Source organism: Pollicipes pollicipes, unplaced genomic scaffold (genome assembly GCF_011947565.3).
Source record: "Pollicipes pollicipes isolate AB1234 unplaced genomic scaffold, Ppol_2.1 Scaffold_7261;HRSCAF=8764_pilon_pilon_pilon, whole genome shotgun sequence".
Taxonomy (NCBI): Eukaryota; Metazoa; Arthropoda; class Thecostraca; order Pollicipedomorpha; family Pollicipedidae; genus Pollicipes; species Pollicipes pollicipes.
Genome location: NW_023597054.1, coordinates 14,367,516 through 14,437,484, shown reverse-complemented (window position 1 = coordinate 14,437,484; position 69,969 = coordinate 14,367,516). Strand labels below are relative to the sequence as shown.

Here is a 69,969-nt window from a genome sequence, read left to right as displayed (position 1 = left end):
TACGAGCTGGGTGCATTCTTCGCAGCGAGGCGGCTTACCGTAACGCACTTCCCATATTTACCATATATGACAAATATTTACTATAAATACAAAGGTCTGAACACACAGGTGTCATATCGTTCCCGCTGGCAACTCGCTTTCCTGCTGGACCCTGCCACCACTAACGTCAGCACGAATTTGAACTTTAAAACGCATCCCCTCCTGACGTTGCGTTCAGCTGTATTCGCTTCAAACAATTGACTCACCCACTGATTCAGCCCAGTCACGTTACCATATATGGAGCGTGCTTATGACAAGATTTTCACACGCGTCAACCCGACCGACCAACTGTCTCAGCGAAAGAAGATTAACCATCTGCATGCATCAGCATTGCTCTGCGGCGCCGCGGCTGCTGAAGTCCCATTACATCATCTGCTACCATTCCTAACCGCACCGCTGGCGATTTTCACGCTACGGGCACACGAGGCATCTTCCTCTTACCTACATGTAATCCCCAGCTCACTCGCAAAGCCGATCGCACCGTGATATTACTCCCGGGTGGTTCAATCACCGCCCCTTGCGCAACGCGGCGTCAATACACCCAAACATCAGAGCGTAGGTGTCGCACGTGGGCTCCATTGTTGACAGCAATGAGTAATGTGACCCGACACAGCTGCTCGTGACTCATCCCGTGCATTCGCCAGCTGGCACCACGAGGCGGCCGCATACGGACGCCTACGGTACGTACGACGCCACAACTCCATCGTTGTCACCGGCAGGAAGTCAGTGACACGCCGCATCCGCCGCCGGGACGTCCTCGTGTGGACAGCCAGCCGACTCCGTCAAGGCCAAATGACATTTGCTATCCTCCGATCTGTACAGGGCTCTGCAGTCATGCAACTCGAAATGTCCGCCGGCTCGGCGCGCCTTTTTTCGGGCGTACGGCACGTCATGGCGAGCGAACATTTTCCTGGAACACAATCCTGGATACGCTGGCAGGCTAGTACGTGAGCAGGACCCTGGGCGACTTACGCAGAGTGCGAGCGGGCCCCTGCTAAATACCTCCGCGCAAGTGCGACGGTAAGGGCTTTGCAGTGAGCTCCGGAAGTTGAACAACTGCGCAGCACGCAGTTTCCTACCAGAGACTGTGACGTGATAGGCGGTGTGTTATGGGTTCAGAGAACGCCGTTTTCGCGCCGACTCCACGTCAGATAATGTATGACAACGCAGATCGGGAAGATGTATTCCCTCCCATCAGGAGGCATGCCAAAAGTGTAACGCATGGCCTGTCGTTACATGCAGCGCTGGGTTATCCTACATCTGTGCGGGGCGCCGACAACACGCTCCAGTCGACGCGGTCGCCATCCGAGGCCAGCCTCCGGCCTTCCTCGCCGCAGCGTGCGTCCACAAAATCTGTGTTAAGATCGAGTCTGTATTGTTCAAAATCCAGCTATACACCCAGCGACGCCGATTAAATACAAACACTCCACGCAGTCACGCGCGACATCGACAGCCCTCGCACAAAGCGCATGGCACCGGAGTGACGCCGGGTCCGCCGCCGCGGCGGGCCCGGCATCGACTCCGAAAACGGCCGCTCGCTCCGTAAAACCCACTGGAAAGACGACCAGCGCGGCGCACAGCTCGGCGCCACGCTCTCCTCGCGGTGTGGCCATCACAGCAACACCGGAGCGTCTCACATGTAAAACACGCGCCGCGCGCCAAAAGCTCGCATCGCAGTCTAAACCGACGCCGCACCTCCGCGGATGAAACACGAATCCCTGGATGGACACTGATGACGATGCTGTACAGGCCGGCCGGCGTCGGCCGTTTGTACTCTGAGATCACGCGCCGCCGCCGCAGCCGGCGCTACTCCAGCTGCAGGTCGCGGCGAGCGCGCCACAGCACTAGCTGCATGCAGGCGCGCGCGTCTTCGAGGCTGTCGTGTCCGCGGCCGGCGCCGCCCTCCTGAATCTTCCAGCTGAGGCAGCTGGAGGTGAGGTGAGACAGCCGGCGGCGGTACGGCAGTCCCAGGTAGTGCGGGAACAGCACAGACGTGTCCACCACCGTGTCGTGCGCCAGCCGCAGCGCGCGCAGGTCGTTCTCGAGCCCGTGGCCGATCAGCACCGTGTCGGCGCTGATGAAGCCCATCAGGTCGCTCTGCACCGCGCGCAGCGTCTTGGTGGCGCGGTCCAGCTGGCGCGCCGTGATGCCCGAGAAGCGCGTGTTGTAGTCCACCACCGGCCGGTCGGGCTTCACCAGCGCGTCGTACACGCGCTTGCCGTTGAGCCCGACCACGGAGACGCGCGCCAGCTCCAGGCCCTGGCCCGTATAGCACATCTCGCAGTCGAGCGCGTACACGCCGTAGTTGCTGTCGGCCGGCGGCACGCGGCGGCGGCGTGAGCGCACGTACCCCTTCAGCGGCCCGTTCAGGCCCGGCAGCAGCCCACTCCACACGTGGCAAGGCGCCGTCGAGCAGCCGCGCCCGCCCGGCCGGCCGCCGCAGCACGCGTAGCTGGGCGGCCCGGCGCGCGCGCTCTTCAGCTTGCCCCAGTGGAAAACGCAGCGCTCCGCCTGGTCGGAGTAATAGCCGTCGACCGTGACGGCGAACTGCTGCGTGCAGCGCACGCAGTGCGGCCGCAGCAACGAGACGCGCTGCTCGCCGCGCTCGCTCTCCGAGCCGGACGAGTGCACGCTCTCCGGCTCGCTCACGTCGTCGGGCACCTGCTGCTCGTCCGGCTCGCTGCCGGACGAGGCGGCAGACGAGTCGTCGCCCGTCTCGGAGCTGTGCGTGCCGCTGTCGCAGTCGGACGACGCCAGCGCGCGGGGCACGAACTCCTTGGCCGCCGCGTCCAGCTTCACCTTGCGCGCCGGGCGCGGCGAGCCCGCCAGCCCCTTGTAGATGTACGCCTTGCCGCGGTGGAAGCTGCTCGAGTGTGGGAAGCCGAGCATGTGCAGTTGCTCGGCGGGCAGCGTGTAGCGGCGCATCAGCTGGTAGACCACCTCGGGCGGCAGGTCGAGCCGCTGCTCCTCGGGCGGCGGCGCCTCGGCGGCTGGCGCCACCGCGCGCTGCTTCATGCGCTTGCGGCGCTGGCGGCGGGCCATGGACGGGGTCAGCTGTTCGGGCGCGGGGCTGCCGGTGGAGACCGGCTCGGTCTCTGGTGGCGGCGCCGGCTGAGACGGCGCGCAGCGCGGCTCCGGGTCGGCGACGGCGGCGCCATCTGTGGACGGAGAACGCGCGGTCAGGCGGGGTGACGCAAACGGCCGACGCGCGCGCCGGCGTGACGTAATGGAACACGTCACATAGGTGGGCTCGTCACTTCACGGATCCGCTGCTGCTCCCCGAAGCGGCGTTATGACTGGCTAGTGGCGTGACGCGGGCGGACAATCGTCACACGGCATGGGAAGCGGCGGAACCGCAGGCGGACGGGCGCCAGCCGGCTCGGGCGCTCTCCACCCAGGCAGGCGGACTCGCGGTGTGGGCAGCACAGCCAGCCACCGCCACCTTCCCGCCAAACACGGCCACAGAACGGATGCCTCAGCACCGATAAGATACCAGTGAAGCCCGCGACTTCTCGACGTACGCTCCTGGACATCGACAAACACCGACTGCAGATAGCGCTCGGATGCGACGGCAGCCGCTCGGGCAGCCGTCCCCGCCGCGTGACGCGTGACGCGTGACGCTGGTGCACGGCGGCGGCTCCGGTCTGGCGCTTGGCCCGCGGGCCACGCGGCTGGCAACACCTGGGAGCGCGGCGCGCACCAGGGCCGGACGCGCGAAGGCCGCGCCGGCTCGATATACCGCTGACGTCAGCCGCCACCGGCGCCGCCGCGCCGCGCTTGGCCGGCGGCGAACGCGCGCCCCGCCCGCACGCACTGTGCGTCAGGCGCGCGGCTGGCAGCCGCCGCCGGTCGCCCGGCGCCGGGCCGCAAATGGGTCAGCCAGCCCCGGGCCTCCGCCGCTGACGCGACACGTGCTGGCGGCGGGCGAGGGGCGCGCCGCCCGGCCGACCGCATTCCCTGACAGGACGGCCCCGGCTGCTGGTCGGGGCGGCGCGACGGGCGCCGACGGCGCAGGTAGGCGCGCGACGCGGCGCCGCTGCGCAACGGCGCCCAAGGTCGACACCCAGCTGCAGCACGTGATGAGTCGGCGCCACGCGGTGGCGCGAAGCTGGCTGGCTGGCTGGCTGGCGCCGCGCCGCGCCGCGCCGCGCCGCGCCGCGCCCCGCCCGCCCCGCCGCCGCGCCGCGTTCGGCGTTCCACGCGCCATCCGGGCCGACGGAAGGCTCGCGGAAGAGATTGATGGCAGCTGCGCGAGACTGCGGCACTGGGGCTCGATGAGGGCTGGGGAGGTGGACGAGGGCAGCGGACTAGGGGGGAGGGGGGGGGGCAAAGGAGGCAGCTGTCCCCGAATTAAGAGCAACACTTATAGCGGTGCATGAAAAGAAGTGGGGTAAAAAATCACGTTTCCCGCCATCAGCGCAGAGGTCCCCCAACCCCGCCACTGGGCGGGGCGAGGTAGGGGAAACGGATGACGGCTCGGGTGGGGGAGGTGAGCGAGGGGTGGAGCGAGGGAAGCGTGCGAGGGGTGGAGTCGGCGGCCGATGGGGGCGAGTGATGACGGGGCGGGATGAGCGCAGCGTAGCGTGCAGCGCGGCGGCAGGCGCGGGAGCGCCACGGCCCAGCCCTGGTCCGCCGCTGACCGCGCCATGGTCCCGCCCGCCGCTGGCCGGCGCTCCGACGTGCCAGGGTCATCATTAAGGCCATCAGGTGGGCGAGGCCGGACCGGCCGGCCCGGCCGCCGCCGGCTCCGTCGGCCGACGTTGCGACAATGGGGCGGCTGGCCCCGACTGCAGGGGTCAGCGGACAGCCGGGAGCGATTTCAGAGTACGGGACTGCCAGGGATTAACCGCCACGGCCCCGCGCAAGCGCCCCGCAGATCTGCTCGCGGTTCTCGTCGGGTTTTGCTGCGCAGCCGGGGGAGTTCCAGTGAGCGCAGGACTGGATCGCCGCCTCCACCCACGCGAGTGAAGGGGCGTCCCCCTCCCGCCCCTCCCCCCCCCCCCCCGTCCGCGCTTATCAACTGGCCAGATACGGGCCGTGATGTCGCCACGACGGCCACCGGAGGCCCCGCCGAAGGTCCGTGAAAGTAGCGTCGACACGCGCTGCCGTCCGCCGCGGCGCGCCGGCCGCGGTCTGCGCGCGCCGCTCCATCGGCTCCGGTCGCGGCGACGCCGGGCGAGTCTGCCGCGCCCGGCCGGCCGCCGACCGGACCGGGGCGGCGACCGAGCGGGCATCAACACTGCAAGCCGCGGTCTTCCGCTGTTTGATCACAGACGGCACGAGCGGGCGCTCCCGGCGTGTCCGACACCGCCACTGCATTCACAGCTGGTTGTTAAACAGGAGCCAACAGCCAAACCTGACTGAAGTGCCCGTAAAGAAGCGAGCCACGAAACCAACAGCATTGCCCTCGACCGCGTTCCACCCACCTGGGGTAGTGGCCGCCTCGTGGCCGGCGGCGGCCGGCAGACTCGGGTCAAGGTCAGGCAGGTCGGCCGGCCGCGCTGGCGAGTCGGCCCGCTCGCGCTGCGGCGCGGGTGGCGACACTGGCCGCGCACTGCGCGCGGCTTCGTCGGTCACGGCGGGTGTGGACGCCGAGCTCCGACGGGCCGGAGCGACCGCACCTGGAACAGACGGCCCGGGTCAGCGGGTCACCAGCAGGCAGAGGCGGGCCAGCGCGTCGGCCCAGGGTCAAGGGTGGCCGGTCTAGGGATGCGCGGTCGGTGCGGATTTAGCACACACTGACGCCCGGGCGCTGGCGCAAATCCAACGCACGTCCTCGCCGCACAGTTGTTTTTGTTGCGTCACTTGACAGATGTGCTGCTTTTTCCGGGCGACCTCACGCTTACGAAATTTTCCTCCACATGCGCCACGTCGTAATGTTGACTGGGCGCCTGCGCCAGCCGGGCAAAAACGGGGCACCTCAGCGGCGCCGGCGGCGCCGAGAGCTGCTTGCACGGCGGGTTCAGGGTCTGCGGTCGGCCGGTCGTCTCACGGTACAACGTCACGGCTTGGGGCCGCACGACGGGGTCGGCGCCTCGAGCCAGGCAAGTCAACTGTAGGTCAGGGTTTGCGGTCGGGCAGGGTTCACAGTCAGACGGTGGGGGCCGGGGCCGGGGCCGGGGGTGGGCTTGGGGAGGGGCCGCCATCGTGGCCGGAGTTTGTGGTCAGAGGCGGGGTCATCGCCGCGTCAGCTCCATGCATCGGTGAAGGGCACGCGATGCGTGTTCGCTCACCACTCGGCGGTCTGCGGTAGAGCCACACAATGGTCCTGGCAGCCTAAGCGCCCCAAAGCACTAACCAAATCAACATTATGCACGGTGAGCATAAAGCCGGAGTCGGCAGCCAGCGGCGTCGGCGCCAGGCCGACGCAGTGGTCAAGGGCTGCGTGCGCGGTCAGACGGCGGCGTCGGCGGCGGAGGGCGGCTCGCGGAGCCGGCCCGGCCCGGCCGGCGCGGCTCCCTGACCCCGTGACAGTCGACATAGCGGGCCAGACGGGGGCAACAACCCCGAGCGGGCGGCGGCCGCCGCGACGTCGCCCGCCGCCGCAGCCTGCGCCGAACGTCAATGAACGATGGCCGGCCTGGAGCGGGCGCCGGCGGACCGAGCTTTGGCTGCGAGCACGCGGGGAGGAACTGGGCGGCCGGCGGGCAAGACGGGGTTACAGGGGCGTTGAAATGCTTCGAGTGAACTTGGTGAGGGGGAACGCATGGGCGACAGTCATGAGATGTGGTTTCCAGCACGGATTGAGCAGCCGAAGCAAAACATTGCGGCAGGAACAACAGTTCATGGTTGCAAATGGCGCCTCGTAAATAATGCAACTAAAACGGGTGGAATCGTTGTTACCATCTCGAGGACGATGCTCCGATGCAAAATGAGATAAGACTGTGCCTCAGACATGTTTTTCAGTTCGCACCGGTAATCCTAACAGCGCACCAGGAAATGCCCCATAATGCCACCTGATCCGGCGGGCCCAAATCGGACATCAGGAAATACCGCGCCGCTGAGCCGCCACCAAAAAGTCGCGACCGCGGATGCCAGCGGCCGCAGCAGTCGCGGACCTGCACCCCAGACCGACTGCAATCGGGCCTCGATCATGCACTGCTGAGCGTGGGGCGGGGGAGCAAAGCCACCTCCGCATCGCGGCGACTGAGCGCCAGCCGCCGCCGACAGCAGCGCGCGACAACAGCACGCCGCAGCCTCCGCTGGCCACGTGGGAGGTGCGGACGCGCGTGTATGTGACGCGGCACGTGAGAGACGTGCCGTAGGACGAGACCTCGGCGGACGAGGGACGCGACAAGACCGCGTCGCCATATCGTTCATCGCTGTTGTTGATTCGGGTCGTACGGCGCCACTGCCATTGATTGATTATGCAGCGCCCAGACTGCCGCTTGTGCAATACCGACTAGTAAGCCGAACATCAGGAGGCGTGCACGTGGCGCGAGCTGCGGTCGTGACGCGGGAGGCTTGCAGCTCGAACTCCTCCCCGGAGAGGAGGGGGAGGGGGGGGGGGACTTCGACGAAGGGACGCTGTCGGTACCGGGCCGGTCCGGTCTCTGGCGTCAGCCTTCGGAGCACTTCCGGCTCAGTCAGAACTGGTTCCGGCCGAAGATGACGCCGTCGCTGCGTCAGCACGGCCGCCGCTTGCGCAAAGGTCACACGCGCATTTGGCCGGCAGACGGCGCCGCGCCGCTGACCCTGCGTTTTTGGACATATTCGCGAGGCGATGAATCGATCTGGCGGGTCCAGAGAGGAGGTGCAGGTTTTTCAAAATGCAGCCGGCGGAGCATCGTGCCCATTCTTGGCATTTCTTCCTCATGCTTATGGCTTGGAGATTAAGTCGCTATTAGCTAAATCTGTAATAACGCGAGCTTAACGAACTGATAACGTATCTGGTCTACGCCAGGTTGGCGCGTCGGACTTAAACCCAAACAGATGGCCCACCGGGTCAAGCTCGTTCAAACGTGACAGCCAAAAACGTTGCATCCCTACTCAAGAGGGTGGCTGCCGTCACGACGTCGTGCCCACTTTCCTGCACCGTGTCACGTCGCCGAAGTTGTCGGAGCAGCTGCAACTGCCCCACCCTCGCCCCCAGCCGACGGCGGTGTCGTGCAATGGCCGTCACCTTGGCCGGCCCGGCGGTCGCACGAAACCCTGCAGCGGGCCCGCGTGCCGTCGGTGCGGCGCGTAACCTGGCGATCAATAGCCGACCAGGGGCCCGAGCCCCTCCGCCGATCAATAGGCGGCGGCGGCGGCGGTCCCGCGCCCGATGCATGGGTCGACGGACCCGCAGACAGACACGCAGACGGCGGCGGCGGCCCTCTTCCGGCGCAGCGTGCCCCGCATTCTAGCCGGCGCCGGCGGCCGCTCGGTCGTTCGCACTCGACCCGAGGCCGGAGCGCGCGCCGCCATTGGTGGGCGGAAAAGGCGCGAGCCGGCGGCGCCGGCAGCTGGCCGAGTCAACGACACGCGGCCGACCACGTGGCGCGCGCCGGCGCGCCGGCGGCTTACTACGGCCGCGAAGGCCGCCCGGCGGCGCGCGGCGCGGCGCGGGTTATCGGCCGGTCGCGCGCCGGGATGACGACATCCCGCGTCACACGCTGGGCGGGGCGCAGCCGGCGGCGGCCACCCTTCCGCGGCGGCCGCCGCGTTGCCACCGGGGAGCGTATTGCGTCAGAAGGGAGCGCCGCGTTACGTCACGCACGCGGCCGGCGCCGCGAGCGATCGCGGCACCAACCGGGTTCTCCCCGCGCGGGGCGCTCGCGGTTCGGCGGCGGGCTAGCGCGCGACATTCTCGCGTGGGGACTCGTGAGCTGCCCCAGCAGGTGGGGGCTACAAGCTTCCCCGCAGTGGTGCGTGGCTCCACCGCGTCTTCCAAGGTGATGCCGCGCCGCATTTTTGTAGCATTGCGACATAAGCCAACGTGAGATGACGGATATCGTGCAGCCCCGCGCCTTCCAGACCCAGGAGTACGGCCGCCAGTGATTCAGAGGGGACTTCCTCCCGACGTGACGTCACAGATTCCGCCGGAACGACTCATCCCTCCGTCGCGGAGATTCCGCCGCGCTCCTGGCGACGGCTGCCGCCAGTCCCAGGACAGGGCTCGTCCGCCGCCGCGTTGCAAAAGTTCCGGTGAAGTTTACGCCCACAGATGGGCGACGGCACCAACATGGCACACTTCGCAGAAAACTGCGCCTTTAAATCGCGGGCGCGGCGCCACAACCCTGGCTGCTCTAACCTTGCACAGCCCGTTACGAGTGGCGGATCAAAGTCCGCCGCCTGCATGATCCCCGCCATAGATTAGTCGTGAGCCTGGCCGTGGGCGTATCGGGACCACGTCCCTCTCCGACATCAGCGGGTTAATTGTGGCGCGTCCTTCGTCCGATGGCCACGGGCGGTGCCAGGGGCATTCCGACGCCTGCACTCCAGGTGGCGATCGCATGAACCCGCGCCGGCCGCGCGAACCCGCGCCCGCCGACCGGCGCGCTCAGGACCTTGGCGCCGCCACTTAGCCGTCGAGGTCCTCCGGGCCCAGCCGCGGCGGCTGCTCGGCCTTGGCGCTGGCCGCCGGGCCCAGCGTCTAGGACTTTGCCCCCGGTGCCGTCTTCCGCCCGCAGAGCGGCGGCGGGCGGGCGCGGTCGCCCGGCTCGTGGATCGCTTCCTGACAGGAGCCGGCTGGCCGTCAGCACACGGAAGCGTGCTGGGGTGACGGCTGGACCGGGCGGGCCGGCCGGCGCCCGGCCCGGCCCCGCTGGCGGCCAGGTGTCGCCCGCCGGCGCACCAGAAAAAATAAACGGGCGACAATGCTTCAGCTAGCTTGTGGCGTCAGGAATGGGGAAAGGCTTAAGAGATTTTGGGTATTGAAGGTTCTCCTTAAATTTTTCCTGGAACCCTGCCTGGAACCAAACAGACAACTCTAATTTCACAATATCATTTTTTAACTTCACACGATCGCAAACATCTGAAAAATGTAAATGTTATGTTATGAATCAAACCACTGTTGTAATGAAAGTATCTCGGTGGCAATCGCCTCCCGTTGGGTCCAAGTTTTGGCCAATAGATCGTGGAATTATAACCGGGCAAACTGAAAGCTCTAGGTGGAACAAAGATACCACATGGGCATCAAATGATTGGCAGAGTATGTCAAAGTCTTTAAACTAGTCTCAAAAATGATTTCTGGGGACCCATTCTTATAATGATCTTGCGAGCACATGTGTATTTCTTTGCAGAGACACGTGCAATGCTACCAAGCCTGCGTACTCTCTGTGTCCCTTGAGGTGATGACAGTCGTCATCAGAACATGGAGATATCGGTGGTACGAAGACGCGACGCGTGATGCTTTTCGTCAGCAAGTGCGATGGTAAGCCCGTGACTTGATGTCATACCTCGAAGGGTTATTGCCGACTTGAATAAGAAGGGGCGACACAGCCAGGTTCGAGTGCAGATCCACACCGTTAGCAAAGAACAGTTTCCGTCGCCAAAAAAACAAAAACGCAGACATGATTAGGTTGGCAGTTAAGCCTAGCAAATAGAAAGCCTACGAAAATGCACCGCATTTGGCAAGAAGCCTCCCTCCACTTCTGAACTCGAAAGAAACCAATGAGCATTAATCACGTTGGACCGCAGGTGAAATGTTCTGCTCACGCCGATGAGACGGAAGTTCGGAGTCTGGAGCCTTTCTCTTTCACTCACCCTCCCGCATACACATTGGCAAAAAAGGCCGCTGGGATGTTGGCTAGGAGGGTCCCGAGCCATTAGCTCAGTTTTTCTTCAACGATCTTGCGTCATTACGTCTATCACGTGTCGTGGGCAGTGATAGTGGAAGTGGGAGTGGGCAGCGACTGCGGCCCCATTGTAAGAAAAGTTTAAATTACCTCTACGGTGTCGCATGGAAAGAAACGCGCCAGAGGGTCGCGTCTTCCTCTCCCCGTCGCCTCGCAGGGTCCGCTGTCACGAGACGCAGCATCTAATTTCGTGCGCTCTGATCGACGGCAAACTTAGTGATCGATCCCGATTCAATCTAGTGATGATAGAGATTCGTGCTTCAGGGAGCTTCTCGGCTATGCACCAGCCACATTCTGGCTGGTGCTATGGCATGCTAAGATGGAGGAAAGGAAAATCCGGACAGCATTACACCAGCCGGCGTTTTTTGATGTACTGATGCCTGCTTTGAGTCAAACACACGTTCACGTTCTCAGCCAGACCGAGAATGAACTGTCATGCTTTGACGGTGGGCGAAAGCATTACGCATGTGCAGTACAGTATGTGGGTAAGCGCAGTCATTGACCCGACCGACCCGTGCAATATAAGCTACCACTGACACTGGCAATCGGAACGGTTTATGGTAATAATAATTTACTGCGATGGTGTGATAATGATGACCGACAGTGACACAAACCAGGCCCGGCAAACCCGAATGATACGGTCTGTTCAATGCACGTCTTATATATATATATATATATATATATATATATATTCTATCCATATGGCATGCGGAGCCTTCCGTGCATAAAAATATGAATATTGATGACACGTTCGCAATTTAAAGACAGGTCATAGGGTACCTGGTCATTAGTGTGTGCAGACGCATGAACTGCGCAATGCGTCGTTAACAGTGATCACATGTAGACCCGCGTTCCCCAACCGAAACGTTCAACCAACCCCACTTGGTGATAAGACGTTTTTGGTTGACGATTCATGATCATGATTGTTACAGGAATACCATTTCGGTACTTACCATTTTTTGTCTTGCGGCTCTCCTTTGGTGTTCCTCACTGATGACTTCTTAGAGAAATAAATGAAAACGGCAATCTTGCAGAAAACTGCCAGAAGAATGCCAGTAAAAAGAAGACTGCCAGCGTCCGTCACTTGCACTTCCATAACTGTAGCTATCCTCACACACTTGCAGCCGGCAAATCCGAATCCGTCCTCTCAGTTCACATGCGCTTTCAAGCGGACCCAGGGCAAAGGAAACTTGATAGTGATACTGATCATCCAGACAGCTTCCAAGGGACCGCTGGTTAGCTGAAAAGAGCGTGAGGGCAGGACAGAGTCAGGAGCGCACCCCACACGTCCGAGGCCCAAAGGCGAAGTGATGGCTACCGTCAAAACAACCATGTGCTGCTTTTGATGCTACCATATTTGAAATATGTCTCAAGTCTTTAGATTTCCCAAAAAGTCTCTAGAAGTACTTACGAACATTCCCAGAGCGGTCGTAAGCTCCTTTTCCTTGTAACCAGGTGCGCCGAACCGCCAGATATACCTCAGACGTCACGGAAAGAGCTGGAACGTTGCATAATGACAACGTGTTATGAGCGAGCCACGGATGTCTAGCTTTGGTGACGTCATTAAACACCAAGAACGTAGTCTCCAAGGTTTCCGAACGTGGACGAACTGGTAACTCGCATGAAATGAGTGTATAGGTGGAAGTGCTTCTTGCTGTTTTTGACTGTCGGTGCAGGAATCACTTGCCGGCGCGGACGTGGACAAATCGTGGGCGACCCCAGCACTCCCATCTGGCGGAGAAAATGCAATACTCATTCAGAGATGTGAGGTAGACCAACTCTGAGTCTCTGCTCATGCCAAGAATGGCATATTTGTGTTGCTTTCTGAGACGGATGCGTGCAGCCCGTTGCTCGTTTGGTGCGCCAGGCCGTGTGGTAAATATGATTAAAATTGATATGTAACCAAAAGCGTCCGTCCCGATAGCTCAGCTGGTTGGAGCACCTGCCTTCCGAGTCACCCATTGGTCATAACTATTGGTATGTTTTTTAGGTGGAAAAGACTGCTCTAGACAGCATGATTACCTGTTCACTAAAGATGCTCCTCAATGCGTCATGGTTTGATTATGTCATCGTTCCTTGCACGACATCGGTTGAGAGACAATTGACATCCGTTATATTTGGAAATCGCGCTCACGAACGCCAGGTATGAACGCCTCGACACTTGTATTTTTTTGGCGTTGATTGCCGCGTGGCTCAGGGAATGGCAGGATTTGAATGACGTTATGACGTTATGAATGCTAAGGTGACTGAAGTACTCTCACCGATATACCTTCTCCATTTCTGCGAGCCTCTAGCCCAGAAATTAGAGAGGCTTAGGTCTTAGGCAGGGTAGAATTTTCAACAGCACTGAAAGGTCTTCAAAATGTATATTTCAGTTCGAAGCCGCGTCTAAATGTGGAACATTCTCGTTAACAAAATTTATCACGCTAAGGGCAACAGTTCTATGTCCCTGAAATCAGCGACGCATATTACATTCAGATTATGTTGAAATGAGCGACATAGTGCTTACAGTGAGTGCCTGTCCTCGTTTTTTTTTTTGTCGCCGATGCCGCCAAGGACCGATAATTATAAAAAAAGCCCTAACGGTTTCAAGTCCTCGTAAGCCACACAAGAATAGCGTCAGAGACGTTTGGTTATGTGTTCGTCATTCTGCTTGATCGCTGGCATCAATGCGTGTAATAGAATATCAGTGTCGTGTGTTTGATTGGGGGTTTACGACGCAATCAGCTGTTGAAGGCAAATGGCGTCGCCTGCCTCTCACCCTGGCAGTATGGGCGGGCATGGCGGAGAACCGAACGCCGTACCATGGGTTTCCCAGGCGCGCAGCTAAACCACTACATTATCGGTAGTCGGTACCCCTAACCCCTAGGCCCTAACTTTCGGTTTCATGTACGGTGTTCTTGTAGCTAGTGAGAAACCAAGCATAAGAAGGCAGTCAAACCGATAACTTTCATGCTCATGTAGCTCTCTCCACACCCTTGATTCTTATTCACTATCAATATTCAGTATCGCCTTAGCAGCGCGCTCCTTCAGTCCCGTCAATGCGCAGATGATTTTTTCCGCACTTCTTATTGGCTCACTCCCAGTTATCCACGTGCTCTCTCGACTCTCGGGTGCTACAAATTTTCAATAAATGATGATGGGAAACGATACAGCACTTGTGTTTGGCAAATTTGCTTCCGGACGGACGAGCGGCGAGACCTAGCAATCCACCCTTGCACCAATAGAAGCAAGAGTTGGGTCTTCGTTCACAATATCATAAGTCGTTTAAAATAGCATCATGGAATGGTACTGACACAACACGTGCTGAGTGCGCGCCATCAAAGTGCATCCTGGGACAAATCCGAAAGAGCGAGGCGCTCTCAAACCAGCCCGAACGTGATCCTTCGCCCCGAATAAGATGTCATGCTTGGGGTCACGTTCCGCGCACTATGAGGCTAAACCCTAAAAATCACGTGGCGTGAAAATATTGCCGTGGTGCTCATGCGTTGATGGATTTTCTATTCCTTTTAGGTTATGGTCCTACAACCCCAATAAGAAAACGAGCCCCCTATGTTGAGAGAACCCAGAAGAAATTACGTGCTCTTTCCCTCCCTTCCAAACATGGGTTTGCCCCCACCCCACCCACCCCGCCCCCGCCACAGCTCTTTTACAAAGCTCCAGTCTTGTGTTTATGTATAAGTTATAGGCCATAGGGCCCAGTAGTGTGATAAAGTGATACTGCATACCCAACCGAGCCCACCCATTTGGTACGAGAATCCTGTAGTGCGTCTCATGTGGCGTGCCTATTCAACGCGATCTCAAAGATCGATGCGGCGCTTCGATTTTGTATCATCTCAGTATGCTGCAGTTACCACTAAAGATATTCCGGTCGTCCTGAAGTTTCAAACTTTTCTCGTTATGTGAAACCGATTGCTTGGTGTCTCGAGAACACTTCAAAGCTAAATTATCAATAGCACCTCAGGTCTAATGTACAGTAGTTAGCTTTTAGCAGATTAATCTGAGACATAATTCCAAGCAAAAACATATAGGGAACAAATCAAGCCGCATTACACCCGCTTCACTTTGTTCAACAGAGTATTAATCATAGAGGTAGGTGTTGCGATATTGGGTGACTAATTCGGTTTTATCCCGCTCTACACATTGTCAGCCTCCATTAGCAATTTTAGTCCCACAAAAGCCGTCGTGCATTGGTTACTGTTTATGCGGAATCCACTCAGGGACACTCGATGTGTCCTTCTAGAGCCAACCAGCTCGTTAGGAGTACCTGTTCGTGGTACAGTGAATCTCAAGCCATCAGCTGCAACGACTCTCTTTTGTTGCTTCACGTCCTCAATTTCCGACACAACACAGCACATCCATTCATTGTCGGAATCCGGAATACCATCACGCCTCTTAAATACCAAACACGCATCAAAATGTGTTGAATGCTACTCCACGGGAATATTCCTGGTAGTGAGACTGCTGATCAGCTTGCCAGAGATGGCCTATAACGAACACCAAAAAAGTACTTTCTATTCTTACACGAGACACGCTGGGACACACCGGCTCACTTCTTCGGCGCACTCTGCAGCCCGAATGGGTTCCGCGGCACCAGCCACATTTTAACACCATCAAACACACGATGTCACACTGGCTGACATCTCTTCAAGACACGTGTTTGAGATGGCTAATGCTGGTAGGTTTTTCCAGCGGACAAACAAAACTGACACAAGATGTCATAATGTAGGAAATATGATCGCCTACAGTTTGCTCTCGGTGCGCAGTTTCATATGCAATTTTACACTTCCTGGCGAATTGCCTAGGTCATTGAGAAACCCGTTAGCCTCCCTTTTAGACGTCGGATTCTTTTTCCTGCCATCTTGGTGACTCTGATCCTAACCGTAACTGGCTGTTCCTTGAATATGTACGCAACATAGAATTGTCTAATTTCATACAAACCGAGCAGGGGTGACACCAGTGCCCTATAACAAGGGGTAGGGGTGTGGTCTTCCATTTAGTTGAGTGCTCCAGCACCTCTAGCCTTGAGATGAAAGCAGACCTAAGTTAGGGAGAAATCCCATTCTGTTGTCTGTTTTGGGGTTAGGCTTAACCACTTTCTCTGTTCCTTTTTGCCATAGTCGGATTTGCTGGGCGGCTGGGCGAAGCAGCTCCCGCCACACGCTTGCCACCACTTAGCGCGTCGTCTTTCAGAGCCTCTGTTGGGGCACTCAACACACAAACAAGAAAACAGCTGTAATAATTGATAAATAATGGACATAATCATGCAGCCGGGTGTTCAGCTAACCGCTAGGTTCGGTGCAAATGCACTGTTGTTTTGTTTACCACAACTTGGACCAGCCGGTTCTCGTTTTGCGCATTGCATCTACGGCCGGTTGTCGTTTTGCGCATTGCATCTATGCATGATGCAAAACTTGGACTTGTTTCTACCAACTTTTTGTTTTAAAACCCGTTCCTTAACTGGAATAATGATGAGGCGTCTGTCCCAGCGGTAGCAATAGGTCTATCATTATCATCATCAGTCACGAATGTCGTTCTTTTATCTTTCGCCAGGTATCGCAAAAAGCGCCAGTGTTCCCATGAATTGTAGACCTGGTAGCCCTGAATTACAGATACATATGTCACCGAAAATCTCCCCGTCTCCATTCGCTTAAATGGCATAATATGCACACCAACAGGCGGTGCCCATGCACACCCGACGTAGGGCCATTGGGCACAGGACAGATCCCTCACGGCAATAATTTTCTCTACAACAAAAATTATCATCGCAAAACCCTACTTCCGCAGAAAAGACCGCTTGTCAAAAGACTATCTGCCGGTCAAACTTGATGGTGACGACGCACACCGTGTGCTGCGGGCGTACCGAACATGAGCCTGTGTTAGAGCCACGGTTAAACCTTTGTGTGTTCTGAGTACCTTAGTCCGTTTGATCTGGAATGATGAAAGGAGGGTGATGAAACAGACCAATGATCTCAACTCATCTCCACTTCACGTCTCGAGTCGAACCGGCTGTCCCAGCCTCAGGGTTGCAGAGATATTGTGACAGCGTCTCATTACGTTGAGTGGTGACGCTGTTATTCGTCGCTTTTTAGCTTGCGGCTCTTTTGTTCATCCTACGGCTGGGACTCTTCAGGGTGTGGGTGGGGGAATATTGGGATTTAAAGGGAACATTTCAGCTATCAAGGCTTCGTTATCCAACAATGGATAAATCATGACTAAACAAAGCAACGCGCGCTTAAATTCAACTTGTGACTAAAAAGAGTAGGCCATCAATGACTGTGCTGCTTGTTTTTGTTGTTCTTTTTGTCACAGCTCGGGCAAAAGTAATCACTACCATCATAAAGCACATAACGTTTGTCACGCCTGCGTTATGAAAAGAGCTAAAGAGTTTAAAGAGAATGTTCCACATTTGAAGATATTGAAGCAAGCATAATATATCATGGAACAAGCTAGCTTATAACTGTTGGAATACTTTGAAGTCGAAAAGGCTACTCTAGATGACACTATTTCTTTTTTCAGCAAATATGCCACTCAGTACGTCATTGCTTGTTTACGTCAATGTATCCTGCACAACATGGATTGAAAGCCAATGGACACCCGTTATATCTGGACATTGTGCCCACGAAAGTCAGATATGAATGACTTCACGATTTTTTTTCTCCGCCTTGATCGCCGCACGTCAGCGGTATTGGGAGGGTTTGGATGACGTTACTATGGCGTCATGGATGCCTGGGTGACCTTGAAATAGTCTGCACGAAATAGTCCACACATCTTTGCGAACGTGTAGCTCAGAAGTTAGATGGGATTAGGCCTTAAGCAGGGCACAGCTGTGAAATGCACTGCATGATCTTCAAGATGGGTATTTCAGTTCAAGATCCTCTATAAATGTGAAACACTCCCTTTGAGAGGGAAAGAATAAAAACGAAATTTGGATTCAAATGTGACGCATGCTAAGTTTTCGAGAAACTCAGTTGCGCAAACAGCATAACAAAACACAATTTATGTTGCAATTTGGTGCAAAACACTAGCAAAGCAACGTTGCCCCTAATGAAAGTGTAATGCCCGAGTCCTGAGATTACAAGTTGCGTGTCCTTTTTAACAGCTTCTCGCGTCTTGCTCCGCATCTTGTGGCTTGCTCTCGTCTATCCAACGTGATCGATACACGGCCGTGATTCAATAATGGAGTGAATGGCGCGCATTGAACGCATTGCCTGTTGGAACCAAGGGTTCGCGTACTGTTGATATCTGCTAGCTGACAGAAGCGGAGGACCAGGAGCTATTCCAGCCATGGCCCCAACCAAACGCTCTGAAAGGGCCTAATATGTCTCCCCGCTCAACTATCCGTGAAGGAGCAAGCAATGGGCTGTTCTATTGATAGGTCGGCACGTTATTAATGACCTCCGGGACATGACGGCCAGGAAAAAGAAATTAAAGAACCTGACCAAGCACATTCTAGGTGGTACGGTCTTGGTCGTCTCCTGTGGGAGCAGGGGGGGGGGGGGGCTGTTCGTCAGTTGCCATGGGTCGGCTCCTGGTGTTGACAGGTCGGCAGCGCCTCTCAGATACGGCATGCCACGTTTCGTTTTTTTCCGGGATGTTCCTCTGCCGGTGTTTTGCTGACAGTCGCTTATTCCAAGCCAACGCTGGGTGCCTGGCGTCACCGACATTTCGGGCGCGCGGGGGCGAGGCGTTTGAGTGAAATGTCCACGCGCGCAGTGTGGCCCCCGTGACCTATCTCTTGCAGTGAATCGAGGAGCACCTTATGGACACGTGTCATGAAATGTGATGTGACGCTATGTACCTGGGGAGGGGTAGAACTCAACGTTGCACAGGGATATTGGTGTCCACCATTGAGATGTGTTGTGTCCTCTTTAATTATTTATTAAGCGGTCTAACTTGTTTTCGTGCCCCATGATAGATGATAAACGGCGTTGTTAAGCTACCCGCTAGCACAGCATTGAGTCACAAAATGATCAGCAAGAGCTATGACGTTAACAGTAACATTCACCTTAAGTATCCTGTTGTTAACTGTTGTTGGGTTTTAGAGGCGCTTCAACTACATTGGTTCTTTGCGCCCGAACACCAACACTGTCTAACATAACTTACCTGCTGCTGCTTTGTTCGTGCCTTTGCATTGGCTAAACATTGCGCTCCGGCTCACCGCCTGTCATTCCTGCAAACCCTGGGTTGTACATTTTGTTCGCTATGGCGATCAGGTATAGAAGGCAATACATCGCCGGCCCGCAGCGAATCCAGCAGGGACACGTTCTCCCCCCCCCCCCCCCCATCAGATGCGTACACGCATTTATATGCGCGAGAATAAACCTTGGCAGTAAAAGAAACGAAGTAGGCACAGAAATCACATGGATTGAAAACATGCTACGCTGTTGCATGTCATGCAAGGATTTCTCAAATTCACTTCATCCATGCAGTGAGGCTAACTTACGAGCGTAATTGTTAGACATAATCGGACACGTAGCTATCCAATCGACAGAGACAACACTTGCTCAAGCTGCTAACAGCACACGAATGGTGAGAGTGCACCGCATGAGGAGCGCCGTTGGGCCAGCTATTATTCATCTTCTGAGCTTCCGTGACGAGTTGGAAGTTTGATGTGGACGCGCCCTGGTTGATATGACCGGTCGCTTGCTAAGCTCTGGCCGAGGTCACATGGAGGCTGAGGTCGTCAGCCATTGGTTATGGCAGCTCGTGAGCCCAGATTAACGGCGATTCTCCAGATTAACAGTGCGTTCTGCAGGCGGGCGAGTGCGATCCATAGCTGCAGGTTCGCATCGTCAAGTCATGGACGGCTAGAAAGCTGGACAGCACCTCTTGATCTTGATCTTGATCAAATACAAGAGGCCTAAAATTAGACCCAAAGGCCCTTTGACATTACGGGGGCCTTTTTCAGCTGTAACTCGGTGGCCTTATTCGTAAATCGATCGGCCCCTTCATTAAACTCAACCGAATACATTATATGATGATGTGATATTGAATGTATGACTAGGTCAGGGACCCTTGGCAGACTTGGGGTCTGGTACTGGCAACTTAGGGGACCGTGTCTCAGACCCATGGATATCAGGGACCCTTTCTACTTCAGCCTCCGTAAAATTAAACCTGTGTCTCTGGAGGAGAGTGAAAGTTGAACCTGACCGATAGGTGGTCAGTTTCGCCACGGAGACGGTTGCACAGAAGGAAAAGGAGTTGCCAGATATATAAAGTCTAGGTTGTATTTCGCTCATGGCGAGCTCAACGTGTAAGAGCAGTATTCTCATAGAAACTGGTCTTGCGATGAGCGGAGCGCTGGAAAACGAAGACGAAGGGATTGACAAGAGCATCGTGGACCTAATAACGATTGCTAGCTCTTGGATGACATCTGCAGACCTCGACCACAGCCACGAGGCGGCCCGTCATGTCTCGATAAGAGATTTCAGCCCCTGGACAGATTCGCAACGTTCAACAGCAGAGAAGAGCTTAACGGGACCTGTAATTAGGATGTCTGCTCCATAGCCCTTTGCCAGTCGCGGAGACCTAGGTCCGAGTCAACCTCAAAGACAGCCTAACAAAGAAGACCAGCAAACCGTGTACATGGCTCGCCGGGTGAAACGTGGGAGCATTACACACCGTCTGGTCGGATAACTGCCGAATGAAGACAAAGGTTGGCAAAGGACGGCGGGCCAGGATCATCAAGTCCCTGCACGACCTTCACGAAATCGCCGGCGACCAGGTGTGTGGCATCCTTTTCAATTGGGGGCTCCCGAACCGAACTTTGACTCCAGGTCCCTCCTCCGTCGCTTTGAGAAGAAAGCGGGCCAAAGCCGATGAGCCCCCCCCCCCCCCATCATTTCGTGCTGTCTCCCCTCCACACACACACATACACACACACACACACACACACACACACACACACACACACACACACACACACACACACACACACACCACACACACACACACACACACACACACACACACACACACACACACACACACACACACACACACACACACACACACACACACACACACACACACACACACACACACACACACACACACACACACACACACACACACACACATTTTGCGAAGCTTTGCCCCTGTCGGCAACAACCCAAAATTCCTGGCCGCTGTCCGGAAGGAGGGCGCTGCTCCCGTTCCTGTCACTCCACGCCCTGGTCGGGGTCCGGTTGGGGCCGGCGTCAGGAAAGGATCGTCCATTCTTTTAAAATGCTGCTTTGGGTTGCAGGTGACTCCGCGGGCCTTTGTTCAGCTTGACTCTATTTTAATTGCTTGCCTGAGGTGTTGACCGCTAGTCTAGTTGGTCGTCAGCCCCTCGTCGTTTTTGCGAGAATGAAGTGATCTTGTTTGAATTACTTTCGTCGATGGTTTCATGTTCTTGTCATTGCTCCCAGTGTTTTCATTGTACGCCGTATTATTACATCACCAGTGTGAAGGACACATCGTACCGTACAAAGCAATATTGTTCGTTCCCGTTCTTTACTCCTTGCTAGCATGCGGTCGTTTCACTACAAGGGCCAATGATATCGCGAGACCCAATGATTTCCATGCAATATGATAGAAGTTATGCGGGTAGAAGTAACGCGGGCTATTGGGGAGAATATACCTCTCTCCGCCCATCCCCCCCCCCCCCCCCCCCCACCCTTCCGTTTCTGTCCGTGAGATCACCTGTGCGGTAAATTTCCAGCGATGTGGACAAGTTAGTATGGAAGAAACGAACACCAAGAGTTCAAACGTGTAGTTTCTTTGCAAAATTTATCAGGATTTGGTAGCACATTTGCTGGGATGTCATTGCATTCAGACCAAGCTTTCAGCTGAGCAGTCTCTGTTTTCCACCAATGAAATACCCAGTCTAAACTCTTGAGCCAATCATACTTTCGAACATGGAGCCTATCCGGCTGATGAGTCGCTTCGGATCAGTTGAGCGCCTGATGAAGTTTTCTACACAGCTGGCACGAATGCACGGTGAGGTGACGTTGGATTATTTCTCCTCGTGATATTTTATCAGGTCCACATATTCGAGCGTTAAGTACGCACGCTATTCAAAGAGGGTGAGCTTGGTAGTTGTAGTGGCACTGGCTGGGGTTTGTTTCCGTTCTCCGACAGATTTTGTTTGCAGCTTGATTTCCCATCGAGAAATGCCCATGGAAGGTGATGTCCATCTTTCAGATCGATCATTCTCAGCAATGCAGTAATATCTACAAAGGTCAACAATCCCGCTGCATATTGCAATAATGGCTTATAAGCACAGTCAGGTGCAAGGCATTAATATCGCTATATTGCTTTTTTCAGTCCTACAACCACTCCCATGCCAATTCAGTATCTTGTTATACCATCTGTTCATGTGCTTTTGTATTTGGTGACAAGTTGTGTCATTACCCTCAGAAGCAACTCCAGAATCTCAGAAAGCTGAAGCAGCCATGGAAAATGATGATATGTGAGTTATGTAGTAGGTTAGCACCAACAAGATCATCCTTTCCAATGTCTTATGTGATATGTGATCTAAATTTAATTTTAGGAGGTTTGTTTAAGTGTGAAGCTTATTGAATTTGAGGTAATAAATAGAGCAGTAGCTGGTGACATCTGTATAGTTTGAAAGGGTAAAACTCTAATAGATTTTTTATTTAACACTAAGCCCTTAGTGGCTACTACATGGAATAATCTTTAAAAAATATTGTGAAATCCTGTTGCAAGTCAGTACACTAACAATGCTTGGAAAGTATTGCTCTCCTGTTAGCTATCATGTTTCATATGGCATGTTTGTATTATTCTGCTGCTAAACTGGGTGTGCATTACATAGCTAAGCACAGCACCCAGTAGGCTGAAAGACCTCAGTAACATGATATTGGTTTTCCTTTTTCTGTTTGAAAGCTTTATATAATGCTGACTTTTCCTTCCCTGTTCCAGTTTATTAGACGAGATAGCTGCATTGGAGGCTACCTTGATGGATGATTTGAATGTCGTCTACAACGGGTATGTCAGTGCTACCTTAGCATGCTGAAATATGTGCCTATTTGATAGCTATTATGATTGTGTATTGTGAACCTTCACAAGAAAGTAGTATTATATCATCAGAGTAAGGTCAATATGTTTTTTGGGAGGCAAATGAACTTTGTCCATCAAGCTTGGGTGAGTTAGATGAAACATGATGAATGTGCGACTCAATATTTGTACATATAGTGTACTAGCCCATGTTCCCTCTCTTCATTTTGCTGGAAGAAGTTAGAGGCAGGACATGGTGAATGTGACAAAAAGGCAATGTTCATGCTACCATGGGTAACTTTGTTATGTTATATTGCTCACCCACCATCCATGGCCCCTATTTTCCAACTTTGATCTTCATCCACTACCTCCATATGTTCAGCATGGATGAGCTACCAGAAACTTTCCCCAAAACCAAAGCACTTGTGCTTGCCACCCCTGCCAACTGTGACAACGAGCTGCCGCTGGCAGGGAGCGGCCGCAGGAGGTGTCTGTCACACTGCATCCAGCCACAGCCGACAACCGCGAGGAGCAGTTTGTGCGCATGACGTTGACGCTGCACCTGCCCGCCGGGTACCCGCGTGTAAGCCCCGAGGTATGGCTGACCCCATCACTGGCAGATCTGCCCATCAGGTACCCCCATGTAAACCCCGAGTTACGGCACACTCCCAACCTTGGCAGATCTCCCGCCGGTCGTCACCCGCCCCGCGACACGGGCAGATTTGCTGCCTGCTGAACTGAAGGGAGCTAGAGCTGTATCCGGTTTGTGTTTGATGCCGGAAATCGCCGGTGTCACCACCCTTCCACCACCAAAGCTGGTGTCACCATGGTCACACCAGCTTTGGGTGTCACGCCCCATCTTATGGATGGACTGTGTTGTGAGTCCACTTAGTCCACTTAGTTATAAGTGGACTGTATTCAATTTGAGATCAGTCTGAGTTTTGAGGGAGTCGTCTCTAGGAGAGTTTATTTTAAGCAGGGGTGTACAATTCATGCGCAAAAAAGCATGAATTTGGCCCGGCAGGTGCAGTGGGGGGCTCTTGCAAAGATTGTCCTGAAGTGCAAACCGGATACACCCGGACGTCTTGACAATGAGCATGTCTTGAGAGCAGCTGTGTGGGGCCATAACAGTGCATAATAGTTGCACCAATGAGGGGAGCAGTTGAAGCCCAGCTGACAGCCTGCGTGTGGTTCGGCCCCGTCACCTGCCTCTGGAGGCCGCGGCGTTGCGCCGTCGCTCGTGTCGGCCGCGCGACCTCGACCGGCGGGAAGCACGCCGGCCCGCTGACGTCGGCCGTGAGGCGGAGGCGGCGTCGGCTCGGCGCTGCGTCGGCACGCGCGCAGAAACGCGATTGTATCGGCGCACAATGGCCGGCCGGGAATGTGCGGCGCTGCCGTGGCCGGCTGATTACACGCCGCGCGGCCCGCGGCGCCGGCCGCGTCCTGTTGTGTCGCTCTCGACGTCCGGAATGCGCAGAGGAAGTGATTAGAGGCGGAATCTGCATTCGCGGTTTTTTATCAGGAAGCGTTCAGGGATGGTTGACTGTGTGACGTGGATTGTGGCGGACATATCCGGAATGTTTGTTTGCGACATCAGCCGTGCCCAGCTGGGACTGTGTTTGTGTCCTGCTTTGTCATGTTCACGTGCACCTGTTGCCCTCCACGACTGGTTCTTGCAATGTGTGTGTCGCGTTTTCATTTGCCGCCGGCATCTCCATCCAGTATTGTAGCGTTTTGTTGGTGGACTGAATTTGGTGGCATAATGGCTCAAAGTTTACTTACGGTCCTGTTCTATCACTTGTAGAGCCCGTAGATTAGAGGGTACAATGAAAAAAATGCAGTGAAGTACGATCCCCACGTTTTTCAAGTTTTTGGTAACCAGAGTCCTTAAACTGTATGGATTACTTATTCCACTGTACATCTCATGCCCGTCGCCCAATTCCCCTCGTGGTGCGTGGAGTTTGGGAACTCGCTACACCGTCCATGTCGTTACATCACCGAGTCGTTACATTATTATGATAAGCCTGTTTTTCAGGCCCGCATAGGCCTCAGCCTTTTGGGGCCCTGAGACTTTGTAGATATACGTTGTTGTGACTCACGACAAGCAAGCTGCTCGCGTCCCTGCGCATTATTGACAAAACTGAGTCAGACACGGTTGAGTTTGTCACATGATTGGAAGGCAAGGGATTTGCGCGCACTAGACCATCGGACGTTCAACCACCCCCGAGGCATGACGCAGAACGGTGCGATGACGGTCCGCCGACGGCTTCGCTGCCAGGTGCTGATCACCAACCCGCGCGGCATCAGCGAGCAGACGGTGCAGCAGGTCAAGGCGCAGTGCCAGGAGAAGATGGACGAGTACCGCGGCGAGCCGGTGCTCTACCAGCTGATGGAGGTGCGCCGGCGGGGGTCCGGCGAGGCCGTGATGTACCCAGTGTGACCTGGCGGTCTCTCCCACTTGCTCCGCACAGCTACTGTACAGCGTGGTGGATTTTGTGTCAGTTCAGATGCTCCGCGGACCAGTGCGCCTCGCACACACACCGTTCAGTCGCGTGCTCTCGCGCATAGCCTGAAGTGTCATATAGCCATTCGCGGTATGGTCTTGCGCCACGCCACGCTGCTGATGTGATCTGAAGCGCACACAGTGACCGCACCGTGAGCGGCGGCAAGAGTAGAGCCGGCGTCGGCGTGCGCCGGCGGCCGGTGGTCGGCTGCCCGAGGCGGCTCGCGAGGCTGATCGGCCGGCGGGGACGGTGTTTGCAGCTGGCGCGAGACCACCTGACGGACAGCAACGTGCCGGCCGTGCCGTGTGTCATCTGCCTGTACGAGTTCACCGAGTGTGATGTCTTCACCAAGACCGTCTGCTACCACTACTTCCACGCCCAGTGTCTGGCCAGGTGAGCCTGGGATGACGGCGTAGAGTGGCGGGGCGCAGAGGGAGCCCCCCCCCCCCCCCGCGTGGTGCCGCGGCTGCTCTGTTCGAGGAAACGAGCCACAGTGAGCTGGCCTCGGTCTGCGACAACAGGCCGCCTCGGGTGGTATTGGCCGTCCCCGGACACTTGGGCAGCGTGATCGTCGCGGCTTGGAAAGCTGAGTGTCCTTGAAATTGGGAGCCATCGATCCGCCCATGCTGCTGTCAAGACTCTCCGCGTAAATATTGGACAGCCCATGAAAATTTCGACACCGAGATGGCCCCTCAGTCGCACACGGGCCGTGTGGTGAGGCAGTGTGCCGTATATGGGTAAAAGGCGCGGCACGCTCTGTCCAGTAGCCTTCTTGTTTTTATTGTATGCAGTTCGTGGTGCCAGGGGATTCGCGCGATGGCTCGCCAGATGACCGGCCGTTCGGTGTCCGTGTGACGCGCTGGCGAAGTGTTTTGTATCCGTTTTGGTTTCGTTTTGGGCAACGCCATATACGGCTTCAAACGCGTCTTTCCTGTCCACTTTCGTGGGGCTAAATCAGAGGATCATCCATTGTTACCTTGACCGACAAAAATAATGATCGAATTCTAGCGTGCGGGTCCATGTGACGTGCAAACTGTCCGAAACGACGCAAGCATGGGTGGATGTCGTGATACATTATTTTTGCAAGGATGCGTGATCCAGGCAGATCTTTGACATTTCTTCGTGGTCCGGAGTATTTAATCGCGTGATTTCAAATGTTTTACTAGTTGAATGTATGTGAGAAAAAAGGCCGTTGCGTGCTCGTCAGCCACCTCTTCCTGCCGCATGCAAGCAGAGGGTTTGCTGATGCTCAGTGGTGGATTGAGCGGCACTCCAACGTATTTTCCAGGTACATTGACAACTTCCTGAACTCTCCGGAGGACGAGGAAGTGCCGCCGTGGCAAGAAAAGAAGATGAAAAATGTGAGCTGCCTTCCGTTGTTGGGCTGTCTTTTCCGGTCACCATATTATTTTGGTCACTGTTGGAGCGTACTCACAGTCGTGGCTCTGTAGTGAAGACACACAGCAACTTGTACTGGATGCGCCATGTAGTAAACTAAACTGCGGAACTCAACTATGTCATGTCAACTCGCAAGTACACACATACGCACGCACGCACGCAAGCACGCACGCATGCGCGCACGCACGCGCGCACGCACGCGCGCACGCACGCACGCGCGCACGCACGCACGCACTATATATATATATATATATATATATATATATATATATATATAACTTCTCCCAACGGGTCTACCTCGTCATCCACGACGTAGATCTGCGACCGCGATCTCCTGCGACGCGCGGCACCACCGCCTCCCTCGCGGCCTCGGTGCCCTGACGGCCGGCTGCCGCTGCCGCAGGTGGTGTGCCCTGTGTGTCGGGAGCCGATCGTGTACGACCTTGCGGCCTTGCGCGAGGCGCCGCCGCCAGAGCTGAGCGCCCGCGCCGCCGGCTTCAGCGCCACGGCCGAGCTGCGCAACCTGCAGCGCTGCATGGCCGCGCTGCGGCTGCAGCAGCAGCAGCGCGGCGGCCTCATTGACCCGGAGGAAGAGCGCAACAAGTACCTGCTGGTCACGGCGCCCGAGACCGAGCAGGTGAGACCGGCGACTGGTGGCGGGACAGGCGGCGGTGCGCCGAGCGGAGGACGGTGATTGGAGGACCACAGAGAGGAGCCGCTGGCTGTGCGGCCGGCGACGGGACAGCAAACGGTCTGGTCTCCTGCCTGATCAGGTGTTCAGTTGTATGTTGGCGCTGTATTCCCGGTATTCCATTCTGTTTCTGTCTGACCGCCTTTCTGTCTGTGTTGTTTGCCTTTACACGTGTTTGCCACAGTGTTTACTTGACGTGTTTGTTTACACACTTCACACGTCTGTTGTCGGTGGGTTTGCTTTGTTCAGCATGACTGGTTGGTCCGCATGTGTGCCTGTCTGGTCTGTATGTCCGCTCCTCTGTCGTCAGTTCCGACCCTTCCCGTCCTCCAGCTGACCGGGCCATGCCCCTTGTTCCAGAGACCGTCCCGGGCTGAGAGGCGGCGGGCGGCCAGTGCCGCCGCTGCCGCCGCCGCGCTGCCCGGCGGCAGCGGCGAGCCGGCTGCACCGCCCGCTGCCGGCGCACCAGCGCCCTCTCGCGGCGGCCAGCAGAGACCGCGAGGCGGCGGCCGCGGCCCGCGTCGCCACCGCGGCGGGCCGCGCGGCCGCGGTGGCCGCCAGGGTGCGCCACCGCCCACCACGCGCCACCCGAGTTGACAGGAATGCCCCGTAGGGCGCCTTCCCTACGCTTCTTTTGCCGCCTCCCCGCTTGAGCGCCTGGCTGGCGCGCCGTCTGCCGATGTCGTTCTCCTCCGTATAGTGGGTGCCAACAGCGGAACGTTGGCAGTAACGGGGTCTGTTTCGCGGGGCTGCTGTCGCACTGCTGCTCAGGAGAGCCGCCACACGCCGCCGCTACGTCCCTCTCCGCACAGGCCGGCTGTGGCCGGTGTCGGGCTCGCCGACGGCGCCTGGCCCGACCGACGGGCCGGCGCCTAGCATCCTGAGGTTCCCGGTTTGTGCGGCAGCTGGCGACCGGTGGTATCAGCTCAGGGGGTCGGTAGGTGCATACTGGCGGCGGGAGGCCTGGCTGTGACCTTTTCAGCTAAAACCATAGGATTAATTGGCGAGATCTTCGCGTCAAGTGCAGCCGGAAAGCGTCGGTAGTGATCAGCTGTTTGCAGAAGCTTGTGGGGTCAAAGATTTAGAGATATTTCCCGTTGAAATATTTCGCAGTTTGCTTTCGTGGACGCCTAACGATGTGTGCTCAAAGAACATTCCAGCAGGTGCATGGGTTACTGTTGAGTGACGGCCAAGATATTCACGGGTGAATTGATAATTACGTACACTGCGGTCTGCAGTGCTGCAGAACCGGTATATCGACGGATACTAAAATACAGCTCCCCACACGTGGTGGAGAAGTCTATGGTAGGTGGTATTGAAACTGAGCTTTGGATATCCCGGTTCGCCAACTTCCGCGCAGCCCTGGAACCTTAGTGTGGCACAGTCCCGCCATGGCTCTTGTTACGGAGCGCCCTGCGCATGGGCGCGTGTAAGCAGCCACCCTAGTCCCCGTGCTGCGAACATGTTTTATTTATTGCTTTAATTGTGCATCGATGTTATACCTAATAGACTAACAATAAATATGGGAAACTCGTTCAGTGTCTTAGGGGAGGGAGACCAGTGCCCAAACTGCGTGTGACACCGCGAGGAACTTCTTCTGGCGGTCGCACTGCACACCACCGGCCAATGACTGTTGCCCACTTACGTCTTAGGCTAGTTGAGCTGCTCCGTGTAGCTCTCGGTACTCCGCGCTCGCTGCCGCAGCGGGTGGTGCGGCTTCCGCACCGTCCGGCCGTGGCTGGTCGGGCACAAGCAGACGGACGTACAGTTCCGAACAGACTCCGGTGGCGGATATCCCAACAGTGTGGCGACTCTGGTCACGTTGTGGGCTCCATATCGGAGATCACGGACGGTGCGCAGCGGAAGTGTCACCCACGCCCGACATGTCTGACCGCACTTCATGTCAAACCTCGTTTGATGGGTTGCATGACAAAACACTGCGGTCCTTGCTAGCTCAGCTGCGATGTATTTCCCTCCAAACACGGAAGGCACACCCAGAGGCGTACCATGATTTGTTACGTACCACAAGGTCTTGTCCATAACTGCGTTTATTAAGTACACCATAAGGCGGTCAGTATGGTATGGATCTCTTCGATGATATGGTCTGGCGTGTGATCACAACAGTGAATTCAATCAAACTATACGACCAATAATATTCACCATATGCGGGACTGGACAACGGAGCAGGATCGAAATGGCAAACAACCAGGCGCTCCCACACAGAAATGCTAAAGAACACAACAAATATCAGGTTCTTCGGCGTGCGCCAGGGGAAACCCTTTGTACGCCTTTCTCGTTTGCAGAGAAAAGCTTGGTGTTCTTGCCTACAACATGGCTTTTAACATACCGCAGGTACCTTACCAGGCGTGTAACCTCACACATATGTGAGAGGAAATATCGGTAATGTAACGACGCGGTCTTTTTGTAACGGGCTGCATGCTAATAATTGACATCGCTGCATCAATATCTACCAAATGCCGTAATATAACAATACCGTGTTAAAATTGGCCGCTAGCTAAAAGAATGCAGCGATTATCACATGACGATGGTGCGGTGAGGCACAGTTCCGCGAACCTTTCCAGCACTGACAGGGGCCGGTGGCGACACGTTGCCACAATTGCGCACTTTACGGACGGCAGCCAGTCTTGCCGGCCTCGCGCACCTGAAATGACAGCATTTTTCCTTCTACGGATGTATCACACATCACAGCAGCGACAGTCAGCACGTGACCGCATCTTCCACGGCAGCAGGCGGCATCACCAGGACACGCTTCGGTGGCCCAGAGGATCCGGTTCCGGTGCCACACGCCAACCCTCCCCTCCACCCCCAGCCCGCCCCATCGCGCAGCACTCCCACGCACACGTCCCAGACCGAGAGGGAGATCAGTCTCGGGGCGTCGCCGCCGGGCGCCGCCCACTGCCGCGGCGGGCGCAGTCACAGCTGTATCAGCGGCGCCTGCTCGGCCGGCGCGCGGCACGACAGCCAGTTGGCGCGGTCGTAGCGGATGACGCGCCCCAGCTCGTCGTGCAGCGCACTGAAGCTGGCTGCCAGGCCGGGCGGCGGCGGCTCGCTCTGGTGGAATGGGTTGACGCGCCGCTGGCGGGGTGGCGCCGTCGGCGGCTCCTCCACCTCCACCAGGCGGCTGGTCGCCGACGCGTTGGCTGCAAGGAGGCGCCGGCCGGGCGTCAGGCGGCACGCTCAACGGAGGGCGCACGGACGGACAGACGGAAAAAGCACTTCTACATTCGGCCCCACCGGACGGTGGGAGAAACCACGTAACTTTGCTGTGTACGACACAGCGCAAAGCTGGCGCTCGAGGGAACGGTTCATCTATCACATGTTTCGTGCAGAGCCAAGGCCACGCACATCCAGAGGTTGAAAACGGTATAAATTTTCGGGCATATGGTATCATATCAAGCAGGGAAGAATGCAGTTTGCCACACAATGAGGTATCTAAGCACACAAAAAAAGAACGCGAGGTACAGACAGGAAACGATTGGAAGGTTATCTCCCTTGGTCGTCTACGTCAGACAAGTTTTTGGGTCCCTAATCATTGGTCAATGCTATAGTCACCCTTCGGCACGGTTCTACAAAAGCTCAATCCAGTGCACACCAAGGCTGACCACTGACATGTGATTTCGTCCAGCTTCTTCTGCAGCTCAGCGACCATGAGTGTGATGTACTCGTAGCTGGCAGACGAGATGGACCTCATCCAGCCCTCCATCAGCTCGTGGGTCTCGGCGCGCACTGATGTACTCCCGACCGGCGGCGCCCAGGAACACGATCTTGAAGCTGTTGGGCTCCTCGGCATCACACAGGTCTGGAACACGCCGAGGCTCCCGTCTGTGACAGCCGATGGGCTTCATCACGGCGGAATAACGGCAGCTGACGGGACACATGACAGCGGAGGGCAGGAACCACAGCATGTAGCATTGAGCAACCTCCGTGATGATGATGACTTGGGCTTTGGGGTGCGCCGGCTACGCTGGCCATATGGCGCGTATTGCGCACACTCCTGTTAAAGCTATTTAAATGGAATGTTCCGCATTTGTAGGTATTAAAGCAAACGTCAGATAGGATGAAAGAAGCTCACCTATAACGATTAGCATGCTTTAAAGTAGAAAACGCCGCTCATGACAACACAATTTCTGTGTTGGGTACATGTGCTCTTCGATACGTTATTGTCTGATTACGTCATCGTACCTTGCACAACAATGATTGAGAGCCATTTGACCGTCGTTATAACTGGAAAACGTGCTCACGAACGCCAGATCTAAACGACTCGACCATTATATTTGTCTCGGCCTTGATCGTCGCATGGCTGATGAATTGGCAGAATTTGAACGACGTTATTACAATATCATGAGTGCCAAGGTGACACTGAAATACTCTTCCCATTTTTGCGGGCGTGTAGCTCAGAAACTAGAGGTTTAGGTATTAAGAAGGGCAGGGCTGTGAAGTGCACCAAAATGTCTTCAGCATAGCTGTTTCACTTCACAACCTCCATACGCATGTGGGACACTCCTTTCATGCACATAGCAGACTTTAAAAAAACGAGTTTTGTGAAGGGAAATTTCCACACTCGTCACATTTCCATTAACAGGAAATTCGACCACGTCACCTCTCTCTCACCTTCTGCCAACCACTGCCAACCACACCCAACAAAAAAGTAATGTCCGCATGGCCTGACTCATAATTATCCGATTCTTATCACGCAACGTGTCTACACACGCACTGCAGTCAGTGTAGCGAAATACAAGTCTCCCCACACAACTAGCAGCAAGTGCATGTCACGTATTGCAGTCAAGTGACAGAAATGTATTGACACATCACACAAGGAGAAATGCATGTACACATCATTCACACGGAACGCTGCACACACCATTTTTGTCAACCTGCAAACCAGCACCTCACGTAGCTTGAATGAGCGGTTCGAAAGCCGGTTAGCGGAGTGGAACGGAACGTGTCGGCCTATTATGGGTCCACGTGCTGGCAAAAAACCTGCGCGGAAATTCATGGCAGGGTGAAGAGTGGCTTATACATAATGCCCGCAGATCAAATACGCAAAAGCGGCATGGGGCATGATCTCTTTGATAACAGACTTTCAGTCATATTTCCCATGTTTGGTCGGGTCCTATCTCCCAGCAGGTTGGTCGAGAGCTAGGACCTCGTTATCCCCCGTCCGCGCCCCGGGGTTGGCCTCGTCTCGGCTCCACCAAGGGCCGCCACTGATTGGCCAGAGGCCGAGGCCACGTGACTTCCACTAACCCGCAGCGCCGGTGGCCGCGGCTCGGGCGCGACAAGCGGCGTATGACGCGGGCATGTCAATAGCGCACATGGGCGCCACGTCGTACTCCGGTATAACACATAGTTTCTGAGAGCACAGGGAAGCGATTTCCCATGGTAAAGGGAAGCAGGGAAGCAGACCATTCCCATGGTAAAGGACCCTCAGAAGTCCTCCAGAGCAGACGTTAATCCGGTATGTCCTATCATTCTCACCAATTCTGAAGTGTTCCAGGATAATGACTCCCATTGGTTCCTTGTCTTCTTTCTTCTCGAAGTAGAAGAGAAGGTTCCCCTTCAGAACAAACCATCGCTTTTGAAAGGACCTATTTACCTCTCCTCGTTTATAGAGGAACCCCTCTCTGTCAATACTCGTCCGGGATTGGGCAAAAGCAATCAGATTCTTTTCGTGCAGCTTCATCCTGACAGCTCCTTTTCAACACCTGTAACACAGCCGCGCTGAAGGTCAGGTGACGTTAGGGGACAGAACATCCGTGTCGAGCATTGCGACACGTCGAACTTTCGCCCCCAAATTCTACCGTTGACCTGGATTTTGCGGTAGGATGGTATAGGTGAGCGCTTATGCAACAAGTACTGCTTGGCATGAGCTCTGATCCTGGAAATCCATCCTTACAAAGGGTTGGGACCAAATGTTTAAAAAAAAACATCAGAAACAGCTGGCACTGCCAAATAGCTGCACAACGTACGCCCATACTAGGTCATGACCTTGGCGACCTGGCGCCGAAGTGACACTACACACCTAGATTCAGACGGCGGCGAGAATGGACAACCAGCCAAAATAAGTCCGGCTGATCTACGCATCCGGAGCCATTCGTCCACGCGTTTCTGCGCGTACGCCTTGGACCACTCCGTTTTTGGGTGAATTTTGGGCCAGTAAGAAGGTGGTCGGCAGCCTTGGGCTCCCACGCGGATGCCGGACTCGAATCCCGGTCGGGCCACGGCCGTGGAGCATTAAAACGGCCATTGCAATCGATGGTGCTCCATAAAACGATGCTTGACAATATGTGTTGTGCTTCTTTAAAAAGCAAAAACATGAAAATGGTCGCAGCCAAAGCACGCTATGTCCTAAACAGGCATCACACATATTGGGTGATGAAAACTGTGCGCACCAAGGGTAGATAGTTCCATTCAGTGTGATTTGTAAATATCCATTACCACTAAAGACTTTTTTGCTGCTACTCATGAAAAAATGAAATTTCAATAGAATGCTAACACATCTTGTACAGGTCCCAAATGTGACCAGCTTCATTTGCTCATGTTTCTACTTTATATTTATGATAACACTCATGTCTGTGTCATCTCCATCATGTCATGTCACAAAATACATCTTACTGGAATGTTAACAAAGCTGACACACTGTAGAATTATACCCATGTGTTCCAGATGCGAACAAATTAGGGATCAAGGCAATTATCCACATTAAGTCAATACATCATTCCACACTGAGCAGTGTTTTGAGCTGAAATGACACCATGCTGTGAATAGGTTAGCAGTGAAAAGCACCCTATTCTGCATGTTGCATATAATTATGCACTCAGGCTAACAGAAATTGATAAAAGAAAACATTTTGACTTATATAACACTAACTGACTTATAAAAAATAACACTCTGACTTGCAAGCTATATGTGATCACTTTCCATTACACCCTGGCAAGAACCAAATTTATGATGTAGCAGCTCCAAATGTGTGACATCATATGGGACACCACTAAGCTTGATGTCAGCCTAACATCTGTTGGAGGAATGATTTGTACACATGCCAGTTTTGAAAAGCATGTTGCAGGCATTGGACATGTCTAAGGAGCCTTTTATGGATATGATATGAAGCATACAAAGCTGCATTAGGCTCTCTGATTCATGTGACATATATTTTTCTCCAGGAGCTTTTTAGTCGTGCTATGGCGGGTAATTCCGCAGTTTGGCCCTACACAGGCCTAGAGAGAGGCAATGGCAGGCAAGCACTTGTTGCATGAGACCAGTCTCAAAACCAATGTATTGGTTCATTACACAATGATTATTCTGCCTTTCCTTGCCAGATTTTGTAAAGAGCTAATGAAAATTGAACATTCATCACAAAAATATTCATTTCTATCAACCTATCAGCAAATCTGAAAAGAACAGTAAATGAATCATTGAGACAGGAAAGTGGCAAATTGCCTTCTGACTGGCTATGGCGGTGTCTTAATCGTTTCAGTTCACTGGCCCACAGCTTTATGCCTCAAGACAGGACATAAATGTGCCAGTATTTCAAGTATTTGTGGATGAGTGTGCTTCAAATTTACTAAATATTTTAAATTTTTGCTTGTTCCAATAGAGAAAACTTAAAAATGATATTTGTAATGCCTAAGATCCTAATGGAAGCTAATGGAACATTGGAAAGAAAATTTGTTGGCATAAGACATGGCCAACACTTGGGTTTGGGTAGGTAAATAAGAAGCTGACCACATAGCAAAATACACATGTTTCACTTAACATGCCTGACATAGCAGTGGAAATGACATCCACTCAAAAATGTCAATGCACATGCACCTTAGAGTTGAGTTTTGCAGACAGTCAGTGTCACCACAAACTGAAGCACAGACAATTTGTATGGATGATGCAGTTGTAAACAAAATATATGGCAAAATACTCCATTAAACATTTCCCACAAAATAATTGAAAATTTGGTGCAATCTGAACTTGCCTGAGTCTGGCACATGTGTGAGATTCAGTACACAGGTGTTACATAAGTCAATAACACAATGGATGTATTTCTTGCACACTGGAAAACCAGCAGGCGTATCAACTCCACACAACCTGGGCAGCACCTGGTTCATATACCCTGTCATAGCAAATTGATGTGCATGAACACATATTTGAATCTGTAAGAATCAGTGGATTGAAAGCATACAGGGTTGAATATTGACACTGAAATTTTGCACACATGCACACCAAAATAGAGGCCCCCGAAGTCCCCCTCTCACATCACGCAATCCTGCATTCAACCCTGCAGATAAAAAAACGAGCCACATGTGACCGCCTCACCTCTCGGGAGGGCAGCCAGGCTGCACGAGCCTAAAGCGGGGAATAAAAAATTGTGGAATTAGGACCAACCCACTCGTTAAGCCATTGCGCAACGCTGCCTTTGGTAACAACACTGGCTTTGAAAAGTATCAATATACTTGCAAGAAAATCACGACCTCAGACCCATACGGAAGAAGCATTTTGACGACTAAGTCAGCTTACAAATATTAGCATTGCCTTGTCTCAAGTCGCGGCAATATGTGCACATACCAATTCACAGGCGGCACGGGCGACGGCGGCGACCCTGGCCTGGCCAGCAAGCCTGATCTGCTGCCCAAAGCGTTCCATTGATAAACCCGTTGAAAGGATGCGGTGCAACTGTTTAATTAATTTCAGCATCGAGGCAATAAGATTAAAATTTATCTTCTATGACATGACTTTTTTCTTCCACTCTTCTGCATTGAAAGTATACATAAATAGAATATATAACGCATACAAATGTATGCCGTATTTTAACAGGGATGGGCCAGTTATATTTTGTCACAAAGGCGCCGCAAACACGTTTTTTCCGTGTTTACTATGACAAATTTCGGGATTCCGCGCTGGGCGCTGGCGTGAAACGAGTCACGGACCGGAAAGGACGTGACCTGATATAATCTTGTATGTATGTAAGGTAATGGCGGCTTTAAAAAAATTTGGCAACAGCAGGAAACTCTGGATGCCGGGTGTGATGGCAATACTGTAGTGCGTGTGTGGAAATTTATGGAGAGAGGGCACAACAATTTTTTAACCAGAAGGAGGTTTCGCACGCCGCAGGCCAGAGTGCAAAAACTGCACGTAACGTCCTACATGTCCCACGTAGCACCGACATCGTGGCAAAAATTTCAGTCGATATCTGTGATAAATCAGGTCAGGGTGTACTTTCCTACCTAACATTGGAAAAAATCATTGTACACCATTTGTCGTGTTTAAGGTAGGACATATCGTAAATAATCACAAAACAGGCAGATTCATGCTCTTACCTTCAAATTTTTTATAATTACGATGGCGAGCTCCCAAGTGCCGCACGCCCACAGCAGCCGCGACACTGGCGCCATTACTGCGTGCAGTCAACTTAATGACATGAGCTTTTGTCCCAGAGGCCACTATGTGAATACATCTCTGGCAGCACCAGCTGCATCCCTGCATTTTTAGAGCTGGTTATATGGCCTCCCCCAATGTCCAAAGATGGTGGTATTTTAGGCTGATATGATTTGTGCTTGTGGGGTAAAAAGCTTTTTCCTTTTTAGGTTTATGATTTATGATAAATCTAACAAGCTGTAAATGGACCTTGATGATGACTTTGAAGATGAGACTGTGGGAACATACCGATGTAATGACCCCGCTACCAGCCTGAATATCAAGTAAGTTGATTGTACAGTTTCATGGTACTGGTCAGAATTGTTGGTATGACTATGCATAACAGGCTTGACCATAAAGTTGAAAGATGGGTGTGATGGTCCCAGGTATTTTTATTATTGACCAATGCAGGCAAAGTTCTGAATGACCACTTTAATGATACTTAGTGCGTACATCCATGCATGATCAATATTACAATGCATACATATGCCTATGTCTGTGCCCCTTGTCCTTCAAAGGCATGCATGATGTATATTCACGGCTGCCCTGTAGATGCATCCCATAGGAGCTGTGATATTCATTTGGCTTTGTTTGCAGGGTGTCAGTAAGCAGCAGGGGGTCAGCAAACCAGCAGACAGAAGAAATCATTGTGAAATGGCAGCAGAAGTTATTCAGGTTGGTGTCCTCCAGCATTTACATGTGACACCCACTGTGACCAAGGACGTAAAGTTTTTAGCCATGTTGGATGATGTTTTTTCCTAAACTCGATGTGCACAGATAAACCGTGCCTTCCCAAATAGTGTAAAGACATTGTGAATTGCATCATATCAGTAATATGTGCCAGTAAGTTTATAACTCTGTACTGTGATTCCAGTCAAGCAGAGCTTCAGTCATACAGTGCACTGGAAACACCAGAAACTGAGGTGCAAAAGAGATTCAAGGAAGATGCCACCCACCTGATGGCTGCAGGCCAGCCACCATCATCTGTATTCACACATGTGCAGGATGAAGAATTTGCCACAGAGTATGAGGTTTGTAAATTGTGCCAGATCTACTTGGGTTCACTGAACATATGTTAACTAAGAGGTCATAGGAAGCCTGCATAAGTTCTTGATCTTAGCTCTAACTCAAAACTAAGTGCTGATGATAGCATAAATACAGCATGTATTTCGAATTTTCAGCAACGTATTGTGTCAGCAGTCAGCAAAACTGACCATACCATGTGTGAATGGGGGCATCAAGCCTTAAAGTTCATCCTTGGTCTGCGATTGCAAAGGCGCGCCCGCCTCGTCACTGCCGCGCGTGTCTCCGGCGGAAGCGTCTTCGGCGTCAGCGTCCGCTTTGTCGCCCGCTGAGCCGTCCTCCGCGGCGGCGCCGGTGTCACCGCCGCCTCCCACGTCTGCCGTGCAGATGTCGCCACCGTCGGCCTCGCTTTCCCCGCAGGTTTTGTCCGCGTGCGTTTCGCCGTCCGCCGAGCCGAAGTCCAGGTTGACGGTCGTGTACTCGTTCAGGAACTCGACGAAGTCCTCGAGCGTGCGTGACCCGTTGAACTGATGACGCTGGCCGTCCACCGCGTACAGGAAGAACGTGGGGAAACTCTGGAACTCCAGCCCCTCCACCTCGTTGGCCGTGGCGTCCATCCGGGCCAGCGTGATGACGTCACTGTGCGGCAGGTAGAGCTCAGCCAGCTGATCGAAGATTGGGCCCACGAGCTGGCAGTGCGGACACCAGGGCGCGTGCAGCATGACGAACACGTGGTGGGTCGGGTCAAGCGTGACGTCGGCGTAGTTCTGGGCGGTCAGCACCTTAACGGGCGCCGCGTCCCAGTCCTCCGGCAGCGGCTGCTGTAGCTGGAACGCTTTCAGCTTCCCGGTCAGGAAGTCGTCGCAGAACTGGAGAACCTGCTCCGTCGATATGGTGCCGTCGTGTTGGGGCCTGAATTTGAATGTGGGCCCCTCGTAGCGGAAGATCCTCATCGCTGGCGTGCGGTCGCGTTGCACGCCGAAGAACTCCTCCATGTGGAACATCCTGCGGTCGGCCATGTCCACCAGCAGGAAGAGGACGCTGCCCTTGTGCTTCTGCGCGACGGGGAGGACGAGACCTTCGATGTCGCTCGGGGTGCGAGGATCGGACGCGTTCCGGAACACCAGGAAGTGGGTTTTGATGAAGTTGGCCTCCTCAGTCACGCGCCATACGTTGTCAATGTTCAGCTCAGAGACCAGCGGGAACGTCTCCAGGCGCAGGAAGTTCATCAGGTCGTCCGCCACGTAGTCAGCCGCCGGGAAGTCGGCGCGCCCCTCGTCGAACTGCTTGAAGACCACCACGGCGTCGTCCTCGACCTCGTACTGCTTGAAGAGCTCGGGGTCGGCCACCAGGAAGAACGGGTAGTCGTGCACGGCGTCGGCGACGCGGAGGTAGATGATAGCCGACACGGAGTCCGGGTCGCGGAAGAAGCCGACCGCCAGCACGTCGTGCTCGGCGCGCGCCGCCTCCAGTTGCTCCGCTGACTCGACCGGCTGCGCCGGTGCACCCATCCGCTTGGTGACCCACTGACTCGATGTCCGTCGAGCGGTACCCGCCGTCGTACATCTTCTCCTTCTGGTCCTTGAAGAAGGTCAGCGTGGGGAACTGCGTGATGCCGTAGTGGATGAGCAGCGCTGTCTCGTTGGTGCAGTCGATCTTGGCGAACTGCACGTCGGTCGTCTGCTCTCGCAGCGCTTTCCACGCCTCCACAAAGTGCGGGTGGAGTTTGATGCACTGACTGCAGGCCGGTGTGTGGAACACGACGAAGAGGTGGTCATGCTCGTCGATGGCGCGGTCGAAGTTGCCGCGGTTCAGGATGAGGATGCCGTTCTTGTCGTACTTCCACGCGGCGTGCTCTGGCTCGTCGCCGGCGTCTTCAGTCTCCTCCACCTCCACCTCCACCTCCACCTGCCCGTCCTCGCGGGCCTGCTTCACCTCCGGGCCGTCCTCCTGCGCCGTCTCCGCGCGCGCCGCCGCCGCCAGCAGCAACGCCGCGCACATCCCGAGCCAGAGCCACCTCATGCCGCCGTCCGTATGTGCCGTGCCGTGCTGTCCGATTCAGACTGGGCCGACCCCCAGCGCGCCCTGGCCGTCCGCGGCAGCGGCGCGCCGTTTTCGCCTGTCGGCGGCCGACGTGGCGCGCCGCGTGTGGCCACGTCGCGCGGCCGTGATTACCGCGGTGTCGTCGCTGTGTGCTGGTCACAGCTGTGGCCGACGGCCGCGCTGACCGGTAATGACATAATGGGCTCGTTACTGGTCCGTCCGCCGGTGGGGGCCATAGGTCTGCGCACGTGCCTTAGAGGGGTGAGGGGTCCGGCAAGGGTGGAGTTGGCTCGAAGGGGGGGGGGGAGAGAACTCACTTGACGATTTCTATTTTGTCCTTTTTTCGCTCAAGCCCTGCATGAAGTACGCCATGTTTACCTCTGCTCGTGTTGATTTGTGCATCTCACGACAATCTTGATGGTGGTATGTTCCCTGTGCACTATGTAGGTTATGTTTCCAGCGGGTTCAGTTCATCTAACGACGAGCGTGAGATGATAGAGCTGGGCCCAGTTGCGGACGTTGCCAGCCGCTGCGTGTCGCGCTGATGTCGCCAGCTGAGACGTCCCGCCGTCGCCCTGCTGCCACGCCTCTGTGACGTGTGCTCCTGCGGCTTGCCCGCAGCAGTCCCGGGAGCTGCTGAGCCCGGCGCCGCGCCCCTCCAAGATGGCCGCTACTATCATGTCGCTGCGGTACCGCGGCTCGGCACCTCTCGGGTGAGCGCTCGCCGACGTCGGGCGTCCCCTCGTCAGCGAACCGATCGTCTGGCAGGCTGCTTTGCCGATGCAGAGAACGCTCCTGCTGAACGACGACTGTGAGATATATGTGGTCGGCGGCGAGGCCAGCAGTGCACTGCTGGAAGTCTGCTGGAGACTAATGTTGGCCACGAGCGCGCTGTCGTCCTTCATTCGGTGCGTGTTTTGGATTGGGTTTTGCTCGGGAAAGAAACTAAAAATGTCTTGTCATCAAGCCTCGCGCAACGCTGACTGAAAGCTGCCCTCGGCAGGTGGCGAGTATGTTAACGCGCATGGCTGACTCATGGTTGGGTCATGATAAGATCATGATGGACGGTCGACTCTTGGCTCTTAGAGACCCCAGATATACCTCGGCACGCGAGGGTCGGCCGCCGTTCGCGGCCCATCTCGCCCCGATGACCGTTCGTGACCGATGGCACCATCTCCGCAGTGAGGAGCCGGCCGAGGAGGAACACCAGGAGGGCACGTCTGTGGAGCAGCGGCTGCGCCGTCTGGCTCTCACCGACCTCGAGTCCATGTTCATCATGTTGTACGCTCAGTGAGTCTCACGCTTGCGACGCAGGGGAGTCGCCGGACGCCTGCGGCCCACAGCGAGGCGTCGCACGGGGACTGAACGGACGGGGACCCATTGTCGGATCTGATCTCCTCACTTCAGTTGCTGCAAGAGATCGCGACGCTCATAGTTAAACCTGTCCCATTCGTCATCTAACAGCGAATTGTGAGAGCTGTCGCTTGCTTATAGGTCGTCCAATGAGTGATGTCGGATGGGAAGTCGGAAAGCACCGTTGCAGCTATTCAGCGGCGCAGCGTGGGCCGGCTTCGGCGACTGTGACCGCTGGTTGCGCTTGCGGCGGTGGCTGACGCTGTGCGGTGTGTTGGGTCGGCAGGGAGACCGAACACGTACTCTGTCGCCTGGACTGGAATCCGTCCGGCCAGCTGACGGTGCGACCCGACTTCAGCCGCGGCGCGCAGCCGTACAGGTAACGACAGTCGCTGGGACAGCCGAACAGCTTACGACAGTGGCGTGGACGGCCGAATAGGTAACGACAGTCACTGGGACGACCGTACAGGTAACGACGGTCGCTGGAGACTGCCGAACATTTTACAACAGTCGCTCGGACGACCGATTAGGTAATGACGGTCGCTGGGACGGCCGAACAGGTAACGACAGTCGCTGGAGACGGCCGAACAGTTTGCGACAGTCGCTGGGACGACCAATAGGTAACGACAGTCGCTGGAGACGGCCGAACATAAAACGACATACGCTGGAGACGACCGAAGAGGTAACAGGACAGTTTTGAAAGAGCCGAACCAACGAGCGAAAGCTGTACAGGCAGCGGCTGTCCCAGCAGATAGCAGAACAGGTGACGACAATTTCGGGAGATAGCTGAGTCTTAGGAGGCGTTCGAATAGGCAACAACGCTCAGAAGATTACGGCGTAGCCAGGGCTCTCGGGAGAAAAACGCAACCCCCCCCCCCCCCCCCGAGCTGATTCGGTCTCCCCTCGCCTGACCTCGCATGGCTTCCCTCGTTCGTGCCCCACCTCGTCTGATCCCCGCTTTTCTACGCAGGTATCAGGTGGGAGAGGGCCAGAAGGGGCTGTACGCCTACTGGCTGGAGTGGTGCCGCCCGACCGAAGATGGGCGGCAGGCGCCATCCGGCCCACGGCCCCAGGTTAGTGTCGCGATTCTGCACCTTTGCCCGGCGCCGAATGGCAGCTAGCGGCACGTCGTAACACATCTGAAGGGCCCCTGCCTCTGCTGTCTCAGCCCACCCGCTACGCTCGGTGCAGTGCCGATGGAGCTCATCATGCTGCCGCGACCCGGTGAGCTCAATCCAGCTCATCCAGCTCATCCAGCTCAAGCGAGCTTGCCACACCAGATCAGCAGCCGGAGTGACGTTACGAGCATCAACGCTCAGTGCGTACCCTGGGGCTGGAGCCAGTGGTTAGACTTACCATCCAGACGCAGCCCGTCTCGCGCCGAGCTCCAGTGCCTGGCTGTCGGTCGGTGTTTTCTGCAGCCTCGCTGGACATTCCCTGACAGCCGGCCGTTCGTTGTCCCCGCAGCCAGCGCCGGCGCCGGTCGGGCGGCCGGTGGCGCGGCCCGGCCCGGCCGGAGACCTGCCGCTGCCGCCGGCCGGCACCCTGCTGGTGGCGCTCTCCGGCGAGCTGGTGTCGGCCCGCGGCTTTGAGCGCGATAACCTCTTCATCCACTACTTCATGGAGCTGCCCAGGGGTGAGGCGGCGACGGGTGGCAGCTGGCCAGCCGTCCGATGGACCAGGCGACCCTGACGTACGACCGGCAGGTCCATAAGTTTCGTCTGACGTGTATTATAAGACTGGGCGATATTTCTACTAAACCATCCAGCGCTCACTGTGGGCGCGCTATAACATTTTGGCAGACGCATTTCCAAATTAACCATATGATAGCCGACGGTGTACTGCGAAGGGTGGCGTTCTGTCCGTGGATGATTGTGTGGAGTCTCCGAATGTGCGTCGTCCGCACCACCGTAACGCTTGTTGGGGACGAATTTAAGTGTCTGAATAACGGGACTCAAGCCGGACCGCACACCGCCGGGTCGGCGTTTCGTCCACCTCCAGCGCCTGCTTGTCGCACCACAGCGTGTCCGCGTGTACGGACACGCTGTGCTATGTGCAGGGTTGCACAGGCACGCTGCGCTCTCTGCGTTGGATTGTATGGACGCGCCGTGCTGTATGTACAGGGCTGTACATGCACACCGTGCTGTGTGCACAGGGTTGTATGGACGCGCCGTGCTGTGTGTGCAGGGTTGTACGGACTTGCCGTGCTGTGTGCGCAGGGTTGTATGGGCACGCTGTGCTGTGTGCGTAGGATTATACGGACGCGCAGCCCTGTGTGTACAGGGCTGTACATGCACACTGTGCTGTGTGTGCAGGGTTGTACGGACACACCGTGATGTATGTACAGGGTTGTATGGACGCGCCGTGCTGTAGGTACGAAGCGGTACATGCACACTGTTCTGCGTGTGCAGGGTTGTACGGACACACTGTGATGCATGCACGGGCTGTACATGCACACTGTGCTGTGTGTGCAGGGTTGTACGGACACACCGTAATGTGTGCACGGGCTGTACATGCACACTGCTTTGTGTGCAGGGTTGTACGGACACGCCGTGCTGTGTGTACAAGGCTGTGCATGCACACTACTGTGTGTGCAGGGTTGTACGGACACGCTGTGCTGTGTGCAGGGTTGCACGGGCACGCTGTGCTGTGTGCGTAGGATTGTATGGACGCGCCGTGCTGTATGTACAGGGCTGTACATGCACGCTGTGCTGTATGTGTAGGGCTGTATGGACGCACCGTGCTGTGTGTGCAGGGTTGTACGGACTTGCTGTGCTGTGTGTGCAGGGTTGTACATGCACACTGTGCTGTGTGTGCAAGGTTGTACGGACACGCTGTGCTGTGTGTGCAGGGTGGCGGGCCAGCGCCGACACTCGGCTCGGGGGCGTCACGCAGCTGTGTCGGGCGTCAGCCGCCGGCGACTGCCACTTCGGCTTCCCCATCAACGCCGAGCTGATGCTGGGCGCGCCGGACGAGGAGCAGGCGGGTGAGCCGGTGCCGCGCACCCGGAGAAGGTGTGGGCTGGTGATGTGCTGCTGACCGCCAGCTGATGGTGATGGCCACGCACGGCTCTCTTGAGAAGACGCGTGCTGTCACTTCTTATCGTGAGAACATTCACACCTTCTGCTAATGTCACGTAAAACAGCAAGTTGAACGTGGCATTAGCACAAGGTGCGGCATTCCTAAAATGCGTGACGTGTCTGGAAGCTTCCCAGCAGAAATTGACCGACGGATGTAGGTGCTGACGCCTGCTGACGCCGCTCGCCGCTGGTCCCGCAGACGGCTGGCACCGCTGGCCGACGCTGTACGTGGAGGTGTTATCAGAGGACATGCTGGGCGTGTGCCGCACCGAGGGCTACTGCCACCTGAGCGTGCCGCCGACGGCCGGCGCGCTGGAGCGACGTCTGGCCGCCTGGCGGCCCACCGGCGACCGCACGGCCCAGCTGCGCCGCTTCTTCATCGGCGGCTCGCCCGAACTGGAGGACCCCTCGTTCGTGGCCGTGCCGGCCGGGCTTTCAGGTGTGGTGATGGCGTAGGGCCGCGCAGCCGTCATGCGTGGATATTTAGATGCTCAAAACCCGCCGTCATTTTACATTTTCCGGTTCAGATGCTCCCAGCCGTTCGCCTCGGCACGCTTCACAGCTATTGGCCCACCTGCTGCAGTGCTGATCCTGATGCTGTCGCGTTCCGTCCCTTCTGACCTCCCCCTTCCCCTGGCGCAGGGTGACCGCCTGAGCCGCTACGGCTTTCGCACGGAGACGACGGGCGAGGTGGTGGTGCGTCTGTGCGCACTGCACCAGAGCCAGAGCCTGGTGTTGGGCGGCGACGGTCGGACGGCGGAACCAGCCGCCGGGCCAGTCGGCGTCGGCGCCGTGCTCGAGGCGTTCCGGCGCGCGCGGCTGCGCATGCTGCGCGCCCGTGAGCACCTGGACCGGTCGGTGGGGGGCGGGGCGAAGCAGGCGGCGGCCGGGGACGCGGGAGAAGACCGGCCGGCTGGTGGCGCGGTGAAGAAGGTGGCCGGGACCGACGGAAGGAAGCAGCGGGCGGGGGGTCGTGCCGGGCCGAGACGGCGGAAGGACGCGCCGCCGCGAGAGGTGACGGTGCTCGCCGAGGAGTGAGGGAACGGGCTCTCTAGGGTACGGGGGAGGGGGTGTGGGCAGTGAGAAGCCAAGAGTGGGTCTGAGAGGAATTTCGGACTATTGCGCTTTGTTCTCAGCACAGCGGGAAGTGGGATATGTGGGGACCAGGTTGCGAGTTTTTAAAACTCGCAACTCGCAACGGCGATCTCGAAAAGGTCAGATCAATTCGAAACGGGGGCTCGAAATGGGAGTGAGCGTCGTGCGCCGTACCATCAGCTTGGATGCGATCAGTGGAAGACCAGTTTGTGCATGAGTTTGGATGACGTTTGCTTTAAAAGTGCCTATCAAACCTCATGCTTCTCGGTGATCGCTCGCCTTACACGTTAGTCATACGTAGCGAAGGTAGGTCACAATCTCCGCCACCAGGGCACAAGGTGCATTATTTTCGCGCGTGTTATGCACACAAGTTCAATGTCTTCGTGCGTTAAGTGACGCGGTGATCTCAAGTGACATTCAGATATCAGGCCATCTTGTTTTCGGTCACATCGATGAACGCTCTAGTCACGACATAGTCACATACAATCGCAGTGATATCCATACTGTGTGGAAGCGAATAGTTTCGTACCGGAATTTAGTTCATTCCGCTTGTCTGCGGCTGTCCGAATGTGTGCCATGGTTCCAAATATGTCTGCTTGTAAATGTTTCAAATTGGAATTACGTCTTGTTCCCGGATCATCAAAGAGCCATTCGCGGCTCCTCTATTTTGAGCTATAAGGAACCATTCGCGACTCTATTTTGATGAAACTAGTGAAACGCTTTCAGGTTTGGTGTATTCGTTTGTCGTTAATTCAGTCGCTTTCTGTGAAGTGAGACGTGATGTTTATCTGTAGTCGTGTGCTGTCGTCATGTGGCCCTCGTGTCAGCTGCGCCTGCCGCCATCATCTTCGCTGTAGCATATTCACAGTAAGTAAGCAGTGACTGCCTATGAGTAGATTCGATTTCCACGGTATGTTCTTCTGCAGGCCGGTACTCAGAGTGTCGTGTCTCCATCTGAAGCCGTTTGTGACACTCAATCTCCGCTGGCTGATGAATCCGTCCGCTCATCTTTGGTGTCTGCCGCCGACCTCAGTCGTCCACAGTGCCAGCTGTTCCTGCTGTACCGTCCACAGTGCCAGCTGCTCCTGCTGTACCGTTCACAGCGCCAGCTGCTCCTGCTGTACCGTCCACAGTGCCAGCTGCTCCTGCTGTACCGTCCACAGTGCCAGCTGCTCCTGCTGTACCGTCCGCGGTGCCAGCTGCTCCTGCTGTACCGTCCACAGTGCCAGCTGCTCCTGCTGTATCGTCCACAGTGCCAGCTGTGCCTGCTATACCGTCCACAGTGTCAGCTGCCACTGCTATACCGTCCACAGTGTCAGCTGCCACTGCTATACCGTCCACAGTGTCAGCTGTGCCTGCTATACCGCCCACAGTGCCAGCTGTGCGTGCTATACCGCCCACAGTGCCAGCTGTGCCTGCTATACCGTCCACAGTGTCAGCTGCCACTGCTATACCGTCCACAGTGTCAGCTGCCACTGCTATACCGTCCACAGTGTCAGCTGCCACTGCTATACCGTCCACAGTGTCAGCTGTGCCTGCTATACCGCCCACAGTGCCAGCTGTGCCTGCTATACCGTCCACAGTGTCAGCTGCCACTGCTATACCGTCCACAGTGTCGCGCACGTGGTCTGATGCAACGTGGCCTGCTAATGCGTCTGGTCCTGTGGCAGACATTTTGTTGCTGGTTATGGAAAATAAAGCTGCGTTTCTGGCATGTTTTATGAGGAAGGGATCGTGGTTGCGCAGCTCTGGGTCGCGCCAGCCTGCCTGCCCCGATGCGGATCTGTCGTTCGGATAGACGGTCGAGTCATGCTCGCAGCTCAAGACAGCGTCAGACTCCAATCCACGGGGTCGGGTAGAACGTTTAGTCACATCCTTTCGGACTACTGTACCTGAAGGGAACGGTCTGAGAAGACGTACTTTGGCCTATTGTATGATCCAGCGGCCGTGGCCCTGGCAGCCATGTCACGGACTGCTCCTGGTGAACTCCTTGGATTGTCCCAGAGAGCCGGCCGGCCCCCGACCGTAATTCACACCCACGCCGCCGATGGATGTGAATGACGAAGGCCCTGACGCCTTCGTCCAGAAGGAAGGTAGTAAAGACTACCAGGATAAATGCACACGAAACACGATTCGGCCAAGTGGTTTTGCCGCACTTTCTTAGTGTTGTAAGGCTTTACTTACTGTATAGCTTTTTCATCACGTATATCGTCAACATAATCGTTTACCCGAGGTAAATGGAGGGTGAATGAGTCCACCTCCAGTCCTGACACGTGACAATGACGAATGACGAAGGCCCTGGCGCCTTCGTCCAGAAGGAAGGTAGTAAAGACTACCAGGATAAACGCACACGAAGCACTATTCGGCGAAGTGGTTTTGCCGCACTTCCTTAGTGCTGTAAGCCTTTACTTGCTGTATAACTTTTTCATCACGTTTATCGTCAACATCATCGTTTACCCGAGGTAAATGGAGGGCGAATGAGTCCACCTCCAGTCCTGACACGTACTGCACGTGTCATGCGTGCTGGACAGGCCACAGCTCGTTAAAAGTACCCACAGCTCACACACCTTGGAATGAAACTTTGTGAAGAAGACTTGCGCTCGATGCCGGGTGGAGTTGGAGTCACCCCTGGCAACAATGCCATTTTCGTTCAATCAAGGCCGAATCTGCGTCTGACAAGCTGGTATGAGCCGGTGTTGGACTTAGTCGATCGCGACGAATGCAGTCACAGATGAACACCGGTCATCACTATTCTGGCGTTATGTGACGCACTGAATGGAATTATATTTGCGCTGCCGCATTATTAGCAAAATGGTATCAAACCGTATCAGCTTATGTACTGTATATAACGCATTATCTTTCAAGTTCTATCAGGAATCGACCCGATCAGATTGAACTCCGAAATTGGTTTCGCATGTCTAAGTCGGATCGAAGTCACCTGAATGTGATGTGATTCTTTGACTCAGGGTCGGAACCATCCCAACTAGTCGTGAGTCGGAGTTGGAATCGACTGGGCCGCGACGGAATGGGGATTCAGGCACCAATCGCGCGTGAGGTCGGCAGCCGACCCGAGATTCCACCCTGTCCCGGTAGGTGGCAGGTGCCGACAGAACCATTGTGTGACATGTGGCGCCATGGGAGTAGGTGTCGCAGTCCAATCTCATCGATCAGGATCAGGTATCCCATACGCATTGTAAAACAACGCCTCACTCTACATCCTCATCTAAAACGGATATGAATATTGACAGGCGAAATTTTAACCGGCGATTTTGCGACTTACCCCTTACCGCCGTGACTGAATTACTTTGGATACAATTCGTAAATACCATTATTCAGTGGAATGTCAAGAAGTATTGGGGTATTTTTGCAAATGAAGAGGATGTTTTATTTTTGAAGATATTGAAGCGAGCGCCAGATATGGTGAATTGAGCTCACTTATACCTATTAATATACTTTTAAGTGTAAACGGCTGCTCTAGATAACATAATTTCTATATTTAGTCATTATGCTCCTCGATACGTCGGTGTTGGATTGCGTCATCAAACCATGCACAAAAATGATCGAGGACCAATTGACGACCGTTTTAGCTGGAAAGCGTGCTCAGAAATGCCAGATGTGAGCGACTAGACAATCATATTTTGTTTGGTCTTGATCGCCATATGGTCAACAGAATGACAGGATATGAATGACGTCACCAAGGTGTCGTGGATGCATAGCTGACCTTGAAATAGCTCGCACATATTCGCGGGCGTACAGCTCAAAAATTAGGGATTTTGGTCCTAAGAAGGACAGGGCTGTTAACTGCAACGGAACCGGATCTCGGGACACCTAGGTCTGCTGTTAAGCGCCGCGTCATCGCGTATGAAGCAACAAAAAACTTGTCCTGTGCGACGCCCACGGTGTCATTCGGCCAGATCCCTTGCAATATTTGATATCTTCGCCCTGCATTTGGGTAGCGCCTTGCAATAGTGTCAGGATTTGGATTTGGGCAAAACACCCACAGAAGGGGACGTTTCCTTCAGCCAGAACAATATGTATGCATATATATATATATATATATATATATATATATATATATATATATATATAATATGCAAACTCCGGAATTTTGCTAATATAATAGCCGGTGCCCGGCTTCACTTCACCCCCGTTCGTGCCTGCGTGTCGTCCGATCCCGTTGTCTCCCGCTTCGGACCGGGGCTCTGCTCGCGCCAAAATCTCGCGTGACCCCTGCGGATAAATTCGCGCGAGGAAGGCCTAGAGATGCGATTTATGTGACGTCTGCAGCCCACTTCTCCACACCCGACTGTGGCGGAAACACCTTATCTGCGCCGGAGGCGGGGCCACGGCGGAATGAACTCTCCGCTGCGGGGGGGGGGGGGACTGGAGCCACACGATCCCGCAGCCGCAGCAGCACCATGGCTGAACGTCATACTGACGATTATCCGGTAAAGATCGGAACTCTTTTCAGAGGTTGTGTATAAGATCGGGCAACTGAGCATATCTAACGGAGTATGCAGATATTATGCATCATGCGGGCATGTAGCTGTAGGTGGGCTAGCGCCACTGTCTTGCTGTCATAGGTCGTGTTACAATTCGTTTGTGCTTTGGCTTCGTCACTTTTTGGTGTTTACCATTGACTGTCGCAGCTGAAATTTGTAATACTTTTGTCTTCCTTTGCCCATTTTGAATGTGGGTGTCACCAAATTGCATTTGCGATCTGCGCGCGAGGTATAAGACTGACAAAAACCTGCGGTAATCATCGATAAGTACTTTTACGAATTCTCATCCAAGCGAAGCGAATTTCGCCAGCATAAACTGTGCTTTGATCACGACTGTCATTATGATTAACGTTCGGCGTGATTTACAACGCATTCGGAAAGTCTGCTGTAATTCGCATAATACACAGTGATTTGTAGGGCCAACTTTCCGCAGTTGAGATAGCTGACGTCAGCAATGTATGAGGTTCTTGGGAAATGTGCATGTGAGTTAGCCCATATACTGGATTGAAAACGCCTGTAAAACCAAGCGGCGCTTATAAGGCCTATTTTGGGATAAAGATATATTTGTTGCAAACGAAACCAAGCTACATCGGTCAACCTAGAGAATTACTGATCAGCAGCACTTGTCGGCACGCCTGACATCAAACGGTGCGCAGCGCCATGCCAAGCTTTTCGGAATCCACATGTGCACTTCGAGGAGCAGTTGACCTCGACAGGAGACATGAAGGGTGACTGACATGATGGTGGTACGGGATCTCTGGCCCTTATTCAGGTACGCGGTATGCACTGTTGTTTGACGCAGAGGGCTAGTCCCGGCGCTCAGGCGTTTGAATCTGATCCGAGTGGCATTTTTGTGTGATCGCTGGACATTTGCGCTCGGCATTAATCCAGTTAGCCAGTTTAGGTGCAAGCATACTAGATATTGTTTTTGCATTTCTACAACATAAGACCACATCACTATTTCTTCTTAGTCGGTATTTTGGAAAAAGATGTATTTCAAGAGCCCTAAGACGTAATTTTGCGACCGCATTGCACGCTATTCCCGTGGGCCACCATTCATGACGCGCAGCTCCATCTAAAGTAAGATGATATTTCTGCCAGCGAGCGACGGGCCATATCCGACTATGGCCATGTTCGCGTTGTGCAGTGCAATCCCATGACATGGCTGTTCCCACGTTACCGTGCTGGCGCTCCTTGGCTGGTGGGTACTCGACCCTTTTCGACACAACGTGTAGTTACGCACTAGGTGTACCAGACTTGCCGCTAGCTGGTTTCGGATGGTCAGTGCTTTTTCTGACAGCGTTTAAATTGAAGAGGAAGAGGGTTGGAAAATATTTCTATTTGACGGATGCTGTTCGCCAAGCTTGAAAAGCCTGACCGATCGGCGACACTATAAGCATTTCACAGGTTGGACAACTGTTTAAGTAAGTGGTGGCGTTATTACGAAAGCAGTCTTGTCAGGATAAACAATTGCGTCTTTCAATGATAAGGTGACGATTTTGAGTTGCGTTTGCATGTTTTAATGTCATTTGAATTTGACTGCAGTCCGGAACAAAGCCCTAGATTTGTCGAATATTGCGTTATTGTTTTGTAGAAGAAAACTAATAAGATTCCGACGCCGTTTTTATTATTTTTGCGTTCGCCATGTAACCAAAAGTAAATCAGCGGCAACTTAAGGCACTTACTACTGTTTTCTGTTCTAATTGCATCTGTCCTTCGGACTGAAGTCACAAGTTGGCATGACGGATGCATGCTGGGATAATATCATTGTCTCTGCTGAAGCCTCCTTGTCGCGGAAATTGAAGCCCTCGCCGAATGGTGAGTTGATCACCGATTTTGCAATAGCTTGATTTGATGCTCATGCAGCAACAAGTGTGCCCAAAGACTAGTGGAAAGCTTTAGAACTTTGGCATACGCGGAGCCCAATGCAGAAGTTATGTTGTTAAAGACATTTGCTCCATGCGGTATGAAAAACACAGCACGGCATGGGTGGATTCGGTCACAAAGTGCCTTTCCAACAAACAGGGCCTCCGCCCTGCATACGTACACTCGTCGCGTGATCCTACCATCCACGTTGCGCAGCGCGAGTCACTGGATAATTTGTCCTCCGACCTTTCCAGTTGTGTTAAACAGTGGAGAAAATTCCTGCAGCACCGTACTACGATATGGCTACTCCCCGCACTGGGTTTGAGCCCCTTTGACCAGCTTCCGAACAATACTTTTGTTTTAGGACTCATTCTCACTGTCGCTGGGTTAGGAGTCTGGCATCTTTCTCTCAGGCCGCAGAGGCGGTCTTAGCATGACATTCGTGTCGCATTTTTTAAACGCCATACCGAAGCAGTGTGTGTTCCAGGGGCCAGCTGCTGGGTATAGACTAATATGTACCTCGTGTTACCTGTCAGATATTGCAACTACACCAGTTGTACCCCGTAATTATATTTGCTTTCGGTCAAAATATTATTGTTAAAAGAATGCGTTAGGGAATATATTTCAACTTGCACAAAACATTGGGAATTGAGTTGTCATCGTTTTGCAAGAAAGAACTAAGGGATGGATTACAAATCTTTTAAAGGGATTTTCCCATCTTCACCAGCAAAGCGCTCCCTTTGTGTACGCTCCTGTGGACTGCACCCGTTTTCGTGTGGGAGGAGTCGTAGAAAAAGGACGCCTTTATTGCCAACAATAAATTCATCGCAGCAGTGAGACACGGCTAACATTCTGTCGGTCCGCCGCGGGTCTAGGTAATTCAGTCACCCGTAAGCTCCTTTATGTGGTCTTCAAAATTTTGAAGTGACATTGAAATGAAAAAAGGTTTGGTTAACGACGTTTAGTTAATGATGGCATATGCTTGAATGTAGTTGGGGCACATGTGGTATTGGCTATTCCACGAGTCGCTCTTTTGTCATTTTGAAATTCACTTGCGAGACTTTTGCGTGTATTTATTGAATAGAAATGTTAGCCCTAAAGTGGTTGAAATCGTGACATCGCTTTTGTTGCATCAACTGAGGAAAGAATTATGTGCTGCTATCTCATGGGAGGTATATGTTCAGGCATGCAAGGGGAAAAGATAATCGGCACTGAAAAACAGTTAACGTTATAATACTGAGGAGACGTTGTAGCTCACCGAAAAGGAACTATGCCATAAAACGTGCTCAGTATGTCTCTCGATTTCACGTCTGTCCCTTAACTCGTGTCGTGGTGCGCCTGAAAATAGTTGTCTCCTCTTTTCGAACGCGCCCTCATTCTTTTAAGACACGCGAGCAGTGTCGAATGGGATGTCTGTCTTCCCTTCCGGAACGAGGGTGGCTCAAACAGTTCACGGCAAGTTTGAAAGGTTTCATTTGTACTCCATTCACCGGTAAATCCGATTGCGAAACTCCGAAGTGCTGCTTGAGGCCGGCTCGGCCAGATATAATCCGGCCGAGAGCCGGCATATAATGCCGCACTGCGCCACTAATGCCAGTTGTCAGCTAATAAAACCCGCGCAGGTCCCAGACTCTAAGTAGAACTGAAAATCAAATGCTGTCGGTAATGGCTTGAAACTAAGTCGCGAAGCGCCGCAACTGAACCGAAAATGTATCTGCAAATAGACGGTGACGTGCAGAAGATTAAATTGGCGACGCCCGCCCAGGAACCAGCTGCCTCCTTCAAAGGCTCTGTGGCGCCCGGGTCACTGTCGGCAATTCTGTCAAAGCTGTTCAACTTTAGAATTAACGGTGCATGATGAATTAACGTGGGCGATACGCTGCGTTACTGTCTTATGAATCACTGCAGCGTGCATACAGCCAGCTGATTCGACGATACGGCGTTCGATCGGGAATATAGGGTTGGGTTAGATATCAAGAGGCCTTTATTTTGTTAGCAGTTAGTACGCTGAACATGAATTTATCTAGCAGCGGCTGATCTCGCTTATACATCAGCACACCAAACACGTTACCAGCCTGTTTGAACACCTGAGAAGCGTTTAGTCGGTGTCCTGTTAGAAAAGTGGTCGCCGTAAGTCGCATTTTCCTTCATTTGAGATTGTCCGGTCAGGGGCATAGCCAAGGGGGCCGTCCCTTCTTTCCTTCGCCATAGATGGTAAGTGCCTTCTCACCGAGATCCCCCTGAAGGAACTCCTGGCTGCGTCCCTGCATCTGGTCGTTGGAGCGTGGCGTACATGGGTCAGCAAGCTGGCTGGTTCTTATTGACTGTGCACACCTCTACCTGGTGCTACCTGGAACGTGCATACCTCTGAACTGGAGATGATCGATATGGCTATGTTCCAGGCCCATGACCCTTAAATGACTTCGCGTGTTTTCATGAAGGGCGTCCACTTGCTGTAGGATTCTTTTCTGGTATAAGCTAGGCATTGACTTAAGCATTTGAACCGTTCAGGGATTTAACGTTTTGATGCTCGCTGCAGAAACATGACTAGTTCATGACTAGTTGCATCGATTTTACATGTTGTGTCGTTGCACGTTGAGTTAATCTCCTTTCTCAGTATCAGTGGCACATACATTGCAATTTTTGAATCCCATTGACGTTTCCGCATTTCATGCGATTTTCCACTTAGCGAATGAGTTACAGGCTTGGCAAGCTTATGGTATTCAAACACGTCAAAGTGAGCACGATCAGCGTTTCAGCGGTGGATCAAGAGCCGTGACATGCGGATGTTCACAAACCTGATGTATGGTGCCTTATGTAAGGGTTGCCACGTCTGTCACATTTCCGATCGTCGCGCAAGGAATGAATCACTCGCATATGTTGCCACATGCGCAACGCCCGCATCATGGCATTGGGAGATCAGCTGCCCTGGCCTGGAAACTGCATTATCTATAGGACTATTCACACAAATAGTTTTGGGCTACGAACTCCCCACTGTATGTTTCTCAAATCAGAACGCATGGCGTTAGCCCATAATTGAATGACAAAAAAAATGGCTCACGTGATTGCCGTCACCCGTAACATTGCATCATCGTTGTGTAGCAACGTGCGCAGGATGACGCCCAGCAATCCGTGCCGAGGTTTAGCTTCCTGTGGAACGCTGCGTCCCGTCACGCCCCCGGAACCACCAATCACGCTGGTGGCCCATCCCAACGACAGAACGAACCGTCGCTTACGGGGCGATGAGACCAACGGCTCGCTTGCGGTATCCGACTTGTGTCACGAACAGCGGCACCGTGTTCGCGGCGGTGACCTATCTATGACGAACATGATCTTTGATCTTATGATCTATGATCTTTATTAGCACGAGTAATTTCCGTCCTCGTGTGGCCGGGCGGTCACGCGCACGACCCCGCATGCATGAAGGCGGTCACGGGAGCCACTGGGCCGGCGTTTGCAATGATATGACCGTGCTGGACAGGCTTCCGCGGTATGAGAGCGCGTGTCCAGACGCCTGCGTGTTGGGACAGCGCTGTCAGACGGTGGCCTGTACGTGTGCATACAGGATGGCCTGTTTGCAGTGTGTACTTGACATGCGGCGTGTTGTGTGCTATACACTCATTACTCAGCCTCGGGCCCCGAGTTCCTGCGGCGAACTTGCATGTCTTGGAGTGTCGGCGTGGTCTGACCATGGCTGGAATGTGCAGGGGTGCGCGTGCCACGCTGGTCTGGGTCCGCCCGACCGCCCCAGCGGCCCGCAACGCCAGGAGATCAGTGGTCCCGGCGACCAAAGCCGGCGTGCATAATCTAGCTCGGATGATCTGGTGCTTGAACTCGTCTCAAAGTTGATCAGGAGCTGGATGTGCTGCAGGGAATGCATGCACGGGACGCTTGTCATGTGGTCATTGCCCTAAAGTAAGCACTTTGCGAATAGTTAAGCTATGCAACATGGCATACGAAACGAGCCAAGAAATGTCTAAATTGACTGCTCCTTTCTATCAACGACCGACGCATCGAAGTGCTGTGTAAAACCGGCATTTCTCGACTCGTAATCTTGCACTCTGCTGCCTGCAAATGGCGTACACTTGAGTGTCCCAGCATGAGCTCACAACAGGCCAGGTAGGGGCGTCCAGCCGGCGTGCGAGTTGTAGGTGGTGCCGTTCATATGACCGTTCTTGACGCGTTTCGTCTCCGATGATGCGGTGGGCCACCTCTCCTGAGAGCACATGTTGACGAAGAGGCAATCGAAAGAAAGGTCGTAACAAAAAAACGGTGGAAGTTTTGACGTCGCCATGAAAATTACATTCGTGAACAATGTCAGCTCAAAGCCCTCACCTCACCACGGTGCTACGTCAGGACGTCCTTCAGAATTGTTCAGCATTCGTAGCTTGTCGTTAGCTCTCTTGGAAGCGCGACATTTTATGCCGCCGTAAAATCAGTGGTGTGAGAACAGTAATCTGTCAAACTTTATTAGTCCTAACTGCTTTGTATAACTGTGGGCAGCGGCATGATTGCATGGTGCGATTTAGCGTTTATGACGTTTAATCACACGGCCAGTAGTTGCATGACAATTTATGGTCCCAACAACCTTCATGTTTTTGCAGCCGGCCACTATAACAATGTAATTTGCAACCATTCCGCTTCATTGACGCAGATAATGGTGTAGCTCGGCAGGAAATAGGATCGACCGTAGCCCTGTCCGCTGCTCGGCAGAGGACCAGTCCACCGTGGGCGGCATGCCGGCCGCCGGACTGGCCGTGTCATGTGCTATCCCGCCGCTCCGGCCACAAATAAGGGCCTCTCAGGACCCATGGGCTCCGCTTGAGTTGGGCTCACGGGCGCGGCGGTCCGTTTCGCGGAGCCGGCCGCCGGCACGGTGACGCCACGCCACAACCAATTTGTCCCGATGACAAAGCCAGAGGCTCCGTCGAATCGCATTACGGGGTCGCCGGCGGTCGCCGCGTAATTGTCTGGTTCAGAGGGCGGTGCAGTTGGTGGCAGGCCGTCTCGTTAGTGGCCCGCCGGCCCAGGTCACGGGGTCAGCACGGTGTCCGTCCTGAGGGCGTGGGTCTGACTGGAGCGGCTATGGCGGTTGCCAGGTGGACCGTAGTCTTTGGCAAGACTGCGGCGAACTGCTACCATCAAGTTGGTAATTGCAGTGTACCGGATAATTGTAGTGGTAGCTGTAGTGTACCGGGTGCCGTGTGGCATACGATCCCTGGTGCGTCGCTGGGCGATGTCGGCTGCGCCTCCGCTGGTCTGTTCGGGTCGGGATGGCGTGGGAGCGGTCCGGGCTGACGGGACTTACTACCGCGCGCGCCCGCCGCACTGCTGACTTCACCGGGGCGCTCATCGATATTGGGTCAGGGCTTGACAGCTGCCGATAGGCGCGTTTGGACCGCAGCCAATCAGGCACTTCGTCAGTGTCAGAGGCGGCTGGAGACGAATTCTCCGGAGTCGCCGTCTGGAATATTGCCGGGTGGACTAATGGTCGTGAGAGGGCTGTGGGACATCTGATGTGTTGATGTGGTTTTCAGGCAGGTGTATGGCGACCATTTTAGATTGGCTTCGTTTCAGAAAGAAAACTTGCCACTCAGCTTCGTGGAAATTCAGCGTTCACTGGGTGGCATGACAAACCGCCACAAACACTTCAAAAGTACATACACAGCCTCTTGAAATTTCTGAGCACTGGCATGCAGCAAAGTTATAATGCGCTGGTGTCACTGGTATTTTGTTCACGTCCCTCTTCTATGTGCCTGTGCTCGAAGTGAACGGGCTTCAGAGGTTTTGTTTGGGCCTGATATCAGGTAAGGAAAGCTACCTTGACGGCGGGTAACCACCGCTCCTCGGCCATCTTTCCCACCGTCTCAGAATAATGTTTAGAGTTAACCTATCATCAAACTGTGATTAAAGGGAACCTGCCGTCTTAAGGTAGAGGAGTTTACGCGCAGCGGGAATCTGCTATATTCAAATACATACTCGGCGTCTGTAGAATGCCTTTATTGTGAATTCATTCCTGAATACGATCATGAGCAGCTCGCCGGACAGGCGACCGGGTGGTGACGTCATGAGTCGCCAGAAGGGTCCGAGAAACGGGTCAGTCTGAATACGATCATGAGCAGCTCGCCGGACAGGCGACCGAGTGGTGACGTCATGGGTCGCCAGAAAGGTCCGAGGGACGGCTCAGTCATCAGCATTGGGCGTCTGTCGCCGGACCGTGATGGCAGCGGTCACCGGGGAGCGCAGCGCGGCAGTTAGAGCCGTCAACAGGGACGTTAGAGCGGCGCCGCGTCTGTTGACCTGCGGCGGCATACCGGGCACGGCCGCGGCAATCCACACCGTGTCGGCAAACCCGCCGTGACGGCTCTGAGTGATGGGCGGTAGTTAACGAGCGCTGCGCCAGCATGTGAAATGATGAGGGGAGGGGGCAGTGAGCAGGGGCGGTGGGCGCGGGACGCCTCGTAAAGAGACACCAGCCGGGATGAGGACTGAAAGGAGCATATCGATCCGCCATTACGTTGCGTGGACCACCCTGTATAGGGCCGTTTGATTATCCTGATGAATAGCGTTATCATGCACGCAATTATGCACACCATTTTGGGATGACAACTACCTGGTCTTTAATGATGTAAGTGCCTATATCGGGCACAAACTGAACTAGGACCATTCAGTGAATACCAAAGGAAAGCAGCAAGTATGCTTTCAAAAATGGGCACCAGATACATTGTTCTTCACATCTGGAACTCTGGGAGAGCGGTCCACGTCGGCGGCAGGTGGTGCAGAGCCAGGGTGCGCGCCGCTGCTCGCTAGGTGGCCCACCGCTGACCGGAGACAATTAGAGTGCCGCGCCCGAGCAGCGGGCTGCGGTCCGGCGGTGCCACGCCTGCCGAGCGCCCTCCTGTCGGCCATTAGATGGCCGCCATAGAAACACGGCTGTCCATTACGGGGCCGCTCCGGTCAGCTTTGTCCACCGCCGGCACAAAACCGGCGCCCCATTAATCCGTCGGCCGGCCGCCCGGGGGAGATACGCTTTGATCGACGCACCTCGCGCGCCGCGCCGGCCGTCGCCTGCCTAGTCGTTCGCCCCTTCGGCTCCCCTCTTCCGCGGCCGCCGCCGCTGCAGCCGGCAGCTGTCACCCCCTGTACTTGCGGCACTTCATTGCCCCCCGACTCCCCATGCGCCACAATCATGCATAACATTATCAATAATAGTTTCTCCCTAGATTGCCTTGGCGGCGTCGGCTCCCCGGAGGAATATTCCCTAGGCATTAATCTCTCGCTCAGATGCATCGAAATTATCGCAGCCCGTTCTAATGCCGCCGGCCCCCTCCTGACTTAAGGTATTAGGTGTGGGGATCCCGGGCCGCCCCCCATATTGATTCCCTCACTGCGGCGTGCCAGGTTCCCAGGCGAGGCCGGCGTCAGTGCCGCGGGGTCATTAAATCCGGCTACCCAGTGTAATAACGGAGGTGAAGCGGTGAGGTTCCGCCCCTAATAGAGATCCTGTGATGGCGCGCTGGCTGCTGGTCCGGCGCTGAGGCCTGTTATCTCGGTGATGAAGTGAACCGCAGCCCGGCCTGGTCAGAGGGATCGGCGGCAATTTACGGCGGCCGCTTCCTTCATGGCCGGAGCCGAGCTTTCTAACGGTGACGTGCGGCCACTATCCGCCGTCTAACGCCCGCGCCGCCGGAAGAACGGGCCGGTTCATTAGCAAGATGAGGCTAATCGGGATACACAGCCGCCGAAAGGACGGCACAGGCTGGCTGTGCCGGCCGGGTGGCTGCTGGCGAGGCGTCGCAGGCCTGCTGCGGCGCGGCGTTCAGCGGGCGCCGGGAATGAGCCAGGCGCGGCACGTGCGCCGCCCTGAAGGACGGCTTCTCTTGGCGGAGAGTCATGAATCCTGACAGAAAGACAGCGTGGCGGCAGGCGTTGTATTTTACGCACTTGGCGGAACACGCCAAGTCCCGTTTGTCGAGATGTGTGGCGGTGATTGGTGTGTTTGGGGGCGCTGCGACCATTTGGCCACAAACAATCAGTGCCACACATCATTTGATGACCAATCCACCTGTATTAAAATCCATGTTTATTTTGAGCGGGAAGGCTTACATTAACTGTTCTTGGCTGTCTTCACTGCTTTCCAAAAAACCATCGTAAGTTCTAACGGAAAACGCTAGACATGACCCTGACTTTTCAGAAAAAACGACATCATATTTGTGTTTAGGTTTTTTATCTTTATGAAGTTTTTAAGAATTTAGTCGAATATAGAATTCGCTAGATTCAATCGAAAGCTGCACTGATCAGATGTCCACGTCGTCTGTGGAGCTAAAGCACACGAAAATACACCAGTTCCGCCCCGCGATCGATGGATCGCTGCGCCCTTCCTTTCTCGTGGATCGGGTTCAAAGAAGCCTTACGGTAAAGGGATTAAAGAGCTGCCAGATCTCCTGGATTTTGGTCGTTTTACAGCGGGCATTCCGAGACAGGGACAAGAAAAGACAACGGAGATGGGTCGCATCTCAGCAGGCCGGCGTGAACTTGGCGTATGGCTTTCCTGCGCCTAGCTTTGCAATGTTTTGCGTCGCTTTCATAAGTATCCGCAATATTTTGTCTTTCACATCACGCCCCGTTGATTCCATGCGCAAATGCTCTTTGCGAAACATAACATCTGTAAACGAGGAAAGAAGCCGGACACAGAGCAGTTCGTCTCGTTGGACGGTGGGGAGGGTGCAGGAGCTGCCTCCGCCGCCGTGCCAGACGATGGCCTCGTGTATCTGCCGTCACAATCAATAGCTCCGGCGCCCGTACCTCGCATGGGTCCCGCTGCCCGAAACACCAGCCGGCGGCGGACCTCTCGTGGCCGGCTGCGGGGCTCCAACATGTGCACTTCCTAACTGCGGGTGACGGGGTCCATTTTTCCAGTGAGTTCCGTTGCTCTGACCTGAACTGGGGCGACGTAGTTCTAGGACTTGTTATTTCGCTTTAAACATGGATGACAAACTTTTGGTTCTCCTCTATGACAGCAGTCTCGGTGGAGCTGAGGGGCATCCCGTCGCCAGAACCTGCTCATCTTGCCTACTTCAAACCATCTGCCTGCGCCGAGGGTCGGGTCCGGTTAGTTCGTCCGGAGCTAGTCCGCCGTCTAACCGCGGCGCTGTTGCCGGGCGTGGCGGCGTCTGACGGTTCGGAGCCGTGTTGAGCGTAACGAACAAATAAGAAAACTGGGTGTATGCTCAGGAAAGGCATTCTGAATCAGGTACAGCGACCCATTTGCGCTAACGCATGGATTGCGTATATGAATACGTCCTAAAAAAATGAGTGATCATAAGGATGGTGATGATAGTCTCTGCCTTGACCTCCGCCGCTCCATCTCAAACTGCATCTTGAACTTGAGCTTCAACTTAAACATGCTCTTTCTACGTGTCTCAATCCCATCGGCTTCCGTGCTAGCTTTCGTCGCCCCCTTATGAACCCGAATGACCTCCACACAATCATCTGGCCCTCCGTCCTGAGCCCAGCCGGCCGCTAGGTCCGCATCGCCCTTTGTGGTTCTGTTCTCAATCCAGCACATCGTCTTTAGCCTCGGGTGGCCTAACTGGCAATATTTCCACTCAGGAGTTTCTATACTGTCCGCGAGTTTGCAGTTGCGTACGTCGTGCCCTCTTGTGGCTCTGAGTGTCATCCGGCCCAGAGCTGGCTTCTGGAAACCCATCTTCGATCTTCATCGGCTGATGCAGGATGCTCGTTGTTCTCAATAGGGTCAAGGATTTGGCTCAAGTTGCCCGGAAACAGGACTCGTTTCATTTCAGCTTGGCCACGTTTGCCAACATGCCCCAGGCTCGCCAGGGCTTCTCCAAGGAAGCTAAACTATACACCAGTCTATGAAAGGAACATAGAAGTCGTTGACCGCATCTTCAAAGGAAGTTTGTGCTTATCCTTGACGTAAACATACAAATCAGACTCTGACAAATGCAATAACCAAACTGTTCATCACGTGGTGATGAATAGCCGATAAAGCAAGATCCATAAAGCGCAACTGACCTCACGTCGGGACATTTAAAGAAAGCTGAAGTCGCAGAGCGATGTGAGCATCGTCGTGAGTTGCAACAAATTGATTCTGGAGCGGACAAAGTGCTGCAAGAACCGTATTCAGTCATTCTAAATGCGTTTTGTGATTTGAGGAAATTGCGTGAACAGAAAAGGATCCTTAGTCAGAAATGGTCTATAACTGTCCCTCCAACAGATGCCTTTCCACTTATCAAAGTGACGGCCTGAAAGCAGCTTTTACCTTTCGATCAAATCGTGTTAAGTATGCTTTGTCTGGCTGCGAAATTAGATCACGCTCTCGGCATGTCCAGGCTTTTCAACCTGTGCCAGAGCTTTGGAATTGTCCACAGACAGCGAAATACCTCAGAGGGCACCGTTATAATTGAATGGAATTTGGCTGAACTTATAATGCCCGCTGACGCTGAAGTGGTGGAGCGAGAGTACAAAATTTGCATCACATAGACTACAGTGTAATATGCGTGCTGGATACTACCTATGAGCCAGAGTAGAGATGATTGTTGTAAATAGTTGGAGCATACATGGATATGACTCCACGCACAGTGACCGTATGGAGCATTACATGCATCTGTTGTGTATGTTGTCATCTATGAGTATGGAACTGCCACCCACAAAAATATGGCTGGTTCAAACTGTCTTGACCATTCGGTTTGCCGTCGTTGTTGGTCGAAACTGCACATTGTGACGAACGAATCCTATGTCGTGCCATGTCATATCATATCATATCATGTCATGTCATGTCATGTCATGTCATGTCATGTCATGGTATGGTAAGCCATTGGTCGTACCGTTGTGAAGTCATGTGTAGCAAGTAGAACATTTTTTTTTTAAAGTCATGATGCACCTAATAGTTGCATTGCATCAAATTTGGACTGTTTGATAATGTAGGATATATAACGTTGCAAAAATCGCTCCATCTCCCCCCCCCCCTCCCCCCACACACACACAATCACCGTGACAAAAGTACTATTTTCACATTGCAAAAAAAAAAAAACAAGGAGCGCAGGTCTGGGCTGAAATTGAAACGGCAGCAGGTCCATATATTGCTGACCAGACGTCGCAGCGGTGTGAGACTAACTGCTACTAACGGACCAGAGAAGTGGCGACGGCGCTAGTAGCACTGGGAGTCGATGTGTGAGTACTGGCATGTGCAGGCATGCACAGCCATGGCTGGTTTTCAATGGCCTTCAATGAATAATTTCCGATCTCGGCAACCAGAACTGGGGGAGACGTGAGACCAGTGAGTTGTGCGATGTAGGCGGACGTATCGCCTGCAAGTCATGGAGCGATCCTAGCTCTGTCCAGCCCAGCGGTGCAACGGGTGCAAATTCCAAGAGCCAGCCAATATCGCCTTTGCCGAAGCCGGCCTCAAATACGGCTATGAAGTAAACTGAGCTAGAGCCGGCCACTAAAACTTTTGGCACACAGTCCATCATTGTCACCAATGAGCATCCAAAATTTGGTAGGTTTCCAATGCTTTCGTTACGGGCATCAACATGTCTGTGCGGTATATCAACACGCGCGAATTACTGGGTTGTTTTCTTGCTCAATGCCGCGGCAAATGTGCCAACAAATTTATATCCTATACAAAATCAGCAAGTTACAGTGTTTTCTTGTACAATTAGCTTAATAAAAGAGTCCTCTGACCCAGGGGTAATAATCATCATGGGAGGTGTGGAGATCTCTTGAGATACCATCTTGGAAGCTGGTGTGAGCATCCGCACTAACTTGTAATTTTCATAGGTGTGGAATAGACATATCAACCTCCAGATGCATCTGTAATTTATTCTAACTGACATTTTTGCAATACTTCCATGACACTTAGGCTCAAAACATACAGCACGGCATAAATTGCAACGAAAACGTGGAAATTGTTAGCGTGTTTTTCATCCAATCAGATGTATTGCCAGTTTTTGGACCTAGTAAGCAACGCGTCCCAAGGAGCTACCACAGGCACAAGCAAGCACCAGCGGCAGCTTAGCACTCATCCTGCACAACATGTCTTGTCCCAAATCGAGAGATACGCTTATTTTTATGAAAATAGTTGTGGATGGAATACTGGGAAGGCGGAGTTTTATCCCAATATATACATATATACATATATACGTATATATACGTATGCATATACGCAGTATATATATATATATATATATATATATATATATATAATGTCTCAAGTACATTTCGATTACATAACAGGTCCATCTGGAGATTGGTTGCAGCTTTCTATCGGTGTAGATTTTCGAACAACAACTTCTTCAATCAGCTACCACCCTCACCAACTTCAATTGCGTTTCTTCCCTCGTGAACCAAATGTAGCCAAGGGGAGGGAGGCAAGGGGCTTTTGAGTCTGTCAACAAAATGCACTAATGCGTACATGAGGATGCCTATGTGAGTTACTTGTTCCTGGAAGTAACACTTGAGCGGCTTAGCACTCATGCTATTTGCGCGGTCTGGTGTTTTAAAGGTGATAGGCTGTGTGCTATGAGGCCATCGACTTCTTTTGCATGGCCGTCCAAGAGTGGTACGCGCTGGCTTCCGAAGCCCCCCCCCCCCCTCCCCATGGGACCATGATTCATACCGATCTTGTACGGGTCCTCCCCGCACGCGCATGTCCAGTGAGCGGTGCTTTTTTTCCTGTGTGGATCCTCTTCTGGATAGCGTGTGGGCGTGCGCGAGCACTCAGCGCTCCTCTGATAAGGTTTTTCTCACTCTATTCACGCCGCCTTCCGTCATCCGGTGAGCGGCGTGGGCGCGTCCCGTGGCGTTATCGGCGCAGGGGGCGATCGGCCCCCTCGCTGGTCCCCTCCCAGCGGTGGTATCACCGGCGCTCTGTTCCCGCTGGGTCCCGGGGGACGCGGGAGCGAGCTGAATCACGCGTCGCCAGCAAACCCTTGCCATTAAGCGGGCAAGGCTGAGGTGGCGAGCGGGCGGCGCGGCGGCCCCGTCGGAAAACGACAACACCCCCATTAATGGGAGCCGCGGCCGCCTCTGGAACGGATTACCGACGGTTAAGGGGGCGGCGCCAATTTGCGGCGCGTGGCGAAACGCGGCCGGAGCGGACGGGTCTGCTGAGGGCGCCGGTTCAAACGCGTGTTCGGATCTAAGATACCGGATCTTCGCTCTGAATAAAGCTCGGTGCTGTTCCCAATGTGACGGGACGGGGAAGACGCCTCCGGGGCATTGTTCGATATGTTTGACGAGTGGTTCGGGGAGTTGTGCCGAGATGTTTCAACCCCGGGAGCCGTTCTACTCGGAATCGGCGCTGGTACCCGTCTGGTCTGCATATCCCGCGGGTGTATCGGGACCGGCGGTATCAAGTCTCGAAGCAATTACTTCCGGAATATGATACCAGGCTGCTCGTTATTGCAGCTCGGGGCCAGCGAATTTCAGACAAGAAATTCGGTCCCTCTTACAAGAATCTGTTGGCCTGTGCTGGTAAACACATGCTGAGATTTGAGCCTGATAAAGCTAGGTGACAGGCCAGTGTCGAGTCATTTCCGGCCAAAGGGGCGCACAGGGAAAAGCATGCAACTTCAAGCCTCAACCTTGGCAAGTGCAGGTCACTGGGCATCACGAAAAAGCGTAGAAAAGGGCCGATCAAAGGCTGTTTAATTTCACGCCGCTCCCTAGAACACCTTCAAACCAGACTTGCACTCGACTCAACTCTTACAGGATACTTTCACGCGCAGTGCATGGGGTTGATACTGACTCTCACTTTCGATAGCGCGGCAGAATCTTAAGTCGACTCCGATTCCTACCCAGGTAGGTGGGGCTCAATGCCGGGCTCAATTTTGATGGCATCGATTCGTAGCATTTTATTAAAAATTTTGTTTTAAAGATTAAACCTTAACCTTTTAATTGCGTATATTGCTGGGGTCAGTGCTAAACAAGGGAACGTGTGATGCGTGAGCCATAACCCCACCGTCCGACCGTGAAGCTTCCGGGTTAACCGCAGAAACTTTTCTACGAGAGCTAAATTGTCCCATAGGCTACCTAGATGGAAAAGAAAAATGTTATCGCAACCTCCACCTGCTTCTTTACGTAGAGGCCTGTCACGAAGATCCTATTTGGCCCTAACAAAAATCGCGTGCCTGCCATTGTCGCAGACGGGTGACGCCATTTTAAGGCTGCTGGTAGGAGGAATTGAATATCATTGCCAGCAATGCCACCACAAGTACCGACATCAGCCGGTAACGACGACGCTCTGCCGCGCCGACACTTCCCGTCGGCAGGCCGGAGCGCGGGCCGGTGGCGGTGCTGGCACCTCTCGGCTGACCCGGGGTCGGATGCAGCGGCCGGCTGACTCGAACGGGCGCTGGCAGGCCGTCACGACCAATCGACCGTCCCGAGGGCCGCGCCGCCCGCACCCGCGGCTCGGCGCCGGCCACCCAGCCGGCCAGTCGGCCTTTTACGGCCGGCCGGCGGGTGCCGAGTTGGGAACAGTTGCCGCTTTACTGCGCGACTGATGAAAACCGGCGGCCGAGTGATTGGGTCTGATTGATGCCCGAGTGGAGCGCACGTGCGCGCTGCTCGGACCGAGAGCTTTCATCGGATGCGGCTGTCCGGACGCTGGGGATGCCGACTACCGGCTGTAGCCTTCAGTGCGATGGGAAATCGACTGTTGAGAACAGCGGTCTTCACCTGGAGGCATGCTCGCGTGAAGCATCTTGCCCGATAAATGATGAACAGGTGTCCTCGGTGCCTACTGCTCCACTATTTGATTGATAGAAGAAGTTTCCTGACTCATTTGGGTCTTACCACGAAGGGGCAACGATTCAGTCTGCCCACAACCTTTGTTTTAGCGCACAAGAAGCTTCGTTGAACAATCCCCCGTAGAATCAAACATGTGAAAGGCACGAAAACAAGCGATGATCGCCAACAGCTTTAAGATATTTGTGGCCAAAAATAAATACCCTAAAGCTTCATCTTACGTGGTATTCTAATACGCTTTCTTTTGTTGCCATCGCCGCAATTGTGACTTGGCTGCGACAAAAACCGCTCGACTATACCATGAATAAATGAAGACACATGCCGAATATAGTATTGCGACATGACTATCACCAGCGACGCCGTAAAAGTATGTATTCATGGCCGGCATCGTTTATTTATTTATAAACAGTCACTTGGCATAAATGAGTTAAGCATACTGAGTTTTCCACCTGGGAATTATTATTCAAAGCACCATTTCGTCTCATAAACATCATCTGAATATGTCTCATCCACTGGGTTGAGCTGGCTTATTAAGTATAGATCAAAGACCACGCGGTTTAATAACGCACATCGAGCGAGTCATAAGATACCACTAAAAGGCTCGTGTAGTAAAGGCCATCAAAGGTTTTGGTAAACCGTCCCTGGTGGTCTAAAGTCGTTGACTCTTTAGGGAGAAATAAACCTCATACATCATGATTGAAATTCAAAACTTAAAATGCCAGGCGCGGTAATACGATCGTAAGTGCTTGATTTAAGCAATTTACTGCATGCGCGATGATAAACCAACATCATCAAGATGTAGCATTACAATTTTCAGCCAGGAATTTCGTGCGCTTTTTGCTTTCTCAATGCTCTGGTTGTGAGGAGCAGCATTACAAATGGCAGCACGACGCTACCCTTCAGGCTGCATTTTTGTAAAAACACCCTAGAGCATGTTTATGTTATGCACGAACAGCATTGACAACGTATATAAATCTTTCAGTAAAAGGATCACTATAGATATGACTTGCTACCCTAGACCTATCTTGCTCCAGTGCCAGCCCCGCTTGGTTCGTGCTAAGGTTGAGCTTTGATTTTCATTTGGGTCCAAATTGAGTAGTATGGGTTTATAGGTAGTCAAACATGCTTGTTTGAGTGCGATATGTAGATAGACCTATCTTGTGTTACGTAAGACTCAGCCCCAAAAGTCATGAGTTTGGACTCGATTCTGAATTCAACCGGAATCGAGCCATGTGTAAATGACAGCTGATGCAGCCTGTATTGCATGAAGAGCATGGGCGCGCTCAACAATTATTCCGAGCTGCAGGACACCAGCAATAATGTTGTCAGTATCAGCGAGCGCCTACTGGTCCAGTTTAGGGCTCTCACTTAGCATTGTCTGTGTGCATGAACTGCATTATATTCGTAGATGTCCGGGCAACATCGCTGATGATTGGGGTTAATGATCTGTCGATTGTTTGGACATACATGTGTGCAACATCCAAATCGCCTGCAATATTTTGCCATCGGTATGATAATAACGCCACATCCCAAAGCGACCATGACTGTCCCGATGCTCGTGCATTGCCATCTTTACACTGCTTTTGGCCAGACTTCGGCTGGTATCAAAGTAGGGTGGAAAAGTTTGATCAATTCGCTACCGCGGCGTGGCGCTTTGCATTGTAACCATGGCAACGAGTCTGGGCGCTGACTTTCATTCGCAGTGAAGTGGCAATGCAGGGCAGTGTTCGACGCAGAGAGGGTAAACAGCTGGACTGAAAGGTAACATTCATCAGCTGTTTTTGCATTTACTTTTTTAAATCTTTATACGCCAACATTTCAGGCACGCAACATGGCAGCCTTTCCAGATTTGGGTTTGTTTCCACCTGACTCAAAGAAGAAGCAAGTCTTGCAGGAACGCTGTATGCGGGCTGAAGACGAAGATTGGGATAAAGATCTTATACCCTCACTTCGTATGAAATGTATAACTGCACTGGCAGAAAACTTCGCTGAAAACCCCATTCTGGACGAACTGAATGAAAAAGATCGTGAAACTCTGCTAGACATGCTTCCGACGACTTTGCCACTCAATGTAAGTGCAAAAAATGTGCCTGAAGAGTCTTACTGGATGCGCTGTTGTGAAGATAAAAACGAAGCTATTAATATCAAGCAATATGACAACAGCTGGCGCCGAGCATTTCTGGAAAGGCATGCCCAACATTGTATTCAGCAATTTCATCCCAGCAAAGACGACTTCGATGAACTTCTTGAACAGCTGAAGATTTGCCAACCTTTCGTTATCATGCTAAAAATACAGCAGCTTTGGCAAAAGAACCAAGTAAATCCTGTCGACTTGTATTATTATAATATTGACGAAGAAGAGGACCACGAGAACCCTCTTATGCCCTCAGAAGATTGCCAGTGTCTCCAGTTTACCACTATACTGTCGATACTTGCTAATGTAACAGAGCTTGATTTGTCCTATAGTGCTAAGGAGTGCAGCTATGAATTTGCCTGGAATCTTTTTCAGATAACGGAGAAAGATTGCGAAGATCTTGGAAAGGCCCTCAAAGAAAAGCCGGAATTGACCGTTTTCCGACTCCGCCGATCTCTGCTTGATGATCCACGAGCATTGACCCTCCTCTATGCCCTAGACGGACACAAAAACCTGAAGGTCCTCGACCTCTCACATAACAAAATTAAAGACTTAGGTGCCAAGGCGATCGCCAAGCTAATCAAGTCCCTCTCAGCTTTAGAGGAGTTCAACATTATGAACAACAGCATAGGTGTAGACGGCACTGAGTGCCTGGCGTACAGCATCGCCTCCCACCAAACCCTCAAGTTTCTGAATATCAGCATGAACAAGTTGTCCGACGCCGGAGGCGTGTTGCTTTGCCGCGCCTTTTCGCAGAACACCGTCCTACAGACGGCGATCATGTCAATGTGCTCCTTTGGCCTGGAGGCGGCCAAGGCCTTGGGTGAGATGCTGACCTTTAACTCCACGCTGCTGTCGCTACACCTCAGCAACAACGAGCTGGGCGAGGCCGGCGGCGAGGCTCTGCTGACCGGCCTGGAGCAGAACTCCGTCATCCTCACCCTGGACGTGCGTATGTGCCAGCTGGGTGAGCGACTCGAGTACGAGCTGAACCGCAAGCTCAAGCAGAATAAGCACCACGACGAGCCCAACTACGTCCTGCCCAAGACGTACTCGTCGTTCGTCCGGGCCGAAGAGATGACGCCGCGGGCGAGGTCACTGGTCTCCGGCGGCGACCTGACGGCCAGGTCACGTGGCTCGGTCACCTCGCGCACCTCCGCCACGCGCAAGTCCAGCGCCCTCTCCACCAGGAGCGCCGCATCGAAGAAGAGCCTCCGCTCGCTCAAGAGCGCAGTCTCCAAGGTGAAGAGCATGAT

General features: G+C 54.0%; 6 protein-coding genes across 6 annotated transcripts in view; 3 read left to right on the top strand and 3 right to left on the bottom strand.

The window, feature by feature from the left end:
* Nucleotides 1-1,397: 1,397 nt before the first annotated feature.
* On the bottom strand, nt 1,398-12,113 carry prage (RNA exonuclease prage). Its single transcript, XM_037236040.1, has 3 exons — nt 11,774-12,113; nt 5,466-5,660; nt 1,398-3,197 (listed from the first exon to the last, which is right to left on the bottom strand). The coding sequence occupies exon 3, from the start codon at nt 3,079-3,081 to the stop codon at nt 1,846-1,848; it is 1,236 nt and encodes a 411-aa protein (XP_037091935.1). The 5' UTR covers nt 3,082-3,197; nt 5,466-5,660; nt 11,774-12,113; the 3' UTR covers nt 1,398-1,845.
* Nucleotides 12,114-21,899: 9,786 nt separating this feature from the next.
* On the top strand, nt 21,900-28,357 carry LOC119111081 (E3 ubiquitin-protein ligase RNF25). Its single transcript, XM_037234907.1, has 10 exons — nt 21,900-21,992; nt 22,227-22,278; nt 22,749-22,814; nt 23,295-23,418; nt 25,102-25,218; nt 25,587-25,720; nt 26,616-26,688; nt 27,129-27,362; nt 27,777-27,806; nt 28,322-28,357. The coding sequence occupies exons 1-10, from the start codon at nt 21,980-21,982 to the stop codon at nt 28,355-28,357; spliced, it is 879 nt and encodes a 292-aa protein (XP_037090802.1). The 5' UTR covers nt 21,900-21,979.
* Nucleotides 28,358-29,370: 1,013 nt separating this feature from the next.
* LOC119113194 (sesquipedalian-1) lies at nt 29,371-33,051 on the bottom strand. The gene is made up of 3 exons (XM_037237543.1): nt 32,916-33,051; nt 31,047-31,236; nt 29,371-30,577 (listed from the first exon to the last, which is right to left on the bottom strand). Exons 2-3 carry the CDS (start codon nt 31,225-31,227, stop codon nt 30,351-30,353), a joined length of 408 nt encoding a protein of 135 aa, XP_037093438.1. The 5' UTR covers nt 31,228-31,236; nt 32,916-33,051; the 3' UTR covers nt 29,371-30,350.
* A 4,735-nt stretch (nt 33,052-37,786) lies between these two features.
* Nucleotides 37,787-39,939, bottom strand: LOC119112888 (protein disulfide-isomerase). Its single transcript, XM_037237191.1, has one exon. The coding sequence runs from the start codon at nt 39,374-39,376 to the stop codon at nt 38,087-38,089; it is 1,290 nt and encodes a 429-aa protein (XP_037093086.1). The 5' UTR covers nt 39,377-39,939; the 3' UTR covers nt 37,787-38,086.
* Mks1 (Meckel syndrome, type 1) lies at nt 39,886-45,098 on the top strand. Its single transcript, XM_037234905.1, has 9 exons — nt 39,886-39,897; nt 40,530-40,621; nt 41,091-41,198; nt 41,548-41,640; nt 42,232-42,334; nt 42,831-42,897; nt 44,113-44,247; nt 44,541-44,780; nt 44,984-45,098. Exons 1-9 carry the CDS (start codon nt 39,886-39,888, stop codon nt 44,986-44,988), a joined length of 855 nt encoding a protein of 284 aa, XP_037090800.1. The 3' UTR covers nt 44,989-45,098.
* Nucleotides 45,099-68,306: 23,208 nt separating this feature from the next.
* LOC119112492 (dynein regulatory complex subunit 5) overlaps nt 68,307-69,969 on the top strand; it is a 1,951-nt gene continuing 288 nt past the window's right edge. The window contains exon 1 of the mRNA XM_037236691.1: nt 68,307-69,969. This exon is cut by the window's right edge and continues 288 nt beyond it. Within this exon, the coding sequence (XP_037092586.1) occupies nt 68,411-69,969 (1,559 nt within the window). The 5' untranslated portion in view covers nt 68,307-68,410.

Coding starts and splice junctions, on each gene's coding strand:
- prage (XM_037236040.1), bottom strand. CDS start 3,081: ATGGCCCGCCGCCAGCGCCGCAAGCGCATGAAGCAGCGCGCGGTGGCG.
- LOC119111081 (XM_037234907.1), top strand. Junction 22,279..22,748: donor GCCATGGAAAATGATGATAT/GTGAGTTATGTA, acceptor TCCCTGTTCCAG/TTTATTAGACGAGATAGCTG. Junction 25,721..26,615: donor CACGCCCAGTGTCTGGCCAG/GTGAGCCTGGGA, acceptor CGTATTTTCCAG/GTACATTGACAACTTCCTGA.
- LOC119113194 (XM_037237543.1), bottom strand. CDS start 31,227: ATGCCGAGGAGCCCAACAGCTTCAAGATCGTGTTCCTGGGCGCCGCCG. Junction 30,578..31,046: donor GAAGCTGGACGAAATCACAT/GTCAGTGGTCAG, acceptor GCCTCCTTGCAG/CCAACGCGTCGGCGACCAGC.
- LOC119112888 (XM_037237191.1), bottom strand. CDS start 39,376: ATGGGTGCACCGGCGCAGCCGGTCGAGTCAGCGGAGCAACTGGAGGCG.
- Mks1 (XM_037234905.1), top strand. Junction 40,622..41,090: donor CGCGGCTCGGCACCTCTCGG/GTGAGCGCTCGC, acceptor CCATCTCCGCAG/TGAGGAGCCGGCCGAGGAGG. Junction 42,898..44,112: donor CTTCATGGAGCTGCCCAGGG/GTGAGGCGGCGA, acceptor CTGTGTGTGCAG/GGTGGCGGGCCAGCGCCGAC.